Source organism: Perna viridis, chromosome 11 (assembly GCF_037379345.1).
Source record: "Perna viridis isolate PV_CMFRI_1.1 ecotype Kerala chromosome 11, ASM3737934v1, whole genome shotgun sequence".
Taxonomy (NCBI): domain Eukaryota; kingdom Metazoa; phylum Mollusca; class Bivalvia; order Mytilida; family Mytilidae; genus Perna; species Perna viridis.
The window spans coordinates 18,932,872-19,004,960 of record NC_142455.1 but is presented as its reverse complement, the minus strand read 5'-3'; the positions used below and the strand labels follow the sequence as shown (position 1 = coordinate 19,004,960).

The 72,089-nt window shown below is 32.6% G+C and overlaps 2 protein-coding genes and 1 pseudogene across 5 annotated transcripts; all 3 read left to right on the top strand.

Moving 5' to 3' along the window:
- The first annotated feature begins 18,203 nt into the window (after nt 1-18,203).
- LOC148603229 (heat shock 70 kDa protein 12A-like) lies at nt 18,204-36,221 on the top strand (annotated as a pseudogene). The gene is made up of 8 exons (XR_015916494.1): nt 18,204-18,283; nt 19,535-19,712; nt 25,980-26,325; nt 27,263-27,490; nt 29,600-29,756; nt 31,156-34,230; nt 34,580-34,815; nt 34,948-36,221. The product of XR_015916494.1 is annotated as a heat shock 70 kDa protein 12A-like (transcript).
- Nucleotides 36,222-39,174: 2,953 nt separating this feature from the next.
- Nucleotides 39,175-50,289, top strand: LOC148603228 (heat shock 70 kDa protein 12A-like). Its single transcript, XM_088552635.1, has 5 exons — nt 39,175-39,308; nt 41,351-41,696; nt 45,439-45,627; nt 46,117-46,273; nt 47,895-50,289. The coding sequence occupies exons 2-5, from the start codon at nt 41,358-41,360 to the stop codon at nt 48,962-48,964; spliced, it is 1,755 nt and encodes a 584-aa protein (XP_088408761.1). The 5' UTR covers nt 39,175-39,308; nt 41,351-41,357; the 3' UTR covers nt 48,965-50,289.
- A 7,529-nt stretch (nt 50,290-57,818) lies between these two features.
- LOC148603227 (heat shock 70 kDa protein 12A-like) lies at nt 57,819-66,756 on the top strand. 3 transcript variants are annotated; one of them, XM_088553007.1, is made up of 5 exons: nt 57,819-58,012; nt 59,378-59,776; nt 64,131-64,364; nt 64,609-64,771; nt 65,618-66,756. In XM_088553007.1, the coding sequence occupies exons 2-5, from the start codon at nt 59,435-59,437 to the stop codon at nt 66,676-66,678; spliced, it is 1,800 nt and encodes a 599-aa protein (XP_088409133.1). In that variant the 5' UTR covers nt 57,819-58,012; nt 59,378-59,434; the 3' UTR covers nt 66,679-66,756. The 3 variants fall into 3 exon arrangements, with proteins under 3 accessions (XP_088409133.1, XP_088409131.1, XP_088409132.1); XM_088553005.1 differs by having other exon boundaries at nt 59,364-59,776; XM_088553006.1 differs by lacking the exon at nt 57,819-58,012 and adding an exon at nt 58,067-58,845 and having other exon boundaries at nt 59,364-59,776.
- Nucleotides 66,757-72,089: the final 5,333 nt, after the last annotated feature.

The following is a 72,089-nucleotide window of genomic DNA, read 5'->3' as shown; positions in this document are numbered from 1 at the left end:
CTAAATTTCATGGTACGATCTTAATTTAAAAAAAAAAAAAAAAAAAAAAAAAAACGACGATTACGACTTAGATGAGTCAGTGACTGAGTTAAGGCGTTACTTTGCCATAGTTTTATTAATATTTTTGTTCTTAGAATTAAGGTTCGCCTAAGAAAATTGATTAATAAAGATGATGGTTTAAAATAACTTGTTTCGGAATTTAAAACCAATTAATTGGATCACATGCTTTGTGTTTTGGCAAGTATTTATGTTTACGTTTGGAACAAGGATTAAATATATATGAAGTTCAAGAAATTTTTCTTTTATTGAACTCTTATTATTTGTGTGGACTTCTTTCTTTTGTGTTGCTCATTATGTATGAACAGTGGGTTGTTCTTACTGGAGGAATCGGAATGGCAGGTTCAACATCAAGCCCCTATATAATGGACGACGTTGGCCGTTTCGGGCTTTTGATGCCAACTACACCGACGTATTATTATTTTAGGAATAACAGGTACCACTCCGTATTGTGATGACATGAGCTTTCCTTAACAAAACATAATTATAGCAGTCTTACGGAAACAATTCAAAACGAATATTCTACTAGTAAATCATGATATCTGGTGGAGAATCATCGTTTTTGGTAGTTTCCTGAAAACTGTACGAACAGTCAACAGACGACAAGTATACATTTCTGAGGCAGGACAGTTAACCCGCAATTATGAACTTTGTACGAAATGAAGGTTTTTGATCTCTTTAACGCAAACAACTATTTCCTACGCTCTAAAAGCACGAAAACGACTACGGATAAAACTGAAAAGAGGTCACTCTTTATTTGACAGTACTAACGATTCTATACTACCAAACTGTCACAGTTTTTACAAAAATTAGACTCACTTAAGACGCCAAGATCTAGCCACGCATTTCAGGACACCATTCAGCGTTAATAGCAATTCTAAGACATCCAGAAAAAAGTCGATTTTAAGGTTGAGAATACCAATTCAAACTTTTCATCTGTCTAATCAAACAATATCAAATTCCATTCCAGAATAGACTGAGGAACCTGCTGAAATGGAAGATCCAGTGTGTGAGAATTTAGAACGAACACTTAATTTGAACATTTAATTTGAACAATTCATTGCGTGATTATAAGGTAAATAGCTTTTCATCATACTCATCAGAACTTTCATCTTCATTCCACAATCATTTTGCTATGTCCTCAAACCTTAAATTTGATTAAATCGATAAAGGATAACGCAGAATTGACTTGGTTCTCACAATTTGAACTCTAGCGTGACTTCCATGATTTGGGAGAACAAAAACGAGTGGAGTCCTTTCCTTTCCAATTTGAGGGGTACGCCAATATCTGGTATAATACACTTCTCAAAGAGACAAAAACCGACAATGGTCAATTAATTCTTGCTTTTAAAAATAGGTTTAGAAAGTAACAGACACACCTGATTTATCTATATTAAATTGTAGGCAAGGGAGAAACGAGAGCATTTATGACTATTAAAGCAAACTTTCCAAAGCAGCTTTCAAAGATAAACTTCCTGATAATATTTTATTGTCCATTGCTCAAAATGCATTAAAGGGTTTGGTCGTTACAAAAGAGCCGCAAAACATGAAAGAACTTAAGCATGCCGCGCAATTAGTGGAACAAGCCTTACCCACTGATTCTGGTAATACTAAACATTCAATTGATAAACTCTTGGTCGAAATAAAATTTTTAAAAGATGAATTGAAAACTGTTATTGTCATCCAAAATGAAGACAACGATATACCCAAAAATAATGTAAATGCAATAAATAATTCCACGTTGCCCACCCATATCCCCATCCCAAGAACAACTACTTTTATCAATCTCGCTGATATACATATAACTCTCACTTTCATATGAGTTCACCACATCAACCCCATCCACCACCCCATATTTCTCAAATTTGGACGAATTATAGATCTCCCTATCGTCAAAACCAGCCAAGAATTATTCGCCAAAATCTCCAACCGTCCTTCAGACAGCACTTACTACTAACCACCCGACGACAATTTCAACCACAGGTTCGACGTCTACCCTTCCCCCAACAAACGGTGATATAACTCGACTCAATGTAGAGGCTATGATGTTTTTTGTAGATCTCTAAATCAAAGTTCCGCTAGAAATATTCATTGTCGCGAATGTGGAAAATTAGGCCATTTTTCTAAAGCTTGCTTGGCTGCATCAAGAGGTTCGAGATAGGAATTCGCACCTGTCGGGGACATCTCGGATAGACCAAAAGAAGGATTTTCGAAAAAAGCTAAACAAATCATGTAGTAGGACAATTAAACTGATGACAAAATCGCAAACAATATTTAGTAACTGTTTCATTCGCTGATAATGAAGAATTAGACTTGATTGACCCAGGAGCAGCCATTAGCGCAATTAACTTTAATTTCTTCAAGAATTATAAGTTGTGCGAAAAGCCACTTCAAAAATCCGATGCGAGACTAGTCATGGTGTCCTTGGGAAACTCATTCCAAAATTTTAAATAGGAGACACTTTATGCACATTATATTTTTGATACCTCCTTAACTTATTTCTTAATCCTTTGGCATGATTTCTTATTAAAACACAACGATATTTTACACTGGGATAATTACACGGTAACGCTTCAAAATAAGGTGATAGATATCAATATAATAGAGCAAAACGCTAGATTAGTCTGCATAACTAAAACTTTAGAAATTTCTCAAAACATCCCTATTAAACTTTCGCGAACGGCGATCAATGCGACGGTTTTATTGGAGTCAATTGACCGCATGATACATTTAGCATTTCAACCCTCAAGGTGTTAATTAAAAGCACATCCGAAGACAAAGTCATGAAGGTCATTAACATCTGCAATCGGTCCATTTACTTAACTAAGGGTTATATTATTGCTACCTGTGAATCACATAGATGATAATGAGATTGTTGAAATCGGCCTTTACACGATAAGGGTATAGACATTCGCCAAGTAAAGATTATAACATAACATTGCGATGGTTACATCGAATGAATTAATTATTGACCTCAACTCATTACATCACAAAAATTTAATAAAATTTGACCTATATCAGGCTATCTTTCTATGAAAAAGACATCAGATAATTTCCTAATAATAAATTGAAAGCAACAGAGAGTTAAGAAAAACAAATGCATTTGAACATACATTGAATTAAAAGACATAAAACCATTTATTTCTCGTCCATATCGAACAAGTCCAGCTATGAAACAAGACATTGACAACCAGGTTCAACAAATGCTTGAAAATGACATAAGAGAACATTCAAATTTACCATATGCTAGTCCTTGTTTTAGTCAAAGAAATTATCACATCCAAACGCACAAAAGAATACAGATTTGCATTTGATTACAGAGATTATATTCTGTAACTAAACCTATGACTTTTCCCATGCCAAGATTAAATGAGGTTGCTGATGCTATTGACACAGTAAATAGTTCAGTATTTTCCACTATAGATTTCTCCAGTGGATTTTGACAAGTTTGCCTTAAAAGGACTCTTGGCCGACAACAGCCTTTATTACACATAACAAATTTTATCGATTCAAACGAATGCCAGTTTCTCCTTCAAATTGCAATGAATAAAATTTTACAAGACCCTACATGGAAGCATTGTCTCGTTTACATAGATGACATCATTATATGGTCAGTAAGTGTTACTGCGTGGACGTATTGCTTTTCAATATAAATTGCTTGGCAAAATCTGCATAAATCAGGACAGGAGCTTCTGACAAAGCCCTTTTTAAAGAATCAAATTGAGAAACAAGATGTGGAAACAATAGCAAAAGTTTTATACACAGGAAGTTTTTTCTAGATATGGTACAAAATTGCAACCGAATTGGACAGGCCCATACTATATTGTATATAACTTGTTAAATGAGTAAATTTGACATTTATTTTATATCTGTATATATGTCCTAAGCTGTCATTTATATTGATATTATCGATTTATTGCTTGTATATTCAAGCATATATTTGATGCTTTGATGACGATTATGTTTTTAAACAACTGATGACAGTTGTTAACTAAATAGAGGGGTGTTTATATGATGCAAAATTTGTATGATACAAAATTAAGCTTTTCTGTACTTCACAAAAATATTATTTCTGACTAGGTTAGAAAAACAAAGTTAGACACAAAACACACAAGGTCGAGCACTTTCTTTACTTGTTTTATCTCATTTTTCTTTTGAAAAAAATCCAGATGACATCCCCAGTTGAGGCAAACAAAAAATATGTGTGTTTACTGAAAAAAAATAAGGTCAGTAGGTCAAGCTTGTTTTTTGTCCGCCATTGTTATTTAATAAAATCACATTTTTTTGGGCCTGAATCAATACCTATTTTTTGAAAGACAATACAAAAATGTTTTTTTTATTGCGAGCATAACAATATTCTAAAAGAAAAAAAAAATCAATAATTTAATGGAAAAATCTAATCACTCTTGATTCAGAATTAATGCTATGATTCTAAACTGCATGGTACGATCTTAATTAAAAAAACGTCGATTACGGCCTAGATGAGTCAGTGACTGAGTTAAGGCGTAACTTTGTCACAGTTTTATTACTATTTTTGTACTTTAGAATTAGAGGGTTGCGTACGTAAATTGATTAATAAGGATGTAAAATTACTTGTTTCGGAATTTAAAACTAATTAATTGGATTACATGCTTTGTATTTTGGCAAATATTTATGTTTACGTTTGGAACGAGGATTAGATATATGTGAAGTTTTAAGAGTTTCTTTTATTGAACTCTTATTATCTGTGTAGACCTCTTTTGTGTTACTCATTATGTATAAATAGTGGGTTGGTCTTACTGGACGAATCGGAACGGTAGAATCAAAACCAAGCCAGCCCTGTATTAAGGGCGACATACTACACTGACGTATTATTATTTAAGGACAGTACCAGTCCATAATGTTACGGCAGTATAAAAGTAGTCTCACGGAAACAATCCAAAACAAATATTCTACCAGTAAAAAACCCGTCATATTATCAGATTCATTTTTAATTTGTTCTAAATAATAATCGCATAAGAAATTATCTTGACAGATGGTTGCCCTCTGCAGCCAAATGAGAAAGTACCAATCCCTTGAAAGTTATGCCGCAAACAATAAAAAAGCACATTTAGCAGATTAGAAAGATATAGGACTTCTTACATGCTATTTTGTCGTAGTAGTTTTACTACACGGGAATATTTTCATTTATCAATTTATCTTTCGTTCTTGATTTTTATTCCTATTGAAATTCTGTTCTTTAGATACATTGCAGTCCCAACTTATATATTATAATGAATGAGAGTAGACGATGGTGTTAAATGGAAATAGATTTACTCTTTTTTTTTATTCTTGTTATTCTTTAAAGCTGCATTAGCTGTGAGTTTTCATTCCACTGAATTTTGCTGATTCAATTCAATAAGTTTGAAGTAATGCAATTGAATCAAACAATGTCAATAATTCCTTCAGAATATTGTGAAAATAACGTTTTTATTTTAAATCGGAGAAGATCGATAGCTCTGATCTAATTATTTTTCGCCATTTCTTCCGAAGATTGCCTACAGGACATGCGAGTGGGTTAAAAAACTTTAACCTTGGTAAAGGATACACAGATAAGCACGTGTTTAGTTTTTATTTCATTTTATCTATTTCTTGATTAAATTTCAAATGAATAATGACCATATTTGAGCCTTATATCACAATACGTAAATTTCAAAGGACCCTTGCGTTATATTCGAACATTTTTATTTCACGGCTGAGTCCGTCGGTCTTCCTTGCCACTAAATAACCACTTTTGCTTTGCAATCAGATTTGTTATTTTAGAAGCGACCCTTACAGCACATGCGCGGATTAAGGTCACCATAAGTCACATGCATACGAATTTATCTAGGTCGATTTTTTGTCTTGCAAGACAATAAATATACAGACACCTATTTCATGTATTTAATGCATTTTATGTGTGGATATCAAATGAAATTATACAGGAAAAGTACAAACTAGTAGAAATAATTCAAAGTCAAGGTATATTTCAACAGAAAAAAAATTACGAATTTGACGGCTAATGCAGCTTTAAATATATTAATTGTATCTATAAAATGTTTGTTTGTCAGTGATACAAAGGTATTGTGTAAAATCCTGACTACTAAAACAACCAATAAAAAATATTATATAGTCTCTGCTCGAATAAATAAGTTTCAGCTCATTTGTCATTCTTATGTTTATAATTTGTCCAAGTACATCAAGTCCTGCCAATTGCTTATTATGCGTATGTTTATTGGATCTTCATTCTCAGCAATAGATTAGTATTACTCTTATGTCTGACTGCCTTCAATCGAAATTCACCTAATATACCTGGGATTAACATAGAATTGAACGGGGAACAGCGTTGAATTTAATTACGCTATGTATTCTGATTTTACCGTAGATGGTCGAATCTGTGCGTATTTGTCCTAATTCCTACTCGATACTCTTACATACATTTAATAATTCAACTCTAATATTAACGGGAAATGTTCTTATTTTACATGGAACGTCAAAGTTATTATGTAAATCATGAAAATTAGGGATTTCATGACTAAATTCAGTTAAATATGGGAAATAGGAAGATTCAGGTGATTAGTGACTAAGTCCAGAAACTATACTCTACTCCATCCAACTTGAGATGCTTAATTTTGAATTCTGTTATATAACACACATTCTAAAATGAATTTATTAGAAGAAAGGGCTTTGCGTAGTGCATCATGATAAGAGATTTCTGAAGCTGATTGCAGGCAGAGATTTTAACTCGAAAATAGTAAGAGATAGCGGAAATTTGATTAACAAATGCAAGCAGGAATTTTCAAAGGGGATCCAATAAAAAAAAAATGGACGAAAACTAAAAGAGAGGCAGGCATTTTTATCAAAGTCTCAAAACAGGAGAATTAAACAATATTTTCTTGACATCTTGAAAATACATGTTTCGGTCCCCTTTTGACCCTTAATTTAGGCTCAATCGACTCGAAAAAAACAGGGAGAAGTGGCTTCTTTTTCAGGGAGACACCAAGGAGAATTGAGGAGGGGTCACGGAAAAGGAGATGTAATTGGAAGTTCATTATGATGTATAAACGCACTTTTCACCACTGTTATTTTATCAATTATTCATACATGCATAGAACATCCCTTCTAATATTTTTTTCTCTCTTTAAGTTAGAAGTGTAAGTGATTTAATATTTTGGAAAATATCAAAATCAGACACCAAGCTGACCAGAAGATGGACTGTATTGTATATATATATACAAGCACATACATGGAATATGCATGTATCCCTCCTAAATTTACCGCAACAAAATTAATTGTAGGTAGAGATATTTGTTGAATAATTTCATTTGTTGTATATTTTCATGGTCCCATTTAATCACAATGTGTTTTTTTTTGCCAAATATTTTGTCTCTTGAAGACTTCATTGACATATTGCGCACAACAGTCAATCCATCAATGTCTCAAAACTGAAAACATATTCTGTAGAAACGAGAATTTTGTATACAAATATGAAACACGGAGATTAAGTAATTGCTTTGTGTTTGCTACTGTTTGTTTACCTTTATAAAAAAATGCAGATTATGCGACTTAGATTTGTAAAACATCAACTCCTGAGTTGGCGTATGCTAAGGTATTCTGTCTGGAACGTTTGTTACAAAAAGCTTATTAAATAGTTGCTTGTAACTGAATATTCGGTAAATTACATAAATTTTGTCTTTTTTTGTATATTAAGGGCCATTTTTGTTTTGTTTTTGATAGAAATATACCTCTGACTTAACGACTCCTAAAAGACGGAGTATATTCACTATTTTTGAGGCGCTGTCTGAAATTAAAAGGCGAATCCCCCGAAAAGATCAAAGGCTGACCATTGTTGTATAGAAGATTGTGAAACAATATCATTGACATTCCTATGATTTACTGGATTGTATAGTTGAGTTATGTTAATGCTTGTTTAAGGCACCTTTTGACCCCTAATTCTAAAATAGTTGGGTCTATAATCTCTAAAATCAATATATGAACGTTCCTTTTGTGGTTTGAAACCTTGTTGTGAACCAATAATTTTTTTAGTTATCTCAAGTGTCTTCAGACGACGACGACAAGGACGACTGCACCATTCCAATATACGACAGCAATTTTGTTTGGTGGTCGTATAAAAAGTCCAGCACGTAGTCCAATGTAATTAATTTCAAGCACTTAATCCAAGTTGCAAAGGTGTCCTCTAAAGCCCAGCATTAAAGAAAGAATGTACTCCCATAAAGGTGTTCCATAGCTTTCTGTCATTCATTACTTAATAAGATTATACCCAGTGTTTATAGCAAAATCATATAAAATCATATATCAATAAGAAGACAGTTCTGGAACTGTTCAATTAACAAGGAATCATGGGTCTAATAAACAATATTTACTCACAAATCCTAGAAAATTATATTGTTAAAATAGCATGTTTACAAAAGTACCATCTCTATGTTGAGCAATAAAGATCAAACAGATTAACTATTTTTAAAAAAAGATAGCTGATGAAGTAAAATTTTCTTGTTATTTCTAAGTTTCTAGATTTTGCACTAAGTTGGCCAATCGGGAAAAAATTGCGATCAAATGACTTGAGTTTCCATAAAGAGCGTCCTTAAGCTAAAAGGGTAAAAAGCGAAACTATACCGACTGTGTCTGAAAAATGAAATGCAAGATTCACATTTTATTTTGGTTCATGTATATGAATAACCATGTAACGTCCATGATAAACACCCATATTTTGACCGGCTAACCCTACTTTAAAAAATATCTTTATTTATTTAAAGTAATTGACCTTGCCATGTTTCCGTAATGGTTTCGAAAGAAAAGTCTTTGAACTTTGGAATTTTTGTTCTTCCGAATTACTTATATTACGAATTTTGTTTAATTGTTTTTTCTCGATAACACACTTACAACGTGCATAATTGAAAACCACCATCTGTTTCTGTGAACTGTCGATTCTAATGAGTGAGGCGTTATCGGCCCGACACGAGTCTACTGCCCTTTGGTAGTTAACATAGCTTGGATACAACTTAATACATATAGCTGTCATACAGTCATAGTGATATCCTTCCACAACTGGGCATTTAGATCCTACTGTAATTTAAAAAAAGTCAATACAGATTAAGTATATCAGATAAAATAACAAATTAAGCCTTCCTGAATATACTTATCTACTTGTGTAATTAGGAAATAAATTAAAAAAAAACAATTACCTGTACATGTATTGCCTAAATATATAAATACATTTAAGAACACTGAAGGAGTTTTAACTAAGAGTAATCAAGGAAACCAAGGTTATAGCGGTAATCGAAAGGATGTAATCCAGGGACAAAGACCAAACATGGAAAACAGACAGAGTAACTAAAATCATACATACAAAGTAACAAAAGCAAATGTGCAACTCGGACTCCACTAAACTGGAAACATGGACTAGGTGCACCGGTAGGGTAAGCGTCCTCTGCTTTTCTAGATACACCAGCCGAGTTGCTCATAAAAAGTCAAGTCCGGGGTAGACGAAAGAGAAAAGGAAAACTATGACAGGTTGAACATATCAATGTAAAGTATAAATGTCTGACTTCAGTTAGAGCTTTCTTCAGAAACATAAAGAAATTAAAATCAATCATTGACATTATTAAAATCAATTCATGGAAATAATTAGGAAGGAACTGCACAATGAGATTTATTTACCCTTTAGTAACAATTTATTTCTATTTTTTTTCGAAAGGATATTGTAAAAATTGATAACAGAATATTCCGCCAAATGCGATATTAAAGGCAAAATGATCAAGACGGACTGGTTGTCCTTATCTAAGTTAATGTTTGATCACATTTAGTGACAGGATTATTATGCAAAGACCTCAAATCACCGATTTATTGTTACTTATCGGGGTGATGGTAAAGTGGAATCTATACATATATAAGGTGCAGTTATCTGATAAATTTTGGAAAATAAAGTAAGCATACAGTTGTTTCCAATGTCTTTTAATCATTGCCAAACACATTATGTGCGATGAAAAAGATATTTATTCGATATATTCAAAAGGTCCAGTGACATTTTGTAGCCGATTTAAATCGTATGTGAAACACAATTGGATATTTATAGGACCTCGGGTAAAAGGAATAGGTCAGGTAATTGCCAAAAAAAAAAAAAAAAAAAAAAAAAAAAAAAAACAAAAACGTGCATTTTGTATATTTTCAGCTTGACATGTGTTCAATCCATTCAGTGGTTTTTGATATTTAAATAATGTCATAACGTATCATGCGAAAAATAGACTAAAAGCACATGTTGTTTATTTTTTATGTATAAAATAAGTTTTGCTTCACCTGGTTACACAGCCAAATGTGCCACATATGATAATCATATGGTGCTCGATTCAAATGATAATCATATGGTAATCCTATGACAATCCTATGATATTTAACATATCATAGGCATATGGTTATTATATGATTCTCATATGTTAATTTTGGCTAAAAAATATGACAATCATATGTTTGTGAAAACTTGATTATCATATGATAATCATGCGATTATCATATGTAACCTGAAACATAGGATGATCATATGGTGCTCGATTTATATGATAATCATATGATGCAAACCACTTTATTCTCATGTGCGACACATTTATTTCTACAAAAATATGGACATTTTCATCTAAAGGTTGGCTCAGGGACAATGGGAGTTCTTTTTCTCTCAAGAAAATTTCGATTTTTTGGGAATTGTTCATGAGTTTGCACGATATTGAAAATGTGTTATCCAAATTTAAAAAAAAAATTTTGACAAAAATCTGATTTCCATTGTCTAATAGAAATCAAATGTACTATAGATAAAACTAACCTTGAACGTAATATTTCGAATTTGCTTTATTAATCTCTCGAGTACAAGTTCCACTATACAAAATGCATTTATCAGTTTCCAAATAGTAACGGATAGATGTGCAATAGTTTTCTTTCTGACATCTCATGGCACAGTCTTTATTTGATACTGTAAATTTCGTCTCAACAACATTGTCAAAATTAAGATCATAGCCTGTGTCTGTGTTCACTTTATATGCAGCTTTCAACTTAATACCAGGTACTTGTTGAACACAAAATGACAAAGCTATTATCACCCCAGATGTGCAGATATATATCTTGACTTCCATATTGCTAAGTATTAAACCACTTATTATGTTCACGACTTTTAAATGGAATTATTGATTTTTTTCCAGTTCATTACACAATATCCTAATATTGCAACATTATAATGTGAGGTTTGTTAATACAGGTCAAGATTCAATGAAACCTATTGGATAGATCTTACAGCGTTATACCTGTCATGCCATTGAAATTATACATGTACATTGTAATTTGGTTTAGAGCTTGCATTGCTTAAAAAAACAAAAACAATAAAAAAACCTATAATATAAATTATTCAAAAGCACATTGAGTAGTTAATTATGATATAAGTTAATGACAAATATTAAAGTCATTGAGGTGTAAACCTCTTTTTAGCTCACCGGGCCATAGCCTTAGTAAGCTATTGCCAACACCTGGAGTTCTTTGTCGGCGTTAACATGTTTCAAACATCTTTTGTGGAACCATTGGACGAAATGCATTAAAAGTGTGTGCTTCCTCATTATTTTATGCTTTGAATTTTGATCCGTGGAAAAAATGGTCCTCGTTTATAAGAAAAAAAAAACATTCCGGTCAGACAGCAATTTTTTTTGCGTATATCTCCACAACCGTTATGTTTATCAAAATACTGACTAAATACAAGTTATTTAACATGATGAAATATATCCATGGTCAAATTTTCGTGAAAATCTGTTGACCCATGTTGGAGTTATGGCCTTTTTTGAACTTATATTTGATTTCCATGAAGCTATTACATTTAAAAAAACCGTGAAACTAGGGGATAAAATTCAATGAAAGTTTAAAAAATGGTTTTAAGGTTATCCTTCTGAAAATTACTATTTGGATTGATGATCCGTGAGAAGTCATGGCCGCCGTAACAGTGGTCAGACGGCAGTTTTTCCCATATGTAACTAAAACTGTTTGGGTTTAGACAAATACTGACATGCATAAAAGTGTTTAGCATGATACGATCTTCGTGTAGTCTGTTGAACGTTTTTTTATAGCTATTTATTTTAGAAGTAAGTACGATTATTTCTTAGGCTATCCTGCACAATATTACCGTTTTAGTTTTTGATCCTCTAGAAAAAACATTGTCGCGTTTACCAAAATAAAAAAAGGTGTAGCTTATTTAGCCAGGTGCGCGATTCAGGCTCTTTAGTGCATTGAGTTATAATTCTAATAATGCATTATAATTCTGGTAAATAATAAAATATGCATAACTATAAAATCTCTTGAGAAATAAAAAATTATAAATGAACTGAACAAGAAACTTTTCTAACAATATCGTGTTCAATTAAAAGAAGATCTATTTTGACTATCCTCTACATTGGAATAATGAAATTGTTTTTCGTGGGAGTTGCGATTTATTAATAAAACATTACATTATTGAACACTTACATTCATGGTTATCATTGCAGAAACAATGGATAAACAATTAAAAAAATAATCAAAGCAAGTCTAGAAAATTCTCTTAATATGAGTGTCAAATAACAAATAATCACTTTTTAAATGTTCAAATTTTGATGTCAAAATCGTTTTCAGTATATTTGGTTGAATCATGATTGCTTTGAGAATGATTCATTGAAAGATGTACTTTAATAAAGAAATATAGATTATGCATTTTATTAATGCAGGAGAAAGCAATATAAACGATCCAGTTTATCGAACCCGATTTTGACAAGACAGACAAAAAAAAAAAAAACAAAACAAAACAAAAAAAAAACGTCGATCTACCAACCTGTCTTCTTGACTTCAGTGTGAGGTAAAGTTACAAATCGCAGTAAATTCAATGATGAAATTGGTGATTTTGTACGTGCGATATAAATTTTGACCCAAGCATAATTACTGCGCACATGAAATAAGATCCCTAGGTGAACTTTTGGAGAAATTAGCACACGTAATCGTCACATTATATGTCCCATCAGATTGCATGAAGAGACTGTAGTGCCATGTAGTTCCATACCTTGAAACAGCCAATGACTGATCATTCAAAAGTAAACCATTACAATTTGTTCTACATCTCCACAAAAAAGTCCAATAAAAAGATAAAAATTAAAATAAAGTATAACAAAACACCCCCCCCCAAAAAAAAAAGGAAGAAATAAAAAGTAAAAAAACAAACAAAACAATAGACCATTAAAATCAAGACAGAAATAAAAACAAACGAACGCATAACACTACTTAATTACACATTCTCTATTTCATAGTACCACAAAGTTCAAATAAACACACTATCAGTAAGTAGGTATTTATACTTAAGATCAATTACAACTTGGCATTAAAATAGTCTTCTTGTCAAATATTAATATCATTGCACATTCTTTATCTGAATTGTTCATTTTTGTTTGTTTGAACGTTGAAGAGTAATCAAAGGAACCAAGATTCTAGAGGAAAAAAGTTATATGTTGATATGTCGGCTCATGATCAGACCAATATTAGAAAGACAGTAGGTATTTTTAATTTTGATATCGAATCGATTGATACTAGAAAAATATTAGCATACAAAACATTATTCAGTTGTTGAGCGAGTAATTGCACAAGACATCCTATCGAATTAACAGGGCTAATATTTTCCTATATTACATACATACCACACACATTTTCACGTATCCGGTAAAACATTACAACTGCAATCAGTATCGAAATAAACCTAGCAGACAGACAAGTTTCTTGATGATTAGTAATACATTTTTGTAATACAGCAACATTAATTTGAGTTAAATGGTCTAAATGGTTAGCTACAGTATTGTTGTGTCCTTTTCCCTCCCCACAAAAATTTCAACCCTGGAGAAAACATTTAGGTTTAAGTATCATAAGAAGAATCCAGTATACTCTATAGACAATGAAGTGAAAACGTCAAACATGGTTACTACAAAACTCTTTGTAAAAATCTTTTGAAATAGAACAAGACGGCGAACAGCAAAACTTAAAAAAGGTGATAAAGTGAAGCCATACATGTCTGTGTTTAATAAACTTTGAAAAAATCCACGGGAAAACATTTAATCAAGTAATTGTCGACTTGATTTCACTTAAGATTTAGGTTGGCATTTTTTAACATTTGATCAGGATCTTTCCTGTGTCTTTAGATTATGCTCTGCGAGGATTTTTCCCTTGAATTATCCACTGACAGTGTAGCATTTTGAATATCTTATTTTTCATCGCATCACCATTTTTAAACAGAGTAATCAAAGGAACCAAGATTCGAGTGAAAATTAAAAGAATACAATCCAAGCTTCAAGACCAGTCATGGAAAACAGACAAACACAACGCAAAACATCAAATATCATAAAACAAATAACACGTACAAAGAAACAATAGCAAATGAGCAACTCAGAAATCACCAAAAACGGGGAATATGGACCAGGCTTTGTATACCGGAAGGGTGAAAGTTCGGTTTTAACCTGTTTTTGTAACAGATTGTTTGTATCATTTATGGAAACTTTCCATTATTTAGTCACAATAGTACCTCATAGTACCTCATAGTACCCAATATTATGCATTGCGTTGTGATAATTTCCATCAAATTGTTTAAGTTTGTTTACTCGCTGTGTTAAACTTCAACATGTCTTATCAGATTAAAATGAACATTTATGCGCAGATACAGAAATTTGCTTAACCTATCGGTTTTGGAGATATATGCCAAAAACTACTGACTGGTTTATGGCTATGTTCCATTTTTAGTAACAGCGGCCATGTTTTCCGTCGTATCAAAAATCTTCACATCAGATCTATGCAAGATACACCAAGGGGCAGTCATACCAAGTTTGGTTTCAGTTGATCAAGTAGTGTCAGAAGTTTTTGAAAGAAATAACATTAAAAGTAGCAAAAAAATAAAGCGTCAAAAAGGGCAATAATTTCAACATGGCTTAACAGATTAACACGAAAATTTGACCATAGATAGATCTAATCATGCTGAACACTTATGTCTTATGCCAGAATTTGACCAAACCTAACGGCTTTGAATATATTTGCGAAAAACTACTGTCTGATCCCCATATGTTCTGTTTTTAGTAACGGAGGCCATATTTTTCGACTAAACAGCAATCCCCATGTTAGTTCTATGCAAGATACCCTAAGAAACATTCATATTAAGTTTGGTTTTGGTTGGTCAAGTAGTATCAGAGAAAAAGAGAATACCACATCGGATAATATATCTGAATTAGAGACTACCGTTTATTGACATGATCTACAATCATAACTTAAATAGTAAGTAATTGTGCTAAAAAGAGACAACCCTGGCGTATCTCATCGGATAACAATGTATGATTTTGCTAGAATTGTCCGATACCTATGTAACGTCAACAAATGTTGATTTTCTTATGGGATTAAAGGCAGTGTTAAAATAATGCTACAATGAAAACGTTGTTCATTCACATTAAAATAAATATTAGAATGCTAAAAACAACATTATAACATAATACGCTTTTTAAATAAATAAGGATGATTTGTTTATGCAAAACGGGTTCGATCTCTTACCATTCAACTTAGCTAATGAATAGTTCAACGGAACGCTAAACCCAAAATTTATTTAGATAGCGGGTAAAAACGATATTTGAAAATTAAAATCATTTCCTGAAATTATTATAAACATCATATACGAGATTTAAACAGAATTACGGCCATGAAAAATTACCACGTTCCATCCATCTAGACAAAATTCAACACGATAATACGTTCTGCATTTTTTTTATTTGTAATTTGTGTTTTTGTTTTTAGAATATTTTGTGTCCAGTTGTTAGCTAACTTTTCAAAACCTCTGAAAAAGCTAATAAATTCATTTACTGTGTACATTGTTTTATACAAGATGTTTGTAGATTTTTTGGGGACATTATTAATTAAATGAAACATCCCTACATTCATCAGGTTATTTTCAATTTCAGAAGATGCATAAACCTATGAAGTAAAATAGCTTGATTTAATTGAAATCTCTGAAATACAAACCATTGATCCGGTTTTAACGAAGGTCATCTTTTAAGGTCAAAAGATGTTCTTCACACACAACAATGCCCACAGCTTGGTTCCATCATTATCATGCCACAGGCCATTGTTACCTTTTACATAGGTATTCATTATGATTGTCGTTTCTTCAAAGCTATCCTCAGGTTGGCCATGATTCCATAAACAAATATGTAATATTTTCACTGTTGTTCAACTCCCAGTTAAATGGATTGAAAACCCATTGACCTTGGATATACAGATGACCATGAAAGCTTTTCTTGTCTGTGGAAATTGATAAAGAAATATGTATTGTATCAAAAGACAAAAAAAATCTTCCTGTGTAAAAAATACCAATAAAAATGACAAGTAACTATATCTACATGATAAATGTAGTAAGAAAAAACATAAGCTTAAATATTGTTTGCATTGTTATACAGCGTACCCGGAAGTAAAGAATAAAATCCAGGTCGGTCTTCGGTTTTCAATACGTTCTACATCGGAATTTCCGGTAAAGAAAATGAAACTGGAACGAGACTTACATACCCTGTTGGTAATTAAAACAGTAATATTCACAAATGATTGGAATATGCATGCCTGCCTTGTGGCTTTAGCTCGGTATTGTATCATTAACAATAATAGACTTCTGCGAATAATCTCTATTTCATATTTTGCAATTATACCCCTAACAAAATATACTTGCAGTAAGCGTAGTTAAAAGGCGCTGTCTGTTCTTATAGGTTATAGATTCTGAGGAGTGAAGCGTCGTCGACCAAAATGAGTCTAGAGTAAGTTTATACATTGTTTTTTTTTTGTATTTTTTATAATGTTGTTCACAGTTTCATTCCAATAATTTTGTAAAAACTTCAAGATTTTTTCTGAAGAGTATTTTTTCATATTTTAAAGGTAAAAAGATATCTCAATCAATACAAACACACATATTTACAAATTTAATGATAAGCAGTTTCTATAAAAATACCATCATAATTTGATATCCCAAATTATATTTAATAGTGTATGAATCATTAAAAGCGTAGTATATTTTAGCAGTTTCTTTTACCTAAAGACGTGCATTTAAAATTATTAAGTAAATTCAAAGCTAAAGCCTTTAGCGAAATTGAGATTTAAATGAGTGATAAATAATTGTATTGTTTTTATTTCAAAAGATTTTTCTCATTAGAATAATTCACTGTTATGTAATATTTGAAACAATAAAAGGTGTTCCATCAGCATATTGAGCACGTCGAAATGTTACAGGATTGACAAATAAATTTGAAAAAAGCAATTATAAAATTAATAAAAAAACCCCATTTATTTCATATTTCATGTAAGAGTCAATTTAAACAAAAAGAGTTTGCAAAGAATGCTTGTGCAATATTAATTTTGTCCTATCATAAATGTACATATCACAGCTTAAGTTGTTTTGAGAAAATATATAACTCTATGTAAAATAGTTTTATAATTTTGAAACACATGATTTGAATTTAGCCAGAAATCGTTCAATGTCGGATCTCTATTACACTCAATCCACGATTGATACCTCCAAATATTCATATGCATTTATCTCCATAATAGTAGGAAGTCGCTATGAAAAGTTATATGTAAGAGCTTATTTCTTTTCTTGTCATTGATCAAATACATCTTTAAATTCAGAGGTTTTTCATCCCGACTGTAGCCCCATTATCAATTACTAACATGATTCCCAAATGTATTTTTTGTACATATATACATTTAAATCTGTATACACTAAAGCATGTTTATGCCAGAACGAACTTAACAGTCCCGTTCTTTGAATAGGGTGTATAAGTCTCGTTCGAGTTTTATTTTCTTTGCCAGAATTTCTGATGTAGAGCGTATTGAAACAGTAGACCGATCTGTATTTTATTGTTTACTTTTGGGTACTCGAAATGCTTTATAACAATGCAAAACCTTCTTGGTTATGTTTTTTCTTACTACATTTATCATGCAGAAATAGTTATTTATAATTTTTATCAGTATTTTTAATACAGAAATTTTTTTATCTCTATGCTTTAGAATGGTAGACTAGAACCCATTCCCGTGAAATCACGGGGTCACATGACGAGACTTACATACCCTATTCGATTGTATTTCAAACCGCGGTAAACCGAACACCTTAACTGAACCCATTTTAAAGGAAAGAATTTCGGTAAAGACAGGTTTAATTGTAAGTGGCATTAACCTTAATCCATTTTGTTCTTATATGGTTCTTATAATATATCTTTTTTTCAAAGCAGTTCTTTTAATAGGTATTCTAAATATCTCACTATGAATCTAGGTACGCAATCATATTTTGGGTATCGTTTTAACTTGTTTGAATATTAATTTTACACCGTAAGAACAAAAAGTGACCCTGTTCCTTTTCCAGCAAGTCTAATTTCATATTCCTTTCGATATGACTGACATTTGTGTCTTCTTAACCATCCCAGATTAAACATTAAACTTCAATGCATGTATAATCTTTTTGTTTCATGAATATATTGATATTTTTCATATTCCGTATTTTTTCTATGTATTACTGGGTGTTCGTTCACAAATACTTAACAGTGAACTGCAAAAGTATATATGTGTATTTTGCGTCATGGTTGTATTGTTTCAAATTATTTATAGTCAGTTTTTTTGGATAGGCATGGTTTGATACATATTTCAAATAATTTTTAGAAGTTGATTGTTTTTGTGTATTTATCCCTTTTCTCCGATAAGGAGGTATTATGCTTATGTTATTCCCTTCTTAATGCTCACTGTATTCATCAGGTCTCACTAACCACTTCTAACGTTTCCATTACTTTACATGTTAAACAAGTAATTTTCAATGTTTCACTGTGAATTCCCAGACCAAATGACATCGTAAAGTTGCATACCGTTGCGAAGCTTGGAAAATAAGGCTCCCAAAATCATTATGCTAATGGTACGATTATTATAGAAATTCTTCACAAAATTTACTTGAATAAATAATACTGAAAATCCACATTTTTACCTTTTCTGTTAACTGACAGCATGGAGACAAATTACTCACAATGAGTTGCTCATTTACTTTTGTTACTTTGTATGTATGATTTTAGTTACTTTATGTTCTTTGTTGTGTATGTCTGTTCTTTGTCCCTGGATTACATTCTTTTGATTACCGCTATAACCTTGATTACTCATTCATACACTTTTGTAGTTAATTACATATATGATTTTAAAGTACACATTCTCGGCTTTATTTTGACTACTTTAAATCATAACACACACAAATAATGCATTTACAATGCATATGTCTAGATTCTGTGTGTTTTTGGTACTACATAGGTGGGTGGCCATTTGACCCGGGAGTGGTTAGTGAGACCTCATGTGTTAAAGTAGTATTACCTCTATTTTTATATTTTATCTCAAATGTTATCTAATCTTTTTACCTTATGTTTCGTGTATTATTTAGGTCAACATCTAATCGAATTCGGCTCATATATTACGATGTGACTAGGGTGGATCAATATTATACCTGAATAATTTACATTGTGTGCGATGATGGCTATTTTCGATGTAGATGTATACCTAAATAGTGAGAGGGGTAAACAGATTTGAAAAATGATTTCTTTGATGTCATTTTAAGTTACGTAAGTAACATTAACACAATTTTTTAAGTAATGAAAACACTAAACAGTAATGTTAAAAAGTCAAATGTATCACATGATACATAAAGGTGGTTAATAGAATGAGATACAGTAATATGGCGAATGGCATAGCAGGTTACAGTATAGACACCGTATAGTTTTTGTTAATCATCAGCTAAGGCAAACAGTTAAGAGAAAGATCTTAACTGGACAGTTGAGGTCTCGAAACCACATTCTCGACTGTCCAGTTTAAATGTTTCCAAATCAAGATCTAGAACGCTCATATACCTGAACACATACAACTGATACTATGTTTATTAATTTGATGAATAATGAAATAATTAAACATAATTAAACAGTTAAACTTTTATTCTAAACTTACTTCTCAATAAATATCTTCTTTTTACACAAAAATATGAAAATATTGGTTTGTTGTACATTCTCTATATGCGATTGAGGATTTTGTTCGAACTGTGAACAGGCAGGGCAATGCATATTTCCAAGCTAAATATATACACACATCTCCCTGGGTTATGTATTGAGGTTATTTTATTGTTGGGATTGATAAAAAGTATTTTGAAATATATTATACTCGGCGTCACATAAATAACATACTGTTAAAATTTGAATAAAAATATTTTCTACGACTTTATTGACACCAACCGTCGTTTAAATTGTCTTAAATGACTTGCTCATTCGTTTAGCCAAACAGCTTCTCAAAAACAAGTCGCTTATTAGCTTAAATCATGCGTAACAAATCCTTACGGGAAAATCCCATACTAATATCCGCCATGTTGGTTTTTACGGGACGATTTGTTTACAAACGAAGTGCGTAAGTTCCCGTCGAACTCCGGTGACAATCGTCTGCTTGATCAACTTCTCGGTATTATACGTTGTTCGCGTAAAATAAATCCGAGATATCCGAAATAACGCCGAATTGCATTCTGGGTTCTTCGGTTTTTGGACAAACCATTTAAACGTAAACAACATCTCCTAGCAACCCGATCACTGTAAACATGGCCGACTTTTTACAATGTAAATATTGCCACCTAGAATTAAAATCTGACCGGAATTTAACGATTCAATGTTTAGGGAGAAGCCGTTTGGCTAAACGAATGAGCAAGTCATTTAAGACAATTTAAACGACGGTAGGTGTCAATAAAGTCGTAGAAAATATTTTTATTCAAATTTTAACAGTATGTTATTTATGTGACGCCGACTATAAACAATAAATATTTTTTCTAGATCCTTCCTAGACAAATATTCATTTGTTTGACTTTAATATATGTCCCTATAAATTTAATTCTGCATTAGGTCAAAAAGACAGTTAACAAATATATATATGGATGATCCGAAATGCTTATTTCTCGTGTCTCGAAACTGAGTATTTTTTAACCAAGGACTGATATCTAAACAAGACTTTGGTAAGAAACCTTTTAAGATGTACTTCCTCATACCTCAGACACAGGAGTCCATTACACAGATAATTATGACGTTCAAGGAAGCCAGTGTAATAATCACTTCCTCTAGGGTAGCGAATCAATTGTGATATATAAAGACCATATGAAGGAGATGACGGTATATTGCTACACAGGTAAGGGCAATTTACAGTGTTAAAACTGCTGTCACCCCTTTGATCATGAATCTTAGTACTTACTATCTCGAGCTCTAATGAATATACCGAAAGTGACCGTTTACCAAAATATGGGTAGTTCATGGACAATACATTATCAATATACCTGAATGAGAAATTAAAAGATTTAGCATCTTTTATACATGAATTTGTATTCTTTATGAACCTCTGCAGAAATTCAGATTTTTATAAATACAAAAAAAGTATCACCACTGAGAAGTTCTACCATGAGCAATACGAGGAATGGAGCCTAAGTGTAAAAAGTATTTTGAAATTTGTAATACAGCAAATTTTGATAAATATGATAAAATTCGGGTTCAGACAAGTCTGAACATGATTTGAATTTATCACGTGACAACATAGTGTAAAGAATTGAAATTCAAAAGTAATTTCCGAAAAAAAATGTTAAGTTTTGATTCTACTGATACTGTGAAAACAACGTTTTTTTTAATGAGAAAATATCGATAGCTCAGATCTAATACCTTTTGGCCATTACTTCCGAACATTGCCGACAAGACATTCACCTAAGTAAAAAATACTTTAACATTGGTAAACAAATAACAATAACGGATACTCAGGAAATCACGTGTCTTGTTTTCATTTCATTTTATCTGTTTCTTGACCAATTGTGAGCCACATTATATCACAATATGTAATTTTCAAAATGATCCTTGGGTTATATTCAAATTCTTTTCGTATGGCTTGAGTCCGTCGGTCGGTCTTCCTTGCCGTTGAATAACCATTTTCGCTTTGCAATCAGATTTGTTATTTGAGAAGTAATCCCTACAACATATGCATACGAATTTGTCTACGTCGATTTTTTGTCTTGCAAGACAATAAATATATAGACACCTATTTCATGTATTAAATACATTTTTGTTGAAGGCAAATTACGATCGTAAGCCCTTTACAACAACCTCTTGCAAATAAACTAATTAATCAAGTTAATGTCCTTCTTTGGACTGTCCAAACGACTTAAATGATTTGTTTATAATGCCTCCCTGCTATTTCCAGACGCACACGTGAAATCAGAAATCAATTAATCAACATAGCCGGTGTTGTTTTCTGTTGTTCATTTTGGTCTTCAATTGTCGAATTGTCATTAATAATAACACTGTCGTCTTTAGGTATTTCAAACGTTTGTTGCACATTAGACTCATCAGTTGTTCTGTATGACGTTTCCAGGTCTGTCCTTTATCGAACGTAATCTTGTACATCAGTGGTCAATCACGTTTGCTAATAACTCCGGCAACCAACGGCTCTTTTCCTCTGTAGTCTCTGGCAATCACTCTTTCCCTTATTGGAATTCCCTATCTTTCTTCCCTTCCCGGATTTTGCACGACTCTTCCTGGTAATTACGAACAGTGTTCTTAGTGCTCGGTCTCAACAAATGAAGTCTAAATCTGAACTCTCTACCCACGAAAAGTTTCGCTGGTTTTTCTTTCGTACGAGTGTTTGTCGGTAAATCAGAAGAAAGTTTGCTAACTTTTTCTTCAAATATCCGGCTTTCCATTTCCTCGATTTCATTGACTGTTTAAATGTCTGAATTAGTTGTTCGGATTGCCCATTTGTTGCGGCATGGTACGGGGCCGATTTTGTATGTTTGATACCATTGCTCGTCATAAACTTCGAAAACTCATCTGATGTAAACTGCGGCCCATTGTCATTAACAATTTGTGATGGTACACAATTTCTCGCAAATACATGTCTCATGATGTTTATCGTACTTTCAGCAGTTGTATTGTTTATTTCGAATACCTTCGGTCATTTGCTATGTGCATCTTCCATTACGAAGATCTTATTTTTGAACGGTCCGGCATAATCAATGTATATACGTTCCAATGGAGTATCGGGCCACTCCCATGGATGTAACGGTGCAAGTGACGGTGCATGTTGTGTGTTTTGACAACCGGTCACTAACGTTTCAATATCACCGTCAATTCCAGGTCACCAGGCATAGGTTCTTGCAAGCTCTTTCATTCGGACTGTCCCAGGGTGACTTCTGTGTAGGAGCTCGAGAATTTGGCTTTTGAATTTCACAGGAATATTCACTGTAATTCCCCATAAGAAACAACTATGACTGACGCTTATTTCGTTTCTGCTGTTGTAATACGGTTTCAACTGGATTTTTGCTGCTTTCCCATCCATTTATCGTAATATTTAGCACGGCCTGCTTACACTTTATTTTTTCGTGTCTCGCGCTGAATTTCGGCACTGGTGATGGGTAAGTCTTCAATCTGTGAAATATGAAATACCTCGTCTGCGTCTTTCGCTTTCGTCTCGGACGTACTTCCTATCGTTAGGCGCGATGATGCAGCTGCGTTTGTATAGCTTTTTGTACTTTTGTATTTAATGTCATATGTAAACTCCGATAGCGTTGCAATCTGGATGCAGTAGTTACAGGCAATGATTTGTGCGGATTGAAAATTGTTGCTAATGGAGCATGATCAGTCAAGAAAAGTAAATTTTCTTCCGTGCAAGAAAGTAGTGAACTTCTTTACTCTCCACACTATTTCGGGAGCTTCTTTCTGAATTTGCGCATAGTTTTTTTCCAGATTTCGTGAGACTTCTGGATGCAAACGCGATTGGTCGCTCCGATTCATCCGGCATAACATGAGATAACATGAGATATCCGATACCTACAGGTGAAGTGTCGCAAGCTAACCTTACCAGTAAATTCGGGTTGTACTGTGTCAAGACTTGATCTGACGTAATCATAATCTTTATCTTCTAAAACTTTTTTAGACACGACTCAGTCCAGTTCCATTTTCTGTCCTTCTCTAGCAAAGTATAAAGTGGTTTCAACACAGTAGAGGAATTCGGCAAAAGTATGTGGTAGTAAGTTACCAATCCTAGGGACGTAATTCCTTAAAATTCTTTGACATCGGGGTGTCCATGACAGCTTTGATTTTGTCAGGGGTTTTCCGTAGTCCCTCGGCACTAATTTCATGCCCGCAATAGATAACTTATTACTCAGGAAATAACATTTGTCCAAAGTTGCTCTCAAACCATATTATGGAAGTCTTTGAAGCACATTCGCTTAATTTTGTAGATGAACATCGTCGTTCGATCCCGTGATAATATGTCATAAAGCATTCACTGTGCTCTATCGCGTCCACTTAGCACTTGGTCTATGGTCCTCTGCCATATTGCTGGGGCTGACGCCTTTCCAAACGTAAGTCTGTTGTAACGATACAGTCCCTTATGTGTGTTGATTGTTGTTAGAGGCATCGACTCGTCGTCAAGTTCTATATGTAAATACGCCTGCCAAAGATCCAATTTCGTGAATTTCTTTCCTCCGGCAAGTGAAGCGAATATTTCATCGATTCTCGGAAGCGGGAATTGATGTTTTTTTTACATTGGGTTTACGGTCAATTTAAAATATCCACATATACGCAAGGTACCATTTGGTTTCATCACTTGAACTGTTGGTGACACCCATTGTCGACTTCCGTTAATATTCCTTCGGTCTCCAGCTTAGTAAGCTCGCGTTCCACTTGAGGTTTAATCGGAAACGGCACTGGTCTGGCGTTGACGAATTTCGGGGTATCATTTTCCTTCAGTGTAAGCTTGGCTTGAATATCGGCAACACGTCCAATGTCATTTTTGAATATGTTCGAATATTCCTTCAATAATAAATCTAATTTATCACTGTATTTCCATAAACTGATAATTTCTTAATCCACTTAAGATTTTTCCATTCCAAATTGATTTTCTTAAGCCTCACTCGACCAAACAATGCTGGTCCACCATTTTGCACTACATAATATGTTTTCAATTTGATTTTTGCTTTTTCTAGCTTTTCATTCCTAAAATACTTTTCGTAATCCGACATTGAAATTCCGGATACACATGCGCCTGTATCAAGCTCCATTTTAATTTCTTTTTCATTCACATTTGGCGTAATCCAAATTGATTCATGTACAAACTCATTTTTCATACTATAAACTCCTAAATCATCATCATCACTTAATTTCTCATTATCTAATGGATGAAATTTCTTTTGAAGCTTTTGTGTCCATTTGACCTTTGATCGGCACGGACGAGATATGTGACCTTTAATCGAATATCCATGACAGGTTGCACCTATGAATTTCCAACTATCCGCTTTAGGGTTGGTACAATTACATCGGTAACGCGTATATTTCGGCTTTTCCGTCGGTTTCAGAATTTGAGCTTTCGTTGACGGGACTCTCTTTCGATGAAGTCGATTCACAGACCTTTCTAGATTCGATTTCCCTTGAAGTTCGATTGCGTCTTTGTTAGCGGTTTCCACTGCTACTGCAATTTAAATAGTTTTAACAAATGTTAAGTCCGCTACGGCTATAACAATCTTCTGCGTATGTTCATCTCGTTGTCCAAGAACAAATTGGTCTCTTAGTGATTTATTTAAATTTCCGAATTCACAATGTTCAGTAAATTTTCTAAGCTCTGCAATATACTTATTTATTTATTCAATAAAAACAAAATAATAGGAAAATGACAGCTAATGCAGCTTTAAAGTATTCGAAGTCTTTAATTGAAATATTTATAATCATGCATTAGTGATGCCAACCGGTGTCTGAGTTATACCTTAATATGTTTGATTGTTAACATGTTTAGTTTCTGCATCATAACTGTATTTCCAATTTTTTCAGAATGTTACGCAAGGACGACGCATTAGTTGTAGTGGCGATTGACTTTGGAACGACATACTCTGGGTTCGCATACTCTTTTAAAGATGAGTACAAGAAAGACCATACAAAAATAAAGATCAACACACATTGGAAATCAGATTGTTGTCTTATAACACCAAAAATACCTACTGCTATATTGTTTGATAGCGAGCAGCAATTCATGCATTTTGGGTATGATGCCGAAGACAAATATGCCGAACTTCTTGAAGAAGGAAACGCAGATGGGTACTACTTCTTTAAACGGTACAAAATGAAGCTGTTTCAAAATGAACCATTACCGACAGAAATCCGACACTGGAGGAAGCAAGTAAGACAAATTTATTATCAATCAATAAAGAAAGCATTAGTCTTTAAAAACATCCTTACTTAATCTTGTAATTCACAGTAACTTAGATTTTCACATCTAGTAATTGTTTGTTTCTTTCATGGTTTAAGGTTATATTTATTAGTATTCTATCAACTACCTTACCGCATTTTGAAAAAAAAACAAAACAATTTGCGTGATCCTTTCATCCCTTCTAGGAAAATAGGGGTAAAAACAAGCAACCCTGTCCTTGTCTGTTATTTTTATTTCAATCCAGTCCTTCCTTAGGTAGTGTATGGTATACCTCTTTTCTTTCCATTCAAAGCAATGTAAAAGACTTCTGTGCGATATTCATTGGTGGCTTTTCAAATTCATCCCAGTAAAAGTTAATGTATTTGTTTCTTTACTTTCCATAGTCACGTACTGCTGATAGTATTTGACCAATAGATCAGAAGTTTATAAAAGTCTATACCCATTTCACTTTTGCCTCTGTAGGTCTCCACGTCTTTTCCCCTTACAACAAAGCTAACTTAACTTTGCTGTTCTTGAGTTTCTTGAGCTATATATAAGCTGCTCTATTTTTGCCAACTTATCGGTGTCAAATAGTCCTAATACTGTGATAGAAAAGTTATATATATAGAATATCAATATCTTTTATAGAAATATAATCTCTGTGATAATTCGGTGATTCACCACTACAATCATATTTATAATAAAAAGTAAGCCGGATCATTCCATGAAAAACATATTATATACGTACATTTTGTTATTCAAAAAAGTTACTAATAATCAAATAGACATTCTTACCTAATCTATTTGTTTTATTGGAAAGTAACACAATGCAATCAATATGAACATGATAATTCTTCCCTTGTAGAAAAACTAATCATGCTAAAATCAGTTAGTCTGTTTTACTTTTTATCACTTTTTTTAAATACAGAAAAGAATTCGTATTGAACGGGAGTTAATGATTGCAGATTACAGAGGAAAATCCATGGGTGCCCTCAAGGTGTTCTCAGATTCGATACGTTTCCTTAAAGATGCGTTCACATAGTGTGCCTCTGTGTCACATTTCAATTTTGAAGAAACTGATATTCATTGGGTTTTGACAATACCTGCGATATGGAAGGATAATGCTAAGCAATTTATGAGAGAAGCAGCCCAAGAGGTATGAATTTATTAGATAAATGTACAAGACAAACTTGTGAGACAGTTTACGATATATTAAAAAAAAACCAACTGAGCATTGCATCAAACATATGAAAACAACACTATGATTAGGTCGATGGAAAGTCAATCAACACATGATATTGTACGTAACCATATAGAAATCATTTGCAAAATAAAATACTGCATTAGAACGATATGCATCAATTTTCACAGGAAATTTCATTAAGTAGCTAAAGATAGTCAGTAAAAATGAGACGGTTACAATTGCAAAAGCTATCCAAACTACTTTGGATAACGGCGTGTAAGCATATTATGAAATGGCATTTGCAATTGCAAACAAAAAATACGTGTTTTTATCCAATTATCTTCTTGAACATGGTTATTTGCTATGACATGTCTAATAATGCCTTGAATTTATTACCATTTAACCATGTTTTATACGATTTTAAGGGGTCTGCGTAACGGTAACTTAAAGATGTTTTACGCAAATGTTGTTTATTTCAATATGTTCTGCTAAGTTAAATTTGAATTTGGAGGTGTTTCGATAAACGATCAGTAAACTAAAACTTTGCAAATGACATATTTTCCACAAAACAATATATTTTGCCCAGTTGCCAGCAAACTGACATAATCAAACACAGCATATGCACTGCTTAATCAAAATAGTAATATGAAAAGTTTGATGTGAAATAAAATGTTATCATCATTTCTAAAAAAGCTTTAAATCATAGAGCCTGGAATCGGTCTTTATGAATCTTTATATTTAATGACGCTTAATATTTTGAGTAAAGTAAACAAAGTGCTAACGTTCTTTGCAGTAAACACTGAACAAATAGATAATTAAATCCATGCTTATACAAATATTTGATTCGTTTTTGTAACTTCATAAACGTGAAACGGGGAAATATTGTCACACATGAATTCAGTTTGAAAAAACAAACAAACAAACAAAAAAACAAAAAAAAAAAAACAAAAGCAAAAAAAAAAAAAAAAAAAAAAAAAAAACATAACAAAATAAGAATGATGTTCCTTTTATCGTCAAAGGTAAACTATAAAAGTAGGATTAATGTAAGACCTTATAGCATTCATAAAATATTAGGTCAAACATAACAGTATCAATTTAACAATTTATTAACCCAAAATATATAGCTAAAACAATGTAGTAATACAATTACACCGATTTTTGATAAATAGTAGTATACTAATAGATATTATTTGTTCGAAAACAGTTGACAACTTGATTCTGCTGGAATAACTTCTACCTTCTAACTATCCACATATTATTGGAGTTTGCAATAAAAAAATGCAATAAAAATAAAGATAGAAAGGAAGCTAAATCTTAAGATGTAACGACGAAAATGATGTTTGGACTGCAAGAATGAAAACAGAGTAGTAATAATACTGTGATTAGTTCTGTGGATCATTTTATCATCAAGTTTTCGAAAACACTTAGCATGAATGCAAGTATGAGTAAAAACAATGCTCAAATAGTTTGTCACCTTAAAAAGTTTAAATCCTAGCCGTTGCCAACTATGCATTCTTTAAAACGTTCTTTCTTATATTTTACTATATTATGATGCCACTTAAACTTTCTTATTGTGACGTCACATTGTCTAAGAACAAATTGGTTGTGGCGTCGTTTATGTGTTTGTTATCATGATGTTCATTTTCAGGAGAATAAGTAATCATGGAAACCAATGTTATAGCAGTAATCAAAAGAATGTGATCCAGTGACAAAGACAAGACATGGAAAAAGACATACACAGCATATAAATTTAAGTGACTAAAATCATACATACAAAAGCAAATGACTCCACTAAAAACTGGGAGCATGGACCAGGTCTTCCGGTAGGGAAAGTGTCCTCTGCTTTTCTAGAAACAACTGCCGAGTTGCTTATAAAAAAGTAAAGTTCGTGGTAAACAAAAGAGGAAAGGAAAATATAACACGTTGAACAAATCAGTTTTCATGGCAAAGATGGATACACCGAATCTTTACAATACTGTATAGCCACTTATTTTGATCGGACATTGGAAAGCCGTTACACATAAACTAGCCTCTGTCTATCAAAATATGGCTTTCGATACGGTTAAACCTTTTCTGTACCAGGCAGGTATAAAACGTGAGATGTTATCCCTGGCATATGAGCCAGAAGCTGCAGCGATCTACATGAAGGAAGCGATTGTACAAAGGAAGCTCGTAACAGAAGGATGTTATTTGTCCAAGTTAGAACCAGGACAGCAGTTCATGCTGTTAGACTGTGGAGGTACCCAATTGGAAATATGTTATTTGCTTTATTTATTTAAGTTTAAGCAAATGTTATTATACAAAATACAAAGCTCTATTGTTTAGTAAAGAATAAGTGACGTGCAGTGAATCTTAAGTACTTTAGAATCTTCACACTCACCTCCACTAAACATAAGTTCAACGAATTGAATATGTCCTGAAATATATGCTTTTAAAATTCAATGTTTTGTATTAAATTCAGTTACTTTCATTGGTAAAGTGATTCATGGTGTAAAAAAATCCACCGAGGGAATGATGGTGTTTCGGTCAACATATGCTATATTTTTGCATAACAGTAATCATTTCCGTATTTAGATCTACACCTTGAGAAAATCGTACTTTCATCTCCCACTAAAATCAACCGAATGGAATGAAATAAAGAAGGATAACTCCTCAAAAGTGTGGCAATTTCATGTACAATAATTATAATTCTAATCTAAAAAAAAAAAAAAAACGCAACAACTAAGACTAGTTATGTAATCAGTAACTATTTCTGATCAAGAAATAAAACTGAATTCGGTGGATGTTTTACTTTTGGACTTGTATGAATCATCTTCTGTCTGACTTAAAGAAAGACTACTGCTTTAATCTCAGAATATTAACTGAAATAAAATCAAGGAGACCGTTATTAAGAATCTATTTGTTTTTTATTTTTTCATTTTTAGGGGTACATTTGATTATCTATATTCTTCAAAACATTTTTACGCATTATAGATTTCTTTTTATCGTACCTACTCTGGACGTGACATTATACTAGCAACTCGACGGGTGTTTCTAGGAAAGCAAAGGATGCTTATTCTACCGGTACACCTGGTCACCAATGCTCCCAGTTTTTAGTGGAGTCCGGGTTTCCTGTCTATTATTTATCCTTGAAATATATATTTTTTTTATTTCCAATCCTCGAATCATGGTACCCTTTATTAATCTTAAACGGTTTTCGGATAATTTCTACTATTTTTTTAAATGAAAATTACAGATCAAAATAGCCACACTGTCAAAAATAAATAATAAAAATAAATAAACAAATAATCGATGTTAAGAAATATTAGTGAATTTGATTGTCCTTGATTTCGGACACACAATAGAGCAAGTCTAGCTTGTATGTATGAAAACATAAAAAAAATTTTTCTCTGAAACTATAATATTTTTTTTTATTGTACTCAATGTTTTTTGTCATGTAAGTATATACCAAAAACCTCTAAAGGTCTAAAGGTTTATTGATAAACTCCTTGAGAACATTTTATCGTATGACGTATTTATGACGTAAAAGTGTTCAAAATTTTGTAAAGTGTTTGTTACATAGAAATAATAAATCATGCAAATTTCAAAATAAAAAAATCATACTATCTTAAGTATGATATAAATGTTTTTTTTTGCAGGTGGAACAATAGATGTAACGTCATATGAAGTACAAACAAATTCGAAATTAAGAGAGCTAGACAAACCGAGTGGGGGTCCTTGGGGCGGTATTTGTGTGGACCAAGAGTACGTTAATACTTTACAAAAGATATTTAGCACGGAAGTTTGGGAAAATTTTTCAGAAATTGTGCCTGAAGATTATCTATTGATAGAAAGACAATTTGAGGCAAAGAAAAGAGGCATTGGACTGAATTCTGAAAGGAAAATAATCATATCATTTCCATCATCTTTATTTGAAACTTTTTCAAAGCTCAGACCTAACATTACACTTGACGATAACCTTAAGGCGTTGGGTTTATCTGAAAAGATAAGAAAGAAGAGTGACAAACTGATTATCAACCCAGAAATTGTCAAACCGTTCTTTAGATCTATTGATGATATAATTTTGCATGTCAAGAACCTGTTATTAGTTGCAAGAGAAAAGGGGAATAAAATACGGACCATTCTTGTGGTAGGGGGCTATGCGGATTCGCCTGTTCTCCCACCCTCTTAGGTTGTAGGAGTTAACATGGATACACATGTTGCCGTAAAACTCTCAGCGATACTCGTCGTAGGTTAACCCTGCTTGCTACAAGTTAAATTAGTCTTATTTTCGTACTCATATTGTGATTGGTTTTGATATTTCCAAAGTCATTGTATTGTAGTAAAACATAAGAAGGCCTCAATAGAAGATTAGAACAATGGGTGGCATATGCCTCAGTTTGTTTCTGGAAAATGTTAACTCATGTTTTCTACTGGAAATCAAGCAAAACCGGGATTCGAATACATAAAACATGAGATTCTAACGTACGACCTACGGCGACGCCAAGTTATAAAACTAAAAGTTCTGCAGTCGAAAAGAAAGACCTTAGATACTACCAGAAAACAGTAAGCATAGACAAGACATGGAAACAGTCAAACGCAACAGAGAACATAACATTACCAAAATAATACATAAAAAGTAACAGAAGTAAATGAGCAACTCGGACTCCACTAAACACTGGGAGAATGGACCAGGTGTATCGGTAGGGTAAGAGTCCTCTTCTTTTTTTAGAAACACCATCGGATTACTCATAAAAAGTCAAGTCCAGGGTAGAGGAAAGAGGAAAAGAAAACTATGACACATTGAACAAATCAGTTTTCAAGGTGCAGATGGATACATCGAGTTCGTGATGACGACCATAAAACTTCAGTACTGATGACTTCAATCTTGTACATGTAACAACAAAATCCTAAAACAATTTAATGAATTTTACCATGTGAAAATATGGGACTTATGATGCATTTAAAGCCCCACCTGTACTGAAAAATTATTAATGGAAGCACTAAAACAGTCCATCCATACAATGCCATCGTTGTTGTTGTCGTTATAGAAAAATAATTTCTGATCCACAAAATAAAAAAAAATCAAAAAAAAAAGAAACAACAAAAAAGACCTGATAGCATTATCCGATGCACCGGTACAATAAGCGTCCACCGCTTTCCTAGAAACACCAACCGAGTTGCTTATAAAATGTCATGTCCTGGATAAATGCAAAAGTAAAAGTAACGGAAAACAATGTCTACGAACAAATAGGTGTTGATGGCGCAGATGGATACACCATATCGATACACGAGCTCATGATGTCGACCATGCAACTTCTGTAGTAATGAATTTTAACTTTTAACGTCATTACTCTGTCCACGAGGCCTGATTGTGAACGTTTAGCACGGTACAAAAAGGCTGGGTATATTTGACAAGCTCTGCCATTACGTATGCGTTATAATACGAAAAGTACTTACACTGGTGCTGAAGGAATGTTGCCACAGGTGAAAAGAAAGTTGACAATAGAGAATGAGAAGTCATAGAGTTTGTAATATAGTTTGGTCATGATATTTTATTCTCTATCGATATCTTAATTTGGGTCAAGATATAAGGCTGACTTCATAATCTCTGTGGTATTCTTAATCTCAAATTCTTTGGAATACTTGCTTTGTGTGATATGCCCGAAATTATTATTGTTTATAGAGAACACGTCACCTAAACAGCGAAGCTGATATTAAAGGATCTGGCTAAACGATGTTCTTTCTTTTGGATAAGATTAGCTATAAAGTCAGCCTCTTAAGAGTGAAGGTTTAGGCGAGCTAGTAGTTAGAACAATTTGTTTTCATTATAATGCCGACCGTTTGTTTGAAAATACGTGCTGTCTTGGTAAGACTGAAGACACTCTATGACAGCTGTAAATAAGAGAGTTGGAAGTTTCGAAAGAGGCTAGGTAAAACAATTTGCAGATCTAGTTATTAATCCATGTTTGTAGCGATATTTGTAGAGTTTCGGAACCCAATACATTCATAGACGGATGATAACTTTCATTTGTATAGAGACCAAAAAGGATAGATTAGATTTATCGTTTTCAAATATCTCATTTTTGGAGAGTATGGTGGTTTTTTATTTACTGTTACTATTTTCTACGTCTCCCTACGTACGGTAATTAACACTGTATGCAATACATCTTCCAGAAATAAATCAATGTTGCTTTTGGCTTTGTCTGCTGGTACAACAATATACTTGTCATATATAGTGGATGTAAAAGTTACAGTCACCTTATTCTTAAGGCAGGTGCATCGAAGTGAATTGATCCTAAAAAGGATTTAACAGTTTAGGAGGCCGTTCACGGAAATGCACGCATAGTGGGTGACACATGACAAATCAAAAATGCACCATTTATCAAAGCTGAATGTTGGTTTTTGATTAACTGTCACGGTTAAAGAGAAATAAATTACATAGAAAGCATCAAAATTCATTGGGAAAAGGAGCTGTGCAAAATGCGGTTGCTCTTTAAAGGTTAAAGCTGGGGAGGAATTTAAAATTTACAGCAACGAAATATGGCAGTCAGGTGAATCTAATTTATCCACTCCAAAAACACCGACAGCGATTCTACTAAAAAACAAATGGTGATTCGCTGCTATCTGTTGCCGAGAAACTCTCATCAAAATGACTGACAGCAGTGGTGCAGAAAAGGGAACATTACAGTCGTTTGAACCAGGACATAAGTTTATGGTTCTTGACTGTGGAGGTAAAAAAAGCTACATTTCTTATACGAATTCGATGAATAAGGTAATTTGCAAATGTGTCATGCGTAATTTTCAAATTTGTATATACAAGTTGCATGCATTATCAAGCAGAGGTTTTGTTCGGTAATATTAGTATTATACTTTATGTTTAATTGTTTTTTATTTAGCTTTATCTTTAAAAAAATATAAAATATAAATCGCCAAAAATGCTATATACATATACTTATTGCTCTCATAATATTGTATAAGGTATATAAACTGATTAGGTATGTCGGTAAAAGCATATACATGTCACAAAAATATATTGAAACGTAGAAAATAGATGGACAATTCAGATATTTTGAATTCCAGGTACACGTATGGCCTAAACGGAAAGTAAGGAAACTAAGACGATTTACAAGAATAAAGTAGAATTACCCATACACACTCAAGATAAGGCACATAAGAAGTAAAACAAACCAAAATACGAAAGCACGAGCAATATTTCTTACAAAATACCAGGAATGACATCAGATGTTCTGGCAGGATAGATAAGCATTACCTGTTCCATCAGCGGCACCTGTTGTATTGCAAGTAAATATAACCTGGTAAGGGTCAAACTACAATTACGCAGCCCATGCACACCCTGTCAAGTTCAATCGAAAAATATTGAAAATATGTTTTGTTTTACTCACTTAATCTCCTAATTTAGACCTGTTTTTTAATCTTTTTTTGATCAGGTGGAACTGTTGATATAACAACGTACGAGATCTTAGAAGGATCAGTAATGAAACAAATAATTAAACCATGTGGAGGTAGCTGGGGAGGAGAAAATGTTGACCAAGAATATAGAGAGTTTTTATCCGAATTATTTGGAAAACACGTCTGGAAAACTTCTGTAAAGACATCTACTGATGACTTTATGTCAGTCATGAAAACGTTTGAAGCAAAGAAAGATTTACTGACGCAAACAAAGATTTGACTATATCATATCCTGTATCATTAATTGAAACATACGAAAAAAGTACAAATAGGAATTTCGATAAAATTCTCATTGATAAGCTGACTATAAAAGATAAGATAGAAATAAAGAAAGGACACAAAATTCGAATAAAGATTGATCAAATTAAACTTTTCTTTACAAAATCAATTGAGGATATCATAAGTAAAGTAAATGAGGTTTTGCTTTTTTGTAAGAAACATGGTCACACAATAACAAATATTTTAATGGTTGGTGGATATTCTGATTCGCAGTTACTGCGCAAGAAAGTAAAAGAAGTTTTCGGCAAAGATCATACTATAGTTTGCCCACCAGATAGAGTTTCTGTCGTTATGAGAAGTGCAGCCATGTTTGGACGAAATCCAGACCTGATTAGTGAAAGAATGTGTCCACGAACGTACGGAATTTCGGTCGATGAACTATTTGACAATAAAAAGCACAGTGAATCATTAAAATCGTACTCTGGAGGACGAATAGTTGCACTGACGTATTCAAAATCATGGTTGAAGATGACGCTAGATTAGGAAAAAGTGACTATGAATTTGTGTGTCGCCCTACACTCCCTGACGATAAGAAAGTGTTAATATAAATTTTTGCGTCGGACCATAAATTTCCGATGTATACTTTTGACAAAGGGGTTAGTAAATTAGGAGTGCTTTTTGTGCCCATTCCTCAAAATGAAAGTACTGTAAAAATCAAAATGTATTTTGGATTTACAGAATTATACGTGACAGCTGAAGTAAAGGGATCCAATCAAAAACTGAAATAACATTCGATTGTATGTGTAAGTGATAGTCTTAATATCTCATAATAAACAAAGCGTAGGATTAAAAAGATCATACTTAAAATTTGTCAAATTAATTAATCTACACTCGTTAACATCTCGTTAATACACATGGACATATATACATAGAACACGCAATAAACTCTATTTAATTTGGCTTTTTGAGTGTTCTACGTACACTATGAAGTGTCAGTTTATGTAAGTATCAGGCAGTGGGTGAAACATTGTATGAAAAAATCCATCATTTTGATAGTGTAATTTGACTATTTGCACCATCAGAATCAAGGACAAATATTTTTCATATCATGTTGTTTTTTGAGTTATAATTTCATTAAATATACTGAAAATGAATATTTCAATGGCAGATAACTCCGTCAAAAACCTTATTTTACTAACATTGTAATGAAAAATGTCTGTGATGCAGAGATCAAAGAATGGTCTTTTCAAATAGAAATAATATCCTTGAGTGATTGGTGGTCAGATTGGTGGGGTTTTGACATGCAAGTTTCTGATTTTTCCCATTTTCCTGATTCTTACAAACATTATCGCTTCGTAACTTTTTGTCACTCACTAATACATACAAGAGGTGTGACAGAGTAGGTATTTTCTATTGTAAATTAAACGTAAGGGATATTAAATATAACCGGAAATAGAAAATGATGGTATAAATGACAATTTAAGGTATGACAACAATCGATGATTTAGCTGAAGACACTTTAAAATTACATTTTTTCCCTTTTTGTCCTATTGGATGACAAAATAGTAAAAGCTGCATGTACGTAAAATTGATGCAGAATATTAAATATTTGACAACTAACTAAGGAAATAAAGTCAATAGGGGTAAACAATCTAAATTCTTGTTTTGTACTAGCATGTAAATTCTGAGGTGGCTTGTCAAAACTAAAATTGATATGTTTTCTAGTTTCACATCAATTAACAAAAATGACATGATAAGCATCTTTTGAATGTTGAAAGTTCAATAACTGGAATGGAAAGTTTGAGAAATAGCGCATAACTATACAGCTTTTTCCATGACAACAAATGTTGTATTAGAATAAACAAACAATAGCATATAAATTTTACAGCTCACAATTCTTTCATTTATCTTTCATCTCTGTGGTATGAATGTTTTATATTTTAGCTGTAGTCAGCTATTCATTAAAAATATACTATACATATAGTTTACTTGGAAAAAAATGTGAGGTCTTATTTGAATTCCAGGTAAAATTGGAACGGATTTAAATTGATGCTGTTTGTAAGGGAAAAGTATATGAAATAATACAGTGCTGTATCATAAAACACTAGAGGCTCCCATCAGTCTGAAATACTCGCCTGGTTCATCTCGCCTTTCGAGTGCAAGAGCTCTTACAAGGAGTCGTCCTACAATCTCAACCCAAAGGTCCCATTTTTTGCTATGTCTTTAGAATCATATCATGAATTGAAAGTTTTTAGTTTCTGTTATATATATTTAAGATGCTTAAATTTTAAAATATGCCATATTTCGCCTTTTAAGGAAAATAACTCTAACAAGGAGCCTTCCTTCAACTTTGATCCAATGAAACCTATTGTAGAGCTCCTCAAGCCGAGGAATGAGGTTCATCTTTTTTGTCTATCCCTCATGTTTTTTATTAGTTATATATTGAAATAAATGCCTTCGGCGCTATGTTCTATAAAGACATGAAGGCGATTCTTTTAACGGATCAATACAGGACGCCGTCCATGAAAATCTAGTGTGGGCTAATTGAGCTAATAATGTCAAATTACAAAATGAGTTTAATTAACAATGAAAACAGCATTTAATAGCACCAACCCCTACCTTTCTGAAGGAGTAACACAAGAATTGTAGATCATGTTCCTTCGGGGTTTGAAATCAATCATCCACCTTAGGAAACATTGAAGTTATCAATTAAGTGTGTATTAAAATATCAAAGGTTTAGAACCTTCGTTAATGACAAGGCATGTAATTATTTTGATTTTATCTACACAGGCAGTGTATTATTTTTACCTTATTGTTTAGACAGCAATGTTTTATCCAATGTTCTCCGCGCAAAAATCGATGAACTCCCTGAGAAAATAAAAGAAAACGAAAAACAAAAACAAAAAAAACAAAACAAAACAAAAAAAAAACAAAACAAAAAAAAAACAAAAACAAACAAAAACAAAACAAAACAAAAAACAAAAACAAACAAAAAAACCCCCAAAAAAACAAAACAAAACAAAACAAAACAAAAAAAGACAACAACAAAAAAACAGGTAATTTAAATCTCGGAATATCTCTCGCCAATACGTCACACATCTTAAAAACAAATGTATACAATAATGTTTAAACAAAATAAGCAAGGACTATAATATGATATTTAATTGGTCATAGTGAAATACCAAAAAATGTGATTACTCGTGCCAAGAACGCTTGAAGATTTAATTAATTCTTTGACTAAAAATCAGGCATAATGTGTACAAGGTGCGTCACATGATGATATTTTGTTGAATTTTACATGAAGTTTTACCATATAACATCCAATTTACCATCGAAGTGTTTGAAAAATTTAACTTTTTGACGCATTGAAAGGTCAAATTTAGTTGAATTTTTTTGTCTATAAAAGCAGGGAAAAAAATACATTACAAATGTATTTAAATATGTTTTTTTCGTTTGCTTTCTAAAAGTATTGAATATTGTAACGCAAAAAAAAAAAAAAAATACCAAATTGAGAAAAAAAATTATATGCAATGTATTACCTGATAATATTTTTGTTATAAATTGTGCATGAAATATGTTCCGAGCACTCATTATATCCAGGCATTCTTCTGTACTCGTGATCATATTTTGGTTATTTACTCTTTCCACGGAAAAAAATATATTACAAATGTATTTAAATATTTTTTTCGTTTGCTTTCTAAAAGTATTGAATATTGTAACGCAAAAAAAAAAAAAAAAACCAAATTGAGAAAAAAAATTATATGCAATGTATTACCTGATAATATTTTTGTTATAAATTGTGCATGAAATATGCTCCGAGCACTCATTACATCCGGGCATTCTTCTGTACTCGTGATCATATTTTGGTTATTTACTCTTTCCAGTCAATAAACCTATTATTAAATTCATAGATATGAAAAAAATCCTTTCTTTTACTATTAGGAGATGGTCCCTCGACTTATGTATTTATCGATTTTATAGATATGAAAATTCTTTTGGTGTCGCCTATAAACATTCATTATATTTAAAGATACACTTTGTATCAATCTACGCAGTGGACTAAAAGATTACAATAACTTAAGCGAAGTAGCATTTGTGAATACCTTGGTTTCCTTTTTAGGTAAGTGTAAATCTCATAAATCATAATTTTTTTTTCATAAAATGTACATTTGTAGTTATTTGAGACGTGTATGTAGTTCTCGAAGAGATACTGAAAGTATTTATATGAAAGGTTGGCCAACTTTATATATATATTGTTTATGGTTTTCTCGATCATTGCGAAGATTCCCCTTATTTTATTATTTATTTGAATTTGAAAACTGTAAGCTTTTTTAAAGTACCATTTTCAGATGTCTTCGAAGGGAAACAACTTGTAAGTATTTAAGCATCTTGTCTAAATATTACTTCCAGAGACTGGGTAAATTGATTTTTACCTGCCGACAGTTTAGTGGGTGTCTGTTTAATATCTGTCAATGATACAGAAAATTTTGAACGGGACTATATCGAATGGGATATGTGTTCAAGATAACAAAGCATATCTCGGTATTTCCTCCTCGATAGTAACCATATTGTCCAAGAAATAGCACTAACATGTTTGCTGTTCTTACTGAACAAAGTATGTTGCCAAGTAGATAATTTATCGCATGTGATCAAAAGTTTCATTGGAAGGTATGATATTCATCATAGTTGAAAATGCTACAGTACCTAAACCGATCCGTGCAATAAAAATTCCGATCGGTCATCGATCACCGATCAGTTTCCGATCAGTCATCGACTCGTCAAACTGATCTATTAAACATGTAATCGCGTCATAGAGCGGTAAATATATTTTACGGTTTCTGGTGTTTTCTTTGTAAATTTGAACATCAATTTATACTTGTATTTTACATTTTTAAAATTTTTTAACAAAACTGCGATCAGATCAGTTAACGGTCATCGATCCGTCAAACCGTTGCGCGGATTGGTTCAGGGATTTTAAATAAATGAAAAGTAATCGATATTGCTTTGCTTTGATTCAGCTATTTTAACTCCGTCTATGCATTTAAAATTTCACACTCAATGATAATCTCCATTTACATGCCGATAGAATTAACTGTACTATCATATTTTTTGTATCAAAGTCATCGTGGTATATACAAACATGATATGAAAGAGTAATCAAGGGAACCAAGGTTATAGCGGTAATCAAAAGAATGCAATCCAGGGACAAAGACCAGACATGGAAAACAGACATACACAACAAAGAACATAAAGTAACTAAAATCATACAAACAAAGTAACAAAAGCCAATGAGCAAGTCGGACTCCACTAAAAACTGGGAGCATGGACTAGGTGAATCGGTAGGGAAAGCGTCCTCTGTTGTTCTAGAAACACCCGCTGAGTTGCTCATAAAAAGTCAAGTCCGGGATAGAAAACGAGGAAAAGAAAACCATGACCCGTTGAATAAATCAGTTCATGGTGCAGATGGATACACCATAACGATCCACGAGTTCATGATGACGACCATAAAACTTCTGTTGTGATGACTTCAATCTTGTAGCAACATAATCCTATTCCAAAATTTATCTTTTCATGAATATTTATAAAACTAAAGACTTAGTACGTTCATTTACGAGTATGACAGAGATTTTCTACCCAGGCTGGTGTTACATTAAGTAACCAGGATCTATTTATGTTTTCACGATGATCTAAAAAATATACATAACTAAAAAACGGAAGTAACAGCTTATTACCATATATACAACTGCTACATCATATACTCTCAACCTCCATTTTGATACATTGAAACTAGAAAACGTTTTTGGTGTCACGTCGCCTTTAAGATTAAAGTTTACTTCAGCTGAGCTTTATATGTTATTATCCGATAATTAATGTATTGTTCTAGACAAATGTATATTAATGAGGTCAATATTCAATAAAGGTTTTAATCACCGTCTGTCTAAACGTATACACGACGACTTATAAACACGAAGAAACAGTAATTTTATCTTGAAATGATGGTAAATATTAACATTAAGGTTTACTAAAATGTGTGATTCTAGATATGATTGCACACATCGAATTGATATTTCCAAGTCTATGGTTTACATGTCTTATCGTTCTGTTGCGTTTAAAGTGTGGATGAATTGGTTTTTTTTTGTCATTACCCTATTTTTATTTCAGGAACAGAATGCTAAATAAGAAAAACGCATTGGTTGTTGTTGCGATTGACTTTGGAACGACATACTCTGCATTCGCTTATTCCTTTAGAGATGAGTACAAGAAAAACCATTCAAAAATATACAGCAACAAACCGTGGGCATCTGACCATGCACTTACACAAAAAACACCGACTGCTATATTGTTGGATAAAGACGGCAAATACGTATGCTTTGGTTACATTGCTGAGCAAAGGTATGCTGAACTGTTAGAGGAAGAACCAGAAGCCACAGAAAAGCACTACTTCTTCAACCGATTTAAAATGGTGCTTTACCAAGAGGAGACTTCACAAGTAAAAAAACCCCGGCGAGTAAGCAGATTAAATTAATAAGAAGCAAAATATCAGACACCTGATTGTCCAAAAAAATAAACCTTGTTGCTGTAGTAGTCAAATCGCTTAAATAAAAGCAGAATATTAATCGAGCAATGTAGAAGAACAATGAAGAAAAAACAACATGATCAGCTTGATAAGGGTTTACAATCCTCAAGATTTGGCCTGTTTAAAAACAAATTCTACGATATTTTTATAAATAAGAACAATCTAGAGTTTATTGCCTGGGAACCACAAAATAGCGCCATTATAGAACATCATAGAAAAGACTGCATTAAGGCTATCCTTAAATGCTTTTTATATCCCTTCAGCACCTGCGTATGGAGTGTTCTTATCACAACTCGTACGTTATGCCAGAGCTTGCCGAAACTACATAGACTTTTTGTATCGCGCTAGAACTCTAATAAGTAGGCTTCGGGAACAGTGTTATGTTGCTACAAGATTGACGTCATCACTACAGAAGTTTTATGGTCGTCATCATGAACTTATGGGTTGTTACAGTGTATCCATCTGCACCATTAAACCTGATTTGTTCAAAGTGTCATAGTTTTCCTTTCTTCTATCGACTACCCCGGACTTGACTTGAACAACTCGGCGGTTGTTTCTAGAAAAGCAGAGGACGCTTACCCTACCGATTCACCTGGTTCATGCTCCCAGTTTTCAGTGGAGTCCAAGTTGCTCATTTGTATTGTTTGTATGTATTATTTTATTTACTTAATGTTCTTTGTTGTGTGTGTCTGTTTTTCCATATCTGGTCTTTATCCCTGGATTACATTCTTTTCATAACTGCTAGAACCTTGTTTCTATTAATTACTCTTTCAGTAAATTGTACATGATTATAATTACTTATATCATCAAACTGCTTGTATGAATCGAACGAAATCAACTGGGACCTATCAATAATAATCATACTTTATTTTAAATGTCTCTTTTAAATCTTTTTTAGCAGGTATTTTATCAGAAAATATTTTGAAAATCCAAGATGAGGCTCATATCCGAGTAACCTAGGGTAATCGATATATATGTATCCATATTATAAATACAATTGTTTTTTTAAAAAACACACATAAGTCAAAATATTGGTTTGCGACCCTTTTTTTAACTGTAGATGATCTTGGTTTATTTTTATGGATTTGTAGGAGACATCAGCAAGCAATTTTTCAAATAATCAGATTTGGTTTTTTAGCGTTATGCCCTTTTGAACTTAGATATTTCTCAAAACAAAGCACTGAAGAAGATTGTCTATGCATATTCTATCAAACTTTTTTGACAGAATTTCATTAGACTAGGTATATGTAACAGTTACACAGTATATTGTTATATAGCTAACCACATGAATTAGGAAGGTGGTAGTATAATTTTGCAAGCAGGACAAACAGTTTTTGTAAATATGTTAAAATCAAGATCGTCAACGTTTAATATGCTGTTTTATTCGTTATATTTTACATTACCTTATATTTCACTCAAAGAGACAATAAAGGGGAAAAAATTGTCATAACAATATTTTTTTAGTTTTCCGTTCCTCTTTCGTATACCGTGGACCTATTGCTTTGTTTAACAGACCTCTAGTTGTTTACTTAAAAAAAAGATGCGCATAATATACAACCTCAATATCCACTGCAATGTATGTGCCTTCTCACTTTATCACTTTTTTAAAGCATAAAATACCCAAAACTTAGTTATTTCGAATAACCTGGTCAACAATTTAAAACAATACTTAAACAATCGATCTCGGTATTGAGCTGAACAGCATAGTAAACCATCTGAATAAATCTAAATTTTAAGACTATTTGTTCTTGCAAATCAATGTCTGTCTGCCATGAATAGTACATTAAGCAACAGGAATATCTGAAGATATTTTGTTTTGTGAAATATAAGTTATAAAGGTATTTCCAAAAACATGACTTTTGTGTCGAATGACGAAGCAAAGTTTTGGTCTTTCGGGACTTGAACTCGTACGACTCTGACATCTATGGCGACACCGCCTGCCCTAGACCACTCGGTCAGCTGGCCGAGTGGTCTAGGGCGCTGGACTTTGTGCAAAGGGGTTGCCATAAATGTCAAAGCGGTATGAGTTCTGAGAAATTCCCAACGATGTAAGGACTGTCAAATGTGCGAAGCAAATTTTTGGTCGTTCCCTCTGCGGTACTCGAATTCTTGTGACATCTATGGCAACACTACCTGCACAAAGTTCATTGCCCTAGACCACTCGGTCAGCTAGGCTTTATTGAAATTTAGCCTTCGCCTGCCGGTGTTCTAACATCGTTGAGAATTTTTCAGACTCGTCAATGCTTACATTGTTTTCCCTGTATCAATTTGATCCGAAAGAGAAGTGTAGTGAATAGAGTCGTCACATTCTTAGACGTTTGCATAATATTGATTTGTTGTGACATATATATCATTAATTTGATTCTCTATCCTACATAACAATACCTAGATGAGATGTCCCGTTCTACCATACACCTTGTACAAAGTGACAGTCCTAGATTAATCCTAGGAGGAGGAATGACCCGGCCAGCAAAAGCTATACTTTAAGAAAACCTAGCTGGCCGGGTAGTCTAGGGCACTGGACTTTGTGCAAGCGGTGTTGCCATTGATGTCACAAGAGTTCGAGTCTCGCAGAGGGAACGACCAGACATTTGCGCAAATTTGACAGTTCTTACATCGTTGGGAATTTTTCAGACCCTTCTATATTAACATCATCTTCCCTGTTTCAGTTTGAACCAATGGAGCAGTAAAGCGACTAAATTCGTCACATTCTATATATATATACCGATAAAGATGTTAACACACTATAATAAAGTATATAATGGGCAAACTTTCCAGTCAACAAATGACCTTCATCAGTGCCTTAAATATGTTGGTGAATCTAAACAGCCTTTTCACAAGCGCTTGAACGGACACAGGAGCGACCTAACAAAAAAGCCTTTACTCCCAGTGAGTCAACACTTCAGATTACCTAACCACTGCCTTGATGATTTCAACAAAATGAAAATCTTCATCGTGGAACAAAACACGATCTGGAGCGATCTACAGAGAGTGAAGCGGGAGGGATTTTGGATAAAAGAACTCCGTGTTTTACACCCACACGGAACAAAAAACAAAAAAGTTCTTATAACAGTGTAAATATTTTTATTTTTATAGTTCAGTATTCAAGATCAACACACAAAGTGTGTCTATAGCACTATGTTCAAGATCTTTGTTAGTGTCGGTAAAAAAAATTATACGTCACAGGTATTCACCTGATTAGGTAGTGAGTTGTGTTCACAGACCATTTACTTTCATACACACTCAGTTTTTTTAAGGCACTGAAGAAGGTCATTTGTTGAATGAAAATTTTGCCCATTATATACGTTATTATAGTGTGTTAACATCTTTATTGGTATCGTTGTACAATCCTTTAGACGTATATAATTATTTTTGTTTGTGATGCATCGTCATGACTGGACGATCCGATACTCCGATACCCATTAAAATATATATATATATATATATATATATATATATATATATATATATATATATATATATATATATATATATATATATATATATATTTATTTATATAGATGTATAATTTTATGGCAAAAATTCAGAGCTTTATTAATTCATTAAATGCTTAATTACAAACTGTATAACATTATTTTAACTGAAATGTCCTAGATTTGACTTAAGTGGGACCTTAGTCTGTTTTAGCTAATAATATACTTTTTGTGCACAGAAAAGAGGCCAACTGAAAGAAAACATGATGATAAAAGACATTTCAGGAAAAGAAATGAAAGCCATGACAGTAGTTTCGGAAAACATACGTTATTTTAAAGATAAAATCTTGGAAAACATATCAGTTTTGACAATACCCGCAATATGGAAGGATAATGCTAAGCAGTTTATGAGAACAGCAGCTCACAAGGTTAGTAACAAATATTGTCGGTTTTTCACAAATGCAATACATCACATGTATTGCTTTTTTTAATTGAATTATTGCTTGTATTAAACAATAAAGAAGAAGTTTTGACTGAATGTGAAAACACCTCCAAAAAGTGTTCATGTTTGAAATATCTGCGACGCAAGAAATAGTGAGAAGAACACGTATAACCTGTCTTAATTCGCGATAATTCGCAAAAGGTAACTGAAAATTCTCGGGCATAAGAAAAATATTCTCTAAGACAAACAAAAGCCAATACAAAACATCAACAACAACAACAATAGAAACAGAAACAAAAACATAACAAACAAAGGAACAAAAACAAAACAAAAACAAAACAAAACAAAAACAAACAGAACAAAAACAAAACAAAACAAAAAAAAACAAAACAAAACAAAACAAGCAAAACATAACAAGGACGATTATCTAAAAGACTATGATTATTTAAGGTTTATGCTCAACATATTTTCGTAGGCAGGTATCCACAAAGAAATGCTTTCCCTTGCATACGAACCAGAAGCTGCAGCGATATACATGAAAGAAGCGATAATTCAAAAAAAAGTAGATGCAGAGAGTTGCAGTTTAATAAATTTTATTCCTGGGCAAAGGTTTATGGTTTTGGATTGTGGAGGTAAAACTTCGTAAATTTAAGACGCGCCCCCCCCCTCCCCCCAAAAAAACAAAAAAAAACCGCAAATTTATCATTGAGATCTTTGAAAAAACTTTTGTTATTTTCAGTTAAATTATCGAAACAAAATTGTGATATATGATATAACAATGAAATGTATGTTTTATGGGTAATATGACAAAACATTGATTGAAATCACCTATCTCGAATAAACGAAAATATATTAAACTTTTAAAATCTGCTGTACAAATAATAGATATACTTCCATGCATTAGGTGCTGTTTATAAAAATCATAATGCAATGACAGTATATTTATTCATGATATACGGTCAAAGATAGTTATATACCACTCCGGCACCCCATTCTTTCTTGTCCTTAAAAAAAATTAGCTGTTTATCGTAGGGCTAATTTCGAGGGTCACTAGTTAAGAAGAAATGATCGTACATGCTTCCTTCATGAAAATGGAAAAAAGCTAATGTTGATATAAATGCATATTTGAGTTTAGAATTATAAAACCTACATCAAATGAAGGATATATTTCTATCAAATAACCCGTTTTATAGTTATTCGGAAAGTTTTGATTTATATTGAAACGTTGATCATCCTAGAATTATTTATAATTTCAGAATTTCATTCCTAAAAAAACATCTTATCAAGTGTCTCAACATTAGTATACAATTTGAATAACTCTGTTTCCTCTTTCATCAAGTAATCGACAGTGGACTAAATACATGTACCATTGTTTTTTTCTGGTACAAGAGATAAGGGGGTCAATTACTTTCTAATGTATATCCGAGCCAAAAGTGATCAGCATATTTAGATGGGGGAAATGTGGTTTATTTCTTGAGTTTAATAGCATTCAATTAATCTTAAAACGACAATTGCACGTGCTAACAGGTTTTAAAAATCTAAGATCTAGCGAATGGTTCACTAATTCTAGACTTCTATTCAAATAGTAAAAATAAATTTGTGGGTATCATTTCTGCACTTGTCTGTCCACTGTGGAAACAGCGAAAAGTAATACGTTGACCGCTCACAGAAATGTAGGAACTTACAAAAAATCATTAAAAAGCAAATAAAACACATATAAGACTAAAGCGGCGAATGAATCAGGGGTACCCCTTGATGTACTATGACTTTTTCTCTCGTGTAGTTGCTTACTTTTGATAGCGTATAGACAGAACCAAATACGTAGGAATTTCAAGATTCAAATGTGATTTGAATATAAAAAGTACTAAAAACCAAAATAATATCGAAATAGGAAGCGGAAACGAATACCAATAAGAAATTAATAAAATAAAATGTTAAAAACAAATGGTTGCATTTACAGGAAGAAAGCTTATTTATTACGGATTTGCTTTACAGGTATACTATTATATTGAAAGAGTAATCAAGGGAACCAAGGTTATAGCGGTAATCAAAAGAATGTAATCGAGGGAAAAAAAAACAGACATGGAAAACAGACATACACAACAAAGAACATAAAGTATCTAAAATCATACATACAAAGTAACAAAAGTAAATGAGCAACTCGGACTCTGCTAAAAACTGGAAGCATGGACCAGGTGCACCGGTAGTGTAAAAGTTTCAATACATAACTTATATCAGATTTTCGTTTTTTAGGTGGTACAGTTGATATAACTTCATATGAAGTACAGGAAAATTCAATATTGAAGGAGTTACACGAACCAAGCGGTGGACCTTGGGGTGGTACATGTGTTGACCGAGAGTTCATCAACTGTTTGAAAAAAGCATTTACCTTAGAAGTTTGGGAAGAATTTAAAGACAGCATGCATGAAGATGTTCTAGAAATAGAGAAACATTTCGAAATTAAGAAACAAAGCATAACAGGAAATGCTCAAGAAAGAATATCATTTTCAATTCCTCAATCGCTGTATCAAATATATTCCGAACGAAATCCAAATGTTTCATTTGAAGCGCACCTCAAAGCCCAATTCTCTAGCATAGTAACTAAGAAGTATGAAAAACTAAAATTCACACCAACGTTTATCGAACAGTTTTTTTCTTTCTCGATTGACAGCATTACTCGCCATATACGTGAACTTCTTTTAGAAATGCAAGAAAAGGGAAACAATATCGATTTCATGCTCATGGTTGGAGGTTACTCTGATTCACCTCTCCTGAGAGCAAAGCTGCGACATACTTTTCAAGCTTATAATGTCATCTGTGCCGAAGAAGCAGTTCTAGCGGTTGTAAAAGGTGCTGTGATGTTCGGGCATAATCAGGAGCTCCTTAGTGAGAAGATATGTCCTAGAACATACGGTATTGCCTCAAACGTTCCGTTTGATCCAATGCTTCATCCAGACACACATAAACAGTATGTTGAAGGTCGTTTGATGTGTACTGACGTTTTCAAGGTTATGGCAAGAAAAGGGGATGCCCTTATAGTCGGCAAAACATGTTTCAACATTGTCTGTAATTCTTCATATTCTAATGATACACAAGCAACAGTTGAGATTTATGAGTCTTCGGAAAAAGAGCCTCGTTATACAAACGATAAGAGCGTAAAGAAAATAGGAAAATTAATTGTTCCGATTCCTGATTATGAATGTAGCAAATCAAGAACGATACGAGTTGAAATGCATTTTGGGTATACTGAACTATTTGTAACTGGTTCTCATGTTAGTTCAGACGAAAAAGAAGTTGTTGCATTTGACATAATTATGATATAATGGTACTGTCACAGAAAAACACACAGTGTGGTTGTTAATAGGCTGGTCACTATAAAGAATAAACAAACGAAGTGTTAGCAAATTGAGATTTTATAGACGTTTTGGCATCGTTAAATAAATGGACATTCAAAACTCGTGTGTCATTCGTATTGTTGCCGTTCTTGTTCCTTAGTATTAGTTTGAGAACATATCAATTCATGTGAATGTTCAGAATATTTTGCAAGTGTAACGTATGGCATGGACATTTGAAAAAAAGTTCGAACGCAAATGTAAAATGTTTCTTTAAAAACTAACAAAGCAATAAATGATACTATTCTATTTAGAGTATTATTAAACGTAAGTTGTATTGATTTATACTGATTTCAGTGGAGCAATACAATGATTGCATGGTTCTTTCTAAAACCTGGCAAAGTGCAATTCATCAAATCTCAATATAATCTACCTGCTTAAATGCATTTGTTAGGTCCTTAAAACAATACTTCCTGTGTATCTTTTTTCAGATCTGCTATATATCGTGAAATATTTTTGACTGGTTAGGCCTTTTTTAATTAGTTGGTTTACGGAATTTTTCTCTGAAACTGTAGGGTAGGAGGTCGAAATAAACAAAAAGTCAAGAATACCTGATAACTTTCACCTACAAGTTTTCTCATAATAATGATATAAGATGTCTTTTTTAATGGATACTAATATTTAAATGTACTAAAAATTCTAAAGAATAATATAAAACATTTTTCAAAATTTTATTTTCATTTTCTTTTCTGTCCACTTTTTAGGCATTCCTGACGGTAGGTTGTTTTCCTCCTGTATGAAAACTGTCACAAATTGGTTTGACAATTGAGTATTGTTTTTTTTAACTCTGCCATTATATGGTTGGCATCAGGCAAAATCTCCGTGTCGCCACAGTAAAAGCAAAATATCATCAAACTTCTGAGTTACACCTGAAATAAAGATACATCTTTCTGTGACTCTCAATGAAATGAACATGCAGATATGTATTGTCACTACTGTTATTTATATTTAAGTTTGAAAAACAAACTGTGTGTCTATGTTCATATATAAGCTATGTTTATCATTGTTTTGTTGGACTTACTGTTTCATATTGTTTGAGGCCATACATACATCCAGCAACTTCCCTCATGCTGAAGACTGCATGCCAATCTCTGTATGAGATTTAAAACTGATGTCGGTTTGTCTGGTTGACATTTATTCCATATCTCCATATTTTTTTATTGAAAAAAGTGTATAGTGTGAAGGCATTGCGGACTGAGGACTAAAGTTATCTTTTCTAAAAGTATTTAAAATTGAAATAAAATGTCAAAAATTTGTTTGTTTGTTGTAGTTTTCATATTGACTGATGCCATATTGTCCTGGTTTTATTTTTGATATTTAGGAAGCAAAAGTTTCAGACAAATAAACCTCTGACTTAAAATTCTAATATTTTATATGAAATCAGCTTCATTTATCTGCATAATAAGTGGTTTCAATAGGTGATGCACATTCAAGTCCTTCCCGCACCAATAAAGTTTCTCTGTAAATGTGGTTATCATTCAAGAGGGACTGCCACAACAGTATACAAGTTCTTCTTGAACCCTTTCCAAACATCTTCACAACTGGACTGATAATTTTTGTTTGCAGTATACAACTCGCCTCTTTCCACATTCTAAACAAATTATGAATGTAAAAAAATATCTCAAAATAAATATTAATTCCTTCATACATCTATATTAAAACATGTCAAATGTGATCATAGCAAAATGCAAAATGCAGTCATGTTTTATACATACTATATGTTGTAGTTGTTGACAAAAATTATTCTAAATTTAATAAACTAAAATTCTGTTAGCACAACTCACTATTTGATACCTCACCCAAAATATTCATAGTTGAATCAAAATCTAAAATAGGAGGTGCAGCGACATTGTATATTTAGTTTCTGTGAAAGTTACATTGAAATCCATCCAGTAGTGCAAGAGGAGTTGAGGACACAAGATACGGACGGACAGATGGATGAACAAACAGACAGAAAGACACCATGAACACTATACATAGTGCCCAATTTACAAAAAAGGGGGTATAAAACATTCCTCTTTACTCTGACTTGTATATTGCTGAAACGTAGTGGGAAAAAACATTTCAATATCAAGGAAACTACATTCAATCATCAAACTACTATAATAGAATCCTCTGGGGCGGGGTCTTCAGTCTTCAACACACTGCATTCCCTCAAACCATTAAAGAGAGCTTCATATGCCATAAACTGGACATAATTGTCTTACAAGGGTTTCAACTGGCTTTTTGAAGTGTCATAAGATTATCCAGTTAACAAATTGTTTGAATTTATGCTTTAGACATGTTGAATTTTTTAATGGGATTAAAAATTAAATACAGAATACATACCTGCAACAAGAGTTTGTTTGTTATTTTTATCCGTACCACTTTCCCCACTAAGTTTCAAACTTGGACGATCGTTGTCAGAAGTTTCTTTTCCATAAAGGTTGGAAAAGCTTATATACTCGTTTCTATCACCATCAAAAACTGGATCTGGTAACCAATGTATTGTTTGAGCAGGAAGTCTTGGCGGATTTACTGTGCAGTACCAACACTCAACTTCACATTTTTTCACCTGTGTGAAAACAAAAAAAAATATAAGTAAAACTTTTTTTGTAATAAAAATATGCTAATGCATGTACAATAAAAGAACATATTGTACACAAAATATGGAGTACAGCTTCTTAAATATTAAATTCATGAGCTTTTTATATATACATGTGGCATGAAAATAATGCTAAAAATTTTTTTGTATATTTCACTTCAATGTCAACCATAGAAAAAATGCAAGACTGCTGTGACAATCATCCTTTTAACAGTGCTATTCCACATTTTATCAACAATTTTTATTCACAAAGCATTTTTTCTTTTTCATCCTACCGGTGCACCTGGTCCATGCTCCCAGTTTTTAGAGTCCGACTTGCTCATTTACTTTTGTTACGTTGCATGTATGGTTTTGGTTGCTTTGTGTTCTTTGTTGTGTGTGTCTGTTTTCCGTGTCTTGTCTTTGTCCCTGGATTACATTCTTTTGATTAACGCCATAACCTTGGTTCCCTTGATTACTCTTTTCATTTAAATATATAAAATTATGTGTCGATCATAATGAACTAGTCTTTTAATACAGGATATGTGTTTGACATTTAATATACTTGACAATTGTTTAAGTGCAGATTTAAACTGAAGGGAATTGCTAATAAAAGACACTTTCTACTGTAAAACATGCACAAAAGATTATATATATATATATATTTGGATACATATATATATGTATATGAGGAAAAAGAATATTTTATTATAAAGAAGAGAAAATATATGCAAGATGAATATTAACCCAAACACCTGTATTCAAGCATAGACAGTGACACTACTTCATATAAAACAAACACTACATGTATATTTATATGTGACAGAGTATTGAAGAAGGAATTTATATTTTGTATAGGTTCATTGCTATAAGATTATGTACCCTGTTACCACACTACTACTAATATGCAAGATGGTACCTACATGTAGCTAAATAGGAGACGATTTGGATCTCTTTAAGTACATACCAGAACAAGTAATTAGAGAAACATTCCTTGTACACTTTGAAGTAACTAGTCTCTACAAAAACATGACACACATACTAGAATTAAAGGCTATCGGATTTGGATTGAATATTTTCCAAACCAAATAGCTGGAAGGGCTGAAACTTGTACTAGAAATAGACATTTCTGTTTGATTACCACTTTCCATACAAGTAAAGCCACGTTAGTGATGGAATGATTTTAGGATAAGATTTATGATATTCTCAAAGAAGAATTTGATAAGGAAGTAGCTTAAATATAAAACAGAATTGAAAACGTTTACTAACGATTGTTTTATTTTACGGAAGAAAATAAAAACAGGAAGATTTCAACAAATTCTTCAACATCATTAATAACTTCCATACATTCATTAAGTGTACAATGGAGTGTATTGACGAAAAAAACCTACCATTTCAATGTTTAAAAGATTAAGATGATATCATCTTTAACATCTTCTACATAGAAACCTATACCCATCGAAATCTAAATTTCCGATCGAGTCATTCCTAACACAAATAACAAAATATCCTATGAAAACTGGTAAGACGGATATGTACATGTAGAACCTAAAACAACACGACAAATGAGATCAAAAGTATTTGTTTCCGCATGATTATCAAGTAAACCTTATTCATAGCACGGTAAATGAAGCCACCAATGTACCAATTGCAGATTTAAGGACACTGAAGATAAGACATAGAATAACACCAACATAGCGTCGCAACCCATAATTCCGAGAAATCATTCTATTCTTAAAACTGATAAAAAAGTATTTTCTCATTCTCCACCAATCCCCCAAAATAAAAGAACTTGTACCGGAACCGGCGTTCATTAAAAGTCGTTAAGTACTTCTCTTTCTAAGAATTGGGCAAAATGTGTATAAGATTTGGCACATGAAGTGAAAAAAACGAATGAATTCTAATGCATTACCAAAGTATTGATACGTCGTAACTTCCAGAAATAATTGTCAAAGTCAAATTTAGTTGTAACTGGCGGGAAAATTTTCCCGCACTTTTTCCTTATATAAACAGTCAAAAACTATCTACATCAGAGGTGTTTCAGAATAAATATAAATAAAGTTTCAGTTGTTTTGTATATGCACATGTATTCAATATATTCGAGGCAACAACGACAGAATTGAGAATTATAATATAATCACCAAAAGCCTGATTCTTAAACAGAATGGCACATAAAATGCAACTCAAAAACAATACGGAATTTTCTTCTAGTGGAAACAAAAGCGTAAGCAAATGCCACGATCTACGTTGTGACGTGTGCATTTCTTGGCGCAAGAAATGTAATACTATTTAAAACTGAAGAGGTTATCGATGTTAATTTAACATGGACTGTAAAATGCAAAACGTAATATTCTGCGCACCATGTCTAGCATGTGGTTAAACTATTTTGGCCAAACTGGGATACAATATTGTAGCAGCTACGGGTACAGAAGTAACTAATATAGACACATCTATAAAAATCGCCCAGTGTATTGCACACTTCTATGGACACAGACTTGGAAAATTTCGTATTTTTCCCTTAAAAAAATATGAAAAAAACCTTTCCGCATAGCAAAAAAAAAGTATACAACAACACAAGCCTTATGTTAATAGAAAGCGAAGGAGAAAGCGGAAATCGGCAGCCACTTTAGGTAGTAGAATACAGTGAGGTCATTTCTGAAAATTTGGTGTCATTTTGTTGAAATAAAGCTGTTTTCAGGCAGTCCGCACAGAAATTTCTAGTGTTTTGTTATTAAAAATAAACGTGCATATTTTTGAAATACTTGGTGTGTGAAGGTTTAAGTCATTTGCAAGTAATTTAGTGATTACTATGATAAAATCCAGTAGCCATGGTAACATACTAAAACAATATAACAGAGTTTTAGTACAAATCAGGGGTGCGTTTCCAAAACTAACGGCCAAATACTATGTTTTATAAAATATCAAGCACTTAGACACTACCACAGGATGAAATAATGCATGGAGTAGGTGAAAAAGGATAAAAATAATTAGAAACTTTTCGATTCATTTTCTCACGATTTTAGTTAAAAAGTTATAAGGAAATAAGGTATTTTGAAAATCAGCCATCTGTTGGAGGGAACCTAATACGGACTGAAACATTCCCGATACCATTCGTTTTAATTTAAATTGCACCTGTTTACCATTACATATATTGCATTTGTATATGTATAAATGCTTCCACCAAATTTCAACTTTTAATTTTAAGTTTTATAAAATTTGACGGGGGTAACTTGGTATGCGAAACAGTGCGCCTTAATGTAACTGTATAGTGCACCCTTATACATGTAATAGCATAACGTCAAAAAGAACAATGATTAAGCAACGTCGCTAATCCATGACGCTTTAAAACGTGTATATAACTGTCTGAAGAACCACATGGCCTAAGAGCTTACAGTTTTCTTGTTTATTCATATACTCATAATGTGACTTCTTTTTGTTTTACGATAATACTTATTTTGTTATTCAATTATATATTATAAACTAAAAACATCAGTCTGAAAGAATGTTCGAAGTATATCAATATATTTTTGATAGGCAGGTATCCATAACGACATGCTCACATATGAACCAGAGGCTGCAGCGACATACATGGAGCTGTCAAACCTTGCTAAATGATATCTTAATATGTTATTAAACACACATTTAAGCGCATGTTTAGTTTAAGGAAATGTTTAAACATCTCCATTTCACAAACGACTAGAAAGTGCAAACAACATTTTTAAATGAACCTAGCTAGAGCAGTAAAAATTAAATTCAGATTTAAAGTCTGAAATTAATGAATTCTTGTTCCTGATCAGCTTAAAAACTCTCTCAAATAAAAAAAGTTATTTTATATAAATTAATTACTACTACATTAAAAGGGACAATAATTTGATTAAAGAAGACAAATTAGCTAAGGAAATTTGCAAAATTTATTGATTAAACATTTGTGTATTTTCTAATCAGTTCTCGTACCATTCTGGTCTGGTAGAAAAGTATTTTTAGGTGGTACAGTTGAAATAACGTTTTATGGTGTACAGGAAAACTCGGTTTTGAAGGAGTTACACCAACCAAGCGGTGGACCATGGTGTGGTCCTTGTGTTGATCAAGAGTACATCAGTTTTTTTAAAACAAATATTCACGTTAGATGTTTGGGAAGAATTTTATGTTCTAGAGATAGAGAGAGGATTTGAGACCAAGAAACGGTGTGTAAAGTGTATAACCAAATTCTGAAGATTTAACAGTAATTAGAATTCTCGTGGGTTTATACAATATATTTTCTCATCGAAATTTAAATGTTTCATTTCAGCAACTCGAGGCATTACACGTTTCTAGTATAGAAACTAAAAGGTATGAAAAAAACTTAAACTCAAGCCAGAATTCATTGAACAGTTTTTTCTCAATTGACAGTATTACTCGCCATATTAATGAACTTCTCTCTGAAATGCAAGAAAAGGGAACCAATATTGAGTTGATATTAATGGTTGGATTTTACTCTGATTCACCTGTTTTAAGAGCAGAGCTACGAGAAACAAATCAAAGGTGCAATATTTTCTGTCCTTAAGAAGCTGTTTCAGCTATAGTAAAAGGTACTGTGATGTTTGTTCATAATTCTCACCTCATAAATTAGAGGGTATGCCCAAGAACATCTAGTATTGCCTCAAACGTTAAATTTGATCCAAGCAAGCATCCAGAAACCAACAAACAGTATGTTGAAGGTCGTTTGATGGGTACTGACGTTTTCAAGGTTATGGCAAGGAAATGTGACTCCCTTGTCATTGGAAAAACATATTATAGTATTGTCTGTAGTTCTTCTTATTCGTATGATCCACAAGCACCAATTGAGATATATGAATGACATTGTCACAGTAAACAACACAATGCGGTTATAAATAGTGTCTTTAACTAAAGCGAATTGCAAAACAAAGTGGACCGTTAAGAAAACGGACTAAGCTCTTCTAGAATTCAATTTGATTTTGATCTCATTTCTAGACATTTGTTTTAGAACGCTTCAACTCGTGTGAATGTTAAAAACGTTTGTACAACGAATTGCCTGGAATGTTTGAAGAACGTTAGGAGATTGTTAAGCATGTTATCAAAACATTTTTATTCGTTGTGTTCGTAGGTGCTTCTGATTGAAACATTCTTTCCGCTTACACCACGTTAGTCATGTTTTGCCTTTTATAACTCATTAATTATTTTAAGAAACTTATGTTTTGTATATTACGGTTATCTTCTGAATCAATTTTTCAATGTTTAAACACCTTATAAGCTGCAGATCCATAAATTCACAAAAAGGTGTCTAAGCCATCTTTGCTCGTTTTTGCAAATATTTGAACCAATTTAAAAAAAAGTAATAGCAGCGGCCATTGCTTTGTAAAGGAGAAAGTATCCTCTCTCGTCTTTCACTAGTTACACTGTCGCTGCACCTGGTCCATGCTCCCGGGTTTTAGTGGAGTCCGAGTTGCTCATTTGTTACTTTGTATGTATGATTTTAGTTACTTTATGTTCTTTGTTGTGTATGTCTGTCTTCCATTTCTGGTCTTTGTCCCTGGATTACATTCTTTTGATTACCCCTAGAACCTTGGTTCCCTTGATTACCCTTTCTTTACATCATTACATCAAAGTGAATTAGATTTTAAGCTATTATTTGATATATAAATGTTTGAGAATTTACAAAAATATAACAATTAACGCACTAAAAAAACACCAATAAGTGTTTTGAGAAATATGAGTGTTTCACCTTTGACCCGATTTTCATCATTCACACGACATCGATAATCCGATGGGGCTTCGTCCCCTCTATCCAACGACATATAATATAGCTATGAGTTAAAATATTAAGGCAAATTGACAAAAATCGATACCCTGTTACACTACTTTATAAAGTACTCTAGATCTAATTTCTATATGCTGCTTTCCACTATATCATTATGGCCCAGTAATCAATATTACAAAAAGAAAATCTGATCAATATTTTATACAAATAGCTGTCTTTTACACTCTGAAGTAACCGTTTTATTCAGTCAAAAAAAAAAAAAAAAAACCTACAATCATTATTTACATTTCTCTTTAACTGGCAGGAATAAATCATTTTTGTATTCAATTTGTGTTTCGCCATACATAAAAATAACCGTATTTGATAAGTATAAGTCTTTGTCATATTGATACCCTTACACTTCAAACAAAATGTCTGACGACGAAGTTAAAAAATTGTTATTAAACTTCCTTGTTCTAATCAGCCATTTAAACATTCATATATCGACCGAGTAGCAATTTATTGTATGGGTACTTTATATTGTGTTTTCAGAACGAGTTACACTATTCACACTAATGATATTGTGTATATGATTATTGACATTTCAATAGCAGGGTTAATTCCTTTATCATATAAATTATTTTGGATATTTGAATTGGATTTAGAATGCTGTAGTTAGGTAACTATTTTCACTAAATCAATATCTGATAACAATGTGTTGTATATTAAGTTGTTCATGCCAAAAGTCAATTAGTTTACTCGACATTTTATTCATTTTTTGGTAAGCATGGATTATTGTTAAATTTACGTCGTTAAATTTTATGTATTGATGGATACAGAGTTGTGTATTGGAGATTCCGGATGCATTAGATTATCTACTTTTCTTTTAATAGCAAGGAATAGAAAATTAGACATTTTTATTTTAATATTTTCATGGAATTAAAAAAAAATATTCACTTCTTCACACGACGGGCAAATTATTTAAAACACTTCTTTCTTTATATTGTATGTATCGATGTATTCTAACGAACAAGACCTAAAATAGGTTGTAAAACTGGTGTCTTATCCTTATAGTTGTGTTTGAATAATTAAATATGCTTAAATCATATACATATCAGTCATACGTTAACATTACATCACTCAAAGTTGTTGAAATCTAAGGTATTATTATCGCAAATAGAACGCATACCCGTTACCAATTGTTTTCTACAAGTGTGTGGTACATGTACTTAAATATTTTCTTAAGTGTTAAAGCGATGGTAGTGGTTGTTATGGACCTAAGTGCCCGATTTTTTATCTTGATAATCATCATTTTATCATTGAAAACCAGACTTGCTTTGAAAAAAAACACCACAATGAAAGAACGCCGTCTATATATAATACAACATTCACTATCCTTGTCTGACCTTAAATTATATCAGATTGAATTTATCCTACCGAGCACTACATACGAGGTAGGCTAACGATATACGCCAAACCAACCGGAAAATGTATCAGAAATTGGCCAGGGAAGTAAGTTCATAGAGAATGTAGGCTTTTGATTCATATCAATTAAACAAAATATACAGTTCATAAGAAAACAAAACAAAACAAAACAAAACAATTAAAATATATTTACAGTATCTTAATTCGGTATGCTAAAACAATTATTTTTTTTTAATGGACAACCGTTTTAGCTATCGTCCCTTTTGTCAATGATTTAACAAACGTGAGAAAAATGTAAAGTGCCATGCTCGGTTGTGGGCTGTGACTTATTCATATTGTTCATCAGAATTTATCGAAAAAAATATTTAAAAATACCTAAAACACCAAGGTTTCATTCCTTATAATCACATAATATAATCTCACGGCGGTGGATTTGGCTGCTTATTTCGATAGTTTTGATTTTGAGTACTTCTTGTATACAATTAACTTTTGGATTTAGATTTGTCTATCTGCTTGAATATTCTGCTGCTGGTTAGATATTACTCGTTGACACAAGTGTACAGTATTATTGAAATGTTAATTATATATGAGTGGTATTTTTTTAGTTTGACCATGTTAGATTACAGTTGAGATTTATCTTCATAAACCGGAGGGTCAAGGATAGGAATAAACAATAATGGAAGCTAGTGAAAGTAAAAGAAACAAAAACTACAAAAAAGATAACGCATTAATCGTGGTTGCGATCGACTTTGGGACGTCATTTAGTGGTTTTGCATATTCTACTAAAGATAGATTCAAGTCGGACCATAGTTATATTGAAGGATTTGAAACATGGCAATCACGGGAAACCAGTCTAGCCACTTCAAAGACACCAACAGCCATATTATTAAAAAGGAATGGAGATTTTGTGAGCTTTGGGTATGCTGCTGAGAAAAAATATAATGACCTCCTTGAAGACGATACATCAGAAGATTTCTGTTTGTTTGAAAGATTCAAGATGACTCTTTATCAAGAGAAAGTAAGTTTGAAACTCTATCGAACTTCAGAATTATTTTTGAATTGTTGTTTTTGTTTTTTTTATTTGTTTTGGTTTACAATTGTAGTTTTCCTTACCTCAGTTTCATAAAATCTATTAAGAGACTGTCCCTGAGAAAACCATGCAAAATCGTCCAAAACTGGTTTCAGCTATTACTAATAATTTGTAGTGCATTGGGTAGGACCCCATGTGAAACGAAAACATGCAAAATATTTTTTTCCCGTTGAATCCAAATTGGCCGAGATATGGCCGCCTTTTTGTTTTCTGATGAATTCCTTTGAAAATGCTAATTTACAGGTCAAACACACGAACTAGGACAATTTTAAAAATATGATCAAAGAACTAAATTTACTAAATAAAGTATAATTAGCCTTTCCTAAAGCAACAAGCAGTTTGTCATAATCATTGACCAAAAATCTATAAAAAGGTTTTAAAATTTGAAGATTTGCCAATTTAAAAAAATTCCTTATTTTAACCAAATTTTAACATGGGAGGCAGTGAAACACTGAATACTCAATTAAGGTATTCTGCCAGCATGTTCACCAGAAAAGAAGTAATCATTCATAAGTGTATATATCTACCACAAGATCAAAAACATTCATCATTTTCCACATTAAAGCACTTATATCATCGATAAAACTGACAAACAATGGCATTTGTATCCTTTAAGGGGAGATAATTTCTTAAGAATTGATTATAGAAAATATAGAATTTTTTGGATTTATATGTACATGATTTACAACATGTGTTTCGTTTCCCACTGACAAACTGCTTAACTCCTTTAGAATTAAAATATCATGCCAATATCTCTCTGAGAGAGTAATCAAGGGAACCAAGGTTATAGCGGTAATCTGAGAAAAGAGATTCACTTTTAATTTCCAAAACATGACATACATTTACATGTGCATTTTTTTACTTGCAGACATACCTGTACATATATATGTAACTGTAACTTACCCTACCAGTGCACCTGGTTCATGCTCCCAGTGTTTTAGTGGAGTCAGAGTTGCTCCTTACTTTTGTTACTTTGTATGTATGATTTTAGTTAATTTATGTTCTTTGTTGTGTATGTCTATTTTCTATATCTGGTCTTTGTCCCTGAATTACATTCTTTTGATTACAGCTATAACATTGGTTCCCTTGATTACTCTTATACATTTATGTGCACAAAATGTACATATGCAATATATGAATTTAAAACACAGAAACATTTTGTACATTTGTATTATTTAATAAGGTTTGTAATGTTTTGTCCAGTTTGTTTCCAATTCCCATCATAAGCTCCAGAATTCAAAGTCTGGATTTATTTTTTGGTTCCTTTTCAATTGAAGGCTCTTAGCGTTTCAATACACTCTCACTCTCCTAGAAGACTCCTTTGCCTGCAATAGAAATTAACAAGCTCTTTATTTTCATGACAGTTTTAAAAAATATATATATATATTTCTCTCTTTATTGACATCTTTTAACAATTTTCAAACAATGCCCTTTATTACTCAGAATTTCTAGGAATCACCTTTTAATGAATATGTATAATAATTAGGAAACCTTATTAACATTTATTAGTTGATAAAGGAAATAATAAATGGGGAACTGCAATGCTTCAATCACCTTCTTGCATTCTTTCACACATGTAATTCAAACTCATTTCCTTGCGAATGACATGTTAAAGATAATTTCAATCATTAAGGATTTTATTCATTTCAAGAACAAATTAGAAAACAGCACCGGATACTGAATCCCAAATGTTTGTTTGTTTGTTCGTTGGGGTTTAACACCCGAGCAGCAATATTTCAGCTATATTCAGACAATGAACATGAAAGGGTTGATAAAATGAACATGAAGTGATGATGATGAAATGAAAAAAGGGATGGGGAAACAAGGATAATAGGGTCGTCAAATTTTGATTGGCAGAAGAAAAAGGGAGAGATGGGTAGGGTCGGGCAATTTAGCCTCCTGTGGCGGAGCGCAAAGGTTCCTACTCCTATCGAATACCACAGCAGGGTTCTTTAACGTGCGAGGAACGTGACATCTTTCCCAACACAGTGCACCACTATGGTTTGCGGTCAGGTATTCCGTATTATAGCCTGACACCCCAGCATGTAAAATGCCAGGGGTACACCATTCCATCACCTGGGCACACATCCCAGTTGCTCTGTGGGCAGAGCGACTAGCACACGGGTAGGTTTCTGAGCACTATTTAGTCGCCTTTTACGACAAGCTTAGCGCTGCTGCAGGCTTATTCTTTTGACGCCCGGACCTGCACCGAGCGAATTCCAAATGAGAGTAAGTCGTACTGTGTACGCCCAATACAAAAAATATTCACCACATTAGGAATCTGGTTTAGAGTCGTTTTTCATATTTACGAAATGCAAGCCATTTCTAGAAGTTTTTCAAAGGGAGGTAACCCACAGGTGTTGGCGGTATCAATGGTGATAGGGGAAACAGTAAACATTGGCGGCAAAATCAGAACACAGCCCTGGATACTGAATCCCAAATGGGTTGAGGTTGTGCTGTATACGGTCAATATTAGAAGTATTCAACACATTGGGAATCAGGCTTAGAGTCGTTTTTCATATTTCCCAAATGCAATCCATTTTGGCAAGTGTTTCAAAGAGACGTACCCCACGGGTGTGTGCGGTATCACTGGAGAAAATGAAAACAGTTAATATTTTTATTGGAAACTTAAACTCTTTTTACTTCGGTAAATACATGGATGGTTTGCAATAAGTTATACAAAAAAAATCCAAGCACTTACCGCGGCTCTTGAATATTTGAATTTGAAGTCCTTGCTCTAATTTGACAGTAAACCAGTCTGTCAGATGACAACTTTGTAAAAGGTTACTCCCCATTCCTGAAAATCTTTTAAAACGAAGCCAAAGGCAGGAATATGAAAAAAAGACTATTCCATGCCTATTCAGTACACTGAACAATACACATGTAAATTGTAATTTTTTGTACATGTACAACTACAAAATGTACATGTACATTTGTACTTTTTCAGTAGTAATCGAAATGTTTTGGGCTTTTTGATTTCTTATTTTTTCGATATAATGATTATATCCGTATATTTGTCTACCTGTCGTTATTGAATTCATGATTACTGGCGTTAGAGTTTCCGTGATTCTGACAATTTCTGTCCAACATTTGTCAATATATCATTTCAGTCTATACTTTACACACAAATATCGCAACATTTAAAAAATGTTGTTCTGTCTTCTCCCAAGGCCTTTAAAGCATCGCTATATTAAAGTCAAATTTTTGAATGGTTAAGCAGTGTTTCCTAACATGACACGATCTCCACTTCTCGAGAATTATTACTCATAATTACGTCGATATTTATTCGTGACAAAGTTAGATACATACCATTCCGATAAATAAGATACTCAAGCAGGAGTTAATCATCTAATTTAAGCTGTGTAAATTTTATTTTAACGTATAATATGAACGTTTTCCAAAGAAAGAAAGAAGGAACATAATGCAGGGGATAGGAACAATTAGTTTTTGCAATTGGCCAAATCGGACCAAAGTATCGCATTCCAAATATTGCTTTTATATAAAATATTGTTTTTCAACTTGTATTTTAATGCAATTCAGAGTTTTTCTGGTTTCAATCTTTTAGTCGACTGCCTTATATGACATATAAAAAACTGCTCAACAAATTTCGAATTTTACAAAAGTATCTTTTTCAAGTGCATAAAAAAAGTTATCAAAATATTAAAATCCCGTCTCGACATTTTAAAAATAGGTAACTTAAAGCAGCACTGATATTTTAAAAGTAACTATAGTTAATTTTAAGCGTTACTTCCGTTATGACATGCTTCCGAGTTACCCATATCAAAACCGAAGAAAACCCCTACGCTATTCAGCGTGCCAATTTTCAAAATAAACTATGAACTGTCTTTCTTAAAGGAGTGTTGCTTTTACACCTTTTCAAAATTATTTTGTATTTAACATTTTAACACTTTAATTTTTCAACAAAGAAAATAGTCCAAATTTAAAGATGAAAAAATCAAAGCAAATATGTTAATGCTTAAAAATGACTGTTACTATAAATAGAACAATGTTTGAAAAGAATAATTAGCATTTTTGGGAATCTTAACTTACTACCTTCCAACCCCAACATAAATTTTCAGTCCATGCAAAAATGACTTTTGGACACAAAATGAGTTTTTGCATTGTTTTCTCAAAGACAGCCTCTTACACTAATTATACTTCTAAAAAAGTTAAAAAAAAAAAGAGAATTAGAATCAGGTTAATTTGTTTAATTCAACAAAAAAGAAAAACTTTAGAATTATGTGATTTAAAGACTTTTTATGCGTTTTGTTCTTTATTACAGAGCAAGCTGGATTTTTCTGAAGATGGAGACATAATGATCAAAGATATTAAGGGAAATTCTATGAAAGCATTAACTGTGTTTTCTAAGTCAATAAAATTCTTCAAAGATTATTTTTTTAACTCTGCAAAAATAAGTCATTTTAAATTCCAAAAGGAAGATATACATTGGGTTCTTACCATACCCGCCATTTGGACAGATTGGGCAAAGCAGTTTATGGTAGAAGCAGCAATGGAGGTAAGGGAATGTTTATCGATTTTATGTTGCAGTCCTAGTAAGAATTATGCAAAGTCTGTAATATGTGATATTTCATGTTCTTTGTTGTGTATGTTTGTTTTCCATGTCTGGTCTTTGTCCCTGGATTACAATCTTTTGCTTACCGCTAGAACATTGGTTCCCTTGATTATTCCTTTATTTTTTATATGAAGTTCTTTTATGAATCATATGATGCATAATCATTATTCCAATTTTCCAACTGCAGGCTGGAATCCAGAGAGAGTTTTTAACACTAGCATATGAGCCAGAAGCTGCTGCTCTTTATTGTCGAGAAACAGTTGTTAAAACGTCAGACCACAGAGTTCCGGGGAAAACTGTTATAAAATCCTTTGAACCAGGACACAAATTCATGGTTCTTGACTGTGGAGGTAATGCTATATTTCATTTAAATGGAGGCCCTCAATGAATTTTTGTTTACTAGAATAATTCAAAGTTGGTTTCTTTTTTCTTTTATTTTTTTGTGGCACAACGACATCACATTAATTTCTTTATATAATATTCATACCTTTCAAGTGTAGTTTAATTTGTGATGTAAGACACCGGGAAGAGCAAACCATTTTTGTAGGACAAAATACTTGATTTAGAATATATTTATCTGGTATAAACAGATAAATGACGAAATACTATTTTGGAAATCAATACTAAACTATTAAGCGATGTATTATAATACTTTGCATGTTGAACTTAACACTTAGCAAAATTACGTAATCGTCATTTATGCTTACGATTTCAGGTAGAAAACTAGCTTATCGCATCTGTAAATTGTTCATTTATACCGTTTTCCTCTTACATATTATATAGAGTAATCAAGGGAACCAATGTTATATCGGTAATAAAACAATGCAACCAAGGGACATAGACCAGACAGATATACACAACAAAGAACATAGAGCAACTAAAAGTACACTTACAAAGTAACAGAAGCAAATGATCAACTCGGACTCCACTAAAAACTGGGAGCGTGGACCAGGTACGCGCATTAAAATCGTATTCCAGTGGAAGAGTAGTTTGCACTGACATCTTTAAAATCATGATTGAATAGGACTCAAGACTGATTGTTGGAAAAAGCGATCATGAACTTGTTTGCAATCCAACTCGCTCTGACGATACTGAAGCATTAATTGAAGTGTTTGCATCTGATCATAAAAATCCTTTGTATACAATTGAAAAAAGGCGTCAGCAAATTAGATTAGATGATTGTATTTCTCTTTTAGGTGGAACTATTGATATTACCGTGTATGAAGTTCTTTTGGAATCGGCTCTTAAAGAAATAATAAAACCAAGTGGAGGTCCCTGGGGTGGAAAAATGATTGATCAAGAATATTTAGAATTTCTCTCCGAACTGTTTGGGAAGAAAGTTTGGGAGACCTTTGTAAAAGAGAATACTGAGGACTACATATTTATTATAAAGACTTTTGAAGTTAAAAAGCGTTTTACTGATGAAGATGCCTTTTTAACAATAACGTTTCCAGTTTCGCGTTTTACCACGTACAAGAATATAATGAAAAGAGAATTTCATGAAGTTTTACTAGAGAAGAAATCCATGAAAGATATAGTTGATGTAAAGAAGGGAAACAAACTTCGAATAAACATCGATAGGATCAAACAATTCTTTACTAAATCAATAGACAACATTTTAATTAAGGTGGCAGAGCTCTTAGACAATTGTGATAAACTTGGACATCACATTCAAAGTATTTTAATGGTAGGTGGCTACTCAGAATCCCCACTTCTTTATAGCAAAGTAAAGGCATGCTTGGGAAAGGAACATAATATCATATGCCCAAATGACGGAGTTTCCGTCGTCATGAAAGGAGCTGTGATGTTTGGTCAAAACCCGGACCTCATTAGTGAGAGAATATGTCCAAGAACGTATGGGATTTCAGTTGGTACTATATTTGACCATAATAAGCATCCTGTGTCATTAAAATCGTATTCCAGTGGAAGAGTAGTTTGCACTGACATCTTTAAGATCATGATTGAAGAGGACTCAAGACTGATTGTTGGAAAAAGCGATTATGAATTTGTTTGCAATCCAACTCGCTCTGACGATACTGAAGCATTAATTGAAGTGTTTGCATCTGATCATAAAAATCCTTTGTATACAATTGAAAAAGGCGTAAGCAAATTAGGAGTTTTGTTTGTACCTATTCCTGGAAATGATCGAATTGTTAAGGTGAAAATGTACTTTGGGTTTACTGAACTTTACGTCACAGCGGAAGTGGAAGGTATAAATCGAAAGACAGAAATAGTTTTTGATTGTATGTTTAAGTGAGAGCATTTGTTAGTATTTTATATTTGCTTTCAATTTATCCATTTATTTATCTGGTTCAATAAAATGTAATTTTATAAACTTGGAAATTCTTATTCTTAATTAAATCATAGACTTACAAACTATTATACAGCGAAAATGGGCTTCGGGAAAAATGTAATAAGGCAAACAATAACTAGGATGAACAATATAAAGAATAACATATTAGGATTCGTATACATGTCATTATGGATATTACGGGGCAGAAGAAGTTAAGACGATTTTCAATTTAGAGAAAAGATAAAAATTTCGAAATCGCAAAAAAGCGAAAGTGAAAAATTACTGAAAAAAGATATTTTTGCTAAATCGTAAAAATCCAAATCTTATTTCCGTTTTCAATGACAAAATTACGATAATTAATGCACTTGTATGCATTTACCTATAATTATTTTTTATCTGTTGAATACATAATGAGTCTTTTGTATCCATTGGGGAAATTGTGTTTGCTACTCGAGTACCTCAAATGACTTTTGTTGCGATGAAAAAACTACATGTATGTGACACATGTATTTTTTCTCTCTCTGCTTTGTAATGACTTTGAAAATCCATTTTATATACAAATGTATAGCATATGCCATCTCGATTTATTGTTCATTTCTTCGGTAAGTATGAGCATTGAATACAATATAGAGATGCTGTTCGGGTGGGGCAGATGTTTCAATAATACAGTGTCATAAACAACACACCAGTAATTCACTGAAGGATTTACTTACTATATCTAAAAACAATGATAGATATTAATGATTGTGAAATGGTTTCTGTCCTATAAGTAAGTTACACAATATCATTAAATAATTTGAATACAATACCTTTTTAAAGTTCACTCTACGATGGCGCTCGACCATTTGCATATATAAAATGTGTGGGTTTTTTCATTTGATAGATCGACTGCAACCATAGACCCTTATAATATTCTCTCTTTTTTTAATTTCATTCTCTTTCATTTAACAGGCAATTTTATACCCTCTCGTGCATAAAATGTCAATCCTCATGCATTTTACAAGCAAATTTATAGTCTTGTTGGTATATAACTTTCCTCTTCTTTTATTTAACATGCTATTTCATACTCTCTTTTACTTAATCCTCAAGCATACTGCAAGCCATCTTATACTCCTTTTATGATATAATTTCAATCTTCATATATTTTGTAAGCAGTTTTATAAACTCTTTTATAATGTGTAAAGAGTGTATATACACTCTTTTGATTATAAATTCCATCTACCTAAAAACAAAAATATCTATCCACATGCATTAATTGTACATGCTATTTTATATTGTGAACTGCATATATAATTTCTCCATTCTACCTTCAATTTATTCTCCGTTTTGCATATATCTAGATTATCAGGCATTATACGGGCAATCTTATACGCTCTTTTGAAATAATTTCCGTCCTCCAGTATTTGTCATATAATACAATTTATATGATATTTTTGTTACAATGTCATCCTTTATTACAACATGCTATTTTATATGCTATTTTGATTATATTTTAATTCCTTATACATTCAATAATCAATTTGATACTCTCTTGAGCAAAAACTGACCTTTCTCATGCATTTTACAAGAATAGTATACTCTCTTTTGCTTATAATTTAGATCATCATAATTCTTTGTGCAATTGAATACACTCTTTTGTACTTAATTTTTATTATTCTCTGACATTAAACATTTACTCTCATTTGCCTGAAAGTTCCTTTCGCATGCATTATACAGGCAATTTTATACTTCCTTTGCTAAACATCTTTGTCCTCAATTATTCCACAAGCAATTGTGTACTCCCTTCTGCTTACAATTTCGATCCTCATAATTCTATATACAATTGAATACTCCTTTTGTATATAATATCCATCCTCATTCAATTTACAGGCAATTGTATACTTTCTTTTGGATATAATTTTCATCCTCATACATTCTACAGGAAATTGTATACTCTATTTTAAATATAATTTCAATCCTCATACATCATACAAGTTTATTATACTCTATTTTAAATATAATTTCAATCCTCACACATCATACAAGTTTATTTTACTCTCTTATGCATATAATTGCAATCCTCATGCAGTCACAAACAATCGTATACTCCCTTATACATAAAATTCAAATCTTAGAGCATCCGTAACTCTACAAGCAATTATTTACTCTCTGTTGCTTATACTTTAAATCAACATAATTCTACAAGCAATTGTATACTCCCTCTTGAAAATAAATTCTATTCCAATGGATTCCACTTGCAATTTTATACTCCATACTAAGTCCATCTTTGGTCATTCAATTTAATAGTCTTTTACTTATACATTTAATCCTCATACATTCAGCAAGCAATTTAATACTCATTTATTATAAAAGCAATTTTCTTTTGCATTTAATTTTAATCCTCATGCATTATAGAAGCAATTGCATAAGCTCCTATGCATATAGTTTTTTTCGGGGATTTGATACATCGCATCTACCCAAAAAAACTTGAGATAAAGGATACTACAGACACTGTGAAGTCAGCCTCATATCTTGACCTACACTTAGAAAGCGATGGTAAAGGAAAACTATTGACCAAACTTTGCGACAAACGTGATGACTTTTCATTCAGAATTGTCAACTTTCCTTTCATCTGTGGCTACATCCCTTCGGCTCCTGCATATGGAGTGTTCATATCACAACTCATACGTTATGCCAGAGCTTGCCGAAACTACGCGGACTTTTTGTATCGCGCTAGAATTCTAACAAATAGGCTTCTGGAGCAGGGTTATGTTGCTACAAGATTGAAGTCATCACTACAGAAGTTTTATGGTCGTTATCATGAGCTCGTGAATCGTTATGGTGTATCCATCAGCACCATGAAAACTGATTTATTCAACGGGTTATAGTTTTCCTTCCCTCGTTTGTCTACCCCGGACTTGACCTTTTACGAGCAACTCGGCGGGTGTTTCTAAAAAAGCAGAGTACGCTTACCCTACCGGTGCACCCGGTCCATGCTCCCAGTTTTTAATGGAGTCCGAGTTGCTCATTTTTTACTTTTGTTACTTTGTATGTATGATTTTAGTTACTTTATGTTCTTTGTTGTGTATGTCTGTTTTCCACGTCTGGTCTTTGACCCTGGAGTGCATTCTTTTGATTGCCGCTATGGCCTTGGTTCCCTTGATTAATCTTTCAATCCTCTTGTTTTGTTAAAATAGTGTTTATTTTCTTTTGCATTAAATTTCTACCGTCATGCATTCTACATTCAATTTTATACTTCCTTTGTACATAATCTCCATCCTAATGCTTTTTACATGTAATTATAATATACTGTTAACGTACTAATTTTGGCTATTTTTGCTTTTGACAGAAAACCGCGGAAAATTGTACATGCGGAATTCATTTGTAACACCATATAACGCTAATCATTTTTTGAAACCGCGAAAATTGATACCCGTGAAATATGTTCACTTGACAAAATCCACAAAAATTAGCAATCACGAAAATTAATACGCTTACGGTACTCCTTTTTGTATATAATTTCCATCCTCATGCATTTTACGTGCAATTTCTAAGTTTATCCGATCTGATAGATTTTCTGAAATTTACAGAAAATTTTATATGTAGGATGAAATATTATATCCAATAACTAATAACCATTGAAATCATGTTTGTTTTCACAATGAAATGGATACTAACACTATAGTATAGTTTTGACTGTATATTTCGACATTTCTCTTTTCATTCCATTTAAATTTGGCAGAAATGCATCAGCTATCATGTTGTTAAGATGTACAAAGTATCCTACAAGTCAACAAAGCAGTTATAGATTGCCAGCAAATTAAGTCGTATAACATTTCATTAAATTGTGAAAGCAGAATTTTATGGCATGTTTTCCTTAGCTGATGTACAATTCCAATTTAACCTTTATCCTATAAATAAACTTATCAAAATAATGTAAGTGCCTTGAATCGGTGTAATTTTCTTTCAATCACAGCAAATTGGTTTGAAAATAAATAATTTATATCCAATTCTATATTTGTACAGCCATCTAAATTACGTAAGCTTTCTCAATGAAATGGACACTGACACTAAACTATAATTTTGACATAAAATTGACAAAAGATTAAATTTGAAATCAAATCAAGCATACAACATTTGATTTAATTATGTCGTACGGGACTTTAATTTGATTTTTCCATAAGCTAATAAAAATTTCCAACTAAACCATTATCCTGTAGATAAAACGTATTAAAGATAATATAACTGCCTCTCATCTGCTGGGGTTTTCTTTAAATAATAGCACATTGGAAAAGGAAATAAAAGTCTTGTATCCAGTTTTATATCTGTATGACTATCGAAATCATGAATGTCAGAACGAGATGAATACTTGCACTAAAGTATACTTTTGGCAATGAAAATGACATTTCTCTTTTTATCTGGCAGATATGCTTTTTATGTTATATCGTTAAGATGTATAAATTTTCAAAGAAATCGGAACAGCACTTTAGATGTACCAACTAATCAGGCAGTTGATCAATGAATTTTATGATATATAAATCTCTTAAACTTTCTTGTATACTACAAAGTAAACTTAAGACATTTTCTTTGGCACGGTTGATATCCCCGTTACACTGGCATGCGAGAGAAATAATCGTGACATGATTGAATATATAATTCATATACTACAGCATGATCGTGAATTGAGGAAGTTAAATATCATAAACCACTAATTATCGATGGGTCACATAAAATGTCAAAATATTGTTCTAATATTTGATTAAAATTATGTTATTGAAAAATCAAAATGATGGTATATATACCATGTTTCCCAATGATAGCAAACGTCTGTAACTGCACAGTTTTCCCAAACTCCCTTAAGGCAGACAGTAATCCTGCATGTTCAACTAACAAAACAAAGTAAAAAATAAAATGTTGCTCAAAATATATTAACAAAATATATTTTATTTGCATATATATTATATTTACATGACCGTGAACTTATTTCTAAACATTTTCTAACTACCCTAAAACATGTTTTGCATAAGTTTAACTTTAACTAAGTGTTATTCTGGCATACTGATGGATTTCTTAGGAAACTTTTATATGTTTACTACCACGAAATGGAAAAAAAAAGAAATACAGAAAGAATAATCAAGGGAACCAAAGTTACATGGTGCTGTGGACAGGTATCAAAAAGTGCTTTAGTTTTCGAGTTTGGCCTAGAGGGTATACACTATATCAATGGAAAGATAAATCAATATAGTTTTTGAATATCGTACTTATCAAAGTAAAACAACGGTAAAGTTTTCTGCTATTTTGCATTAATAAGAGGAGGGGTCAAAGATCAATCGACCCAATACACTTTGAAAGTAATTTAAGTGAAATCATTTATTGTAGATATTAGGAAAAAAATA

Bases quoted from the DNA above. Each gene is read 5' to 3' on its own strand.
- LOC148603228 (XM_088552635.1), top strand. From the start codon at position 41,358: ATGCTAAATAAGAAAAACGCATTGGTTGTTGTTGCGATTGACTTTGGA. The intron at 41,697-45,438 runs GTAAGCAGATTA...TTTTGTGCACAG, and splicing joins AAGTAAAAAAACCCCGGCGA to AAAAGAGGCCAACTGAAAGA. The intron at 46,274-47,894 runs GTAAAACTTCGT...TTCGTTTTTTAG, and splicing joins TATGGTTTTGGATTGTGGAG to GTGGTACAGTTGATATAACT.
- LOC148603227 (XM_088553007.1), top strand. From the start codon at position 59,435: ATGGAAGCTAGTGAAAGTAAAAGAAACAAAAACTACAAAAAAGATAAC. The intron at 59,777-64,130 runs GTAAGTTTGAAA...TCTTTATTACAG, and splicing joins TGACTCTTTATCAAGAGAAA to AGCAAGCTGGATTTTTCTGA. The intron at 64,365-64,608 runs GTAAGGGAATGT...TTCCAACTGCAG, and splicing joins TGGTAGAAGCAGCAATGGAG to GCTGGAATCCAGAGAGAGTT.